The sequence below is a fragment of the Enoplosus armatus genome, chromosome 2 (genome assembly GCF_043641665.1).
Source record: "Enoplosus armatus isolate fEnoArm2 chromosome 2, fEnoArm2.hap1, whole genome shotgun sequence".
Classification (NCBI taxonomy): Eukaryota; Metazoa; Chordata; class Actinopteri; order Centrarchiformes; family Enoplosidae; genus Enoplosus; species Enoplosus armatus.
In genome coordinates this window covers 18,094,889-18,156,142 of record NC_092181.1, presented here as the reverse complement: position 1 = coordinate 18,156,142, position 61,254 = coordinate 18,094,889, and the positions used below count along the sequence as shown (strand labels likewise).

Genomic DNA, 61,254 nt, shown 5'->3' with positions numbered 1-61,254 from the left:
GATTTCCCCCCTTCTTTTTTTCTACGACACCTTTTCGGCTTATTTATGCACTTTCCAACCTTTTTTTCTAACGTGACAAGAAAGTCGATAAAAATGGTCCTTTTGTTTTGAGCGCTCTGAGCACACACACACACACACACACACACACACACACACTCTCTCTCGCCCCTGCTCTCCTCCGGCAGCCTATGTCTGCGCGTCTTCTCGCATCTTTGCATTATTTTCCCCCCACGTATCGCTTCGCAGTAATGTGCCGTTACACGGTCGCAGGCTGGTAGCATCTTGGGAGCTCTTTCTCAACAGGAACCCGGTAGGTGATGCTCACTCTCCCTCTCCCCCCTCTCTCTCTCTCTCTCTCTCCCCGTGTCCGTCCATATTTTGCCGTCCACTTGCATGCGTTTTACCCCCCTTTTTTTTTCCTCCTGTCCCGATTTGTGTCTGTGTGGCTGCCAAGTGAGCCCGGCAATGTCCGATTAATTTTTATAGGATTTTATTTGCACTATTGCACCGCACTGCCCTCTTCGGATTATCTATGCATGACCTTTGATCTGAACGTCTACCACAGAGCAGACTGAGTGTAATTAATGGCACCGCGGTGCAGCAGCGGCACAATGGTTCGTCATCGGACGTGGCTTTTTTTTTTACTTTTCTTTCTTCAATCTCCTTCTCGCACTCTCCACCTTTCTCTCTCCCTCTCTCTCCCTCTCTCCCTCTCTCTCTCTCCCTCCTCTCTCCGTGTCTCTCTCCAGCTGCAAGTATTGAACATTTCTGTCTCTCTAAACTTTGTTTACAGGCTGAAAATCAATGTCCGTGACTTGATTGCCTTTGGGCTGCGTATTTCGCTCCAGGGGTGAATTGATTAAGTAATAATGACCCTGAGGAGGGCTGATGATTAAGCCAAGGAGGTTTTGTTTACTGGTGGCTGCGGGTTGTTTTGGATGCCACATCGACGCTGAACCTCCAGATCTGGATTTGGATGGCGGATAGGACTCCTGGTTTCACATTTGTGCCATCAAAATAATAACAATAGTTTAAAAGAAACCACCTTGGATATTTTAGTGTATTGAGACTGTCAGACTTCATGTTAAAAATAGCCTGTAGGCACTGGGACAATGCTGAGATTGTATTGTGGGAATCATTTGGTACTTTAGGTTAAGGCAAATATTTACCTGCTCGGACATGTTTAGAAGGGGGATGCACTTCAGTATTCAGAGGACTTTAACAATGCCACCCAGCAGATCTCTCCAGTCTCATGTGTGCACATTTATGATTCTTTTTTTTTTTTTTTCTCGAGACAGCTGCTGGGTAGCACCATGGAAGTGATTTGAAATGCTTTAGTGTTCCAGCAATGGATCAGCTTTGGCAATTAAGAGAGAAAGCCCAGAAAAAGGTAATGGAAGTAGGGGGAGATGTGTCTAATGGGCTTTTATCTGTGGAAACCAAATCCAGACAGACTGGTGGAGAGAGAGAAAGGAAATGGAGCACCCCCCACACACACACACGCACACCTATACACACTCTTGGACCCACACACACACACACACACACACACACATCCCATCTTGAGGCAGCTGACACTGTAGTTGGTCTGGTTCATGATCTGGATGTAAATCCACCGGTGGCTATCTGTGCTGTTATTGAGTAAATGTAATAGAGCTGGCCATGAATGAATACCAGGTGGTCTTAAGAGGCTGGACAGAGTGGTGTTTACATGGATGGGCCACCTCTACTATTTGGATAAGATGGGAAAAAAAGGAAAATATTTAACTATGTTCCTCCTGGCACCCAAAGCAGATTATTTTTAAGAGCTTATATTGCAGGCCTAAGGTAAAAATCTTTGTGTTTGTAGCTACTGCCGTCATAATCCAAATTCTGGTGAGGCTCTCCTCTAACTTTTTCAAAATAGTGATATTTTGGATTGAATATTAAATTTCTGTGTTTTGATGAAATGTACCCATGTGTATTAAAATGTATTTATTCATTCTGTGAAGTAGCTGATTGGACTTTCTTCAAAATGTGCAAGAATATTTTGACAAGACATCTAAACAACGTTGAAAGTGTGGCACTTTTTTTGAAGCATGCTAATTCTTTTCCCCATTATAATAATGACATGTTGGTCTGTCACAGCGATCACGTTATTGTCACCAAATGAAGATCACTTCTGACTATTTGTGATAGTTCCATTATAAAACGCAGAGCGTAAACAATGTGCCAGAAGATCCTTCAAATGTTCAGCTGTTATCTTCAGAGAGAAGTTGAAGCAGAGAAATGAAATCTGATTAGAATGAAAACATTTGCCTCTTTTATGTGTAACTGTTGTTTCTTTTTGTTTGTTTTGTTTTTTTTGCTTTTAGCTCTGGAGAAGATAAACCAGGATGGTAACACACTGTTCGTAACCAGCTTCAGTTCGACAAAGGCCACTGTGACCTCACTCTATTCTCCTAAGCATTAACAACCATTCCTCAGCCATGTCTAACATAAACAATGCGCTTTGCATTGAAAATGGACAGAACGCAGACGTTTCTCTCTTACAAAAGGATACTCTTCAGGATGGTGGATTAAGCCAGCTTTTGGATTATAACGCAGAAATGGAAAGGTACAGGTCTTTTGCAAACTTTTATAAAACCAATGGGGCATTTCCACAGACTGCTAAGATTGCCCGCATCACAACGCCCATTTTTCCCAGTGCTAGAATTGGCATGTCCCCTTGGAACTGCGATAACGCCATGCTCTGGGGAAGGAAATCAGCGGCAATAAACCCTAATAGGACCAGCATGCATAGAAATGACTCCCAGAGGCCGGGGAAGCCTGGCGTGCCGCCAGAGACGCTGCAAATGGCAAATAATAATTTCCTCTCTACCTTATCCCCCGAACACTGCAGACCTTTAGCAGGAGAATGCATGAACAAGCTGAAATGCGGCGCTGCTGAAGCAGAGATAATGAATCTCCCAGAACGCGTTGGAACTTTTTCCGCTATCCCGGCTTTAGGGGGCATCTCATTACCTCCCGGGGTCATCGTCATGACAGCCCTTCACTCCCCCGCAGCCTCAGCAGCCGTTACAGACAGTGCGTTTCAAATTGCCAATCTGGCAGACTGCCCACAGAATAATTCCTCGGTATCCAGTGGAAACCCAGCGAAGAAGAAAAGGAAAAGGTGTGGGGTCTGTGCACCCTGCAGGCGGCTAATCAACTGTGGTGTCTGCAGCAGTTGTCGGAACCGCAAAACGGGCCACCAGATCTGCAAATTTAGGAAATGCGAGGAGCTGAAGAAGAAGCCAGGCTCATCGCTGGAGGTGAGAACCGGGGCTCTGCTTCCCCTTCTTTTGTTATTATCCCCTTGCACTCCAAAGCATTAACCTTTTCATCCAGTCACGTTCTAAGCCCTTGAAAATTGTTTCCATGCCCACCCATGCCTGAACATCCCCCCGGCTTCTCAAATCTGCCTACCCGCCTAGCCTAATTGGCAGTAATTAGGGGTGTTTGTGTGGAGCGCAAGCTGAGCTTGGCTCAGACACCCCTAATTGCTGCCAGTCAGGCTGGGGCTGGAACGCATCCGAACAACCCCGAGCTTGGCTCAGCTCCAAGCAGGGCTGGGAAATGGTTTTCAGCAGAGAGCCATCCCTCTCTGCACCCGGTCATTTTAACCAATTATGGAAACCGTCTCTGGATGGGGAGAATCAATATCCCACAAAGCCTCAGCCTCCGACCACCAAGAGATGGTGAGAGTGATGGCAGGGCTGCTGATGGTGTTTCTCAAAACAACCCCCTAAGTTTTGTGTAGGGAGGGGAGTGAAGCACCCAGACTGATCCTGTATGACTTGATTGTGCATATACAGTAGGGTTGAGATGAAATCACTTTATATTACATTTGTGTCATTATGGCCAATTATGGATCAATCTGGGGCACGGTACATATGGAGAGGGGTGCAGAGAAGACCTTGTCACTTAGGAAAGAGAAAAACATATTAAGCCGTGGCTTAATTGACAAGTAGCACGAGGCTTCACTGGGACACAATCAGAGGGCAGTGTTGTTTTTAAAGGTGCATTTTAATTGATTTATTTCGTCGCTGACATTTGGTTAAGTTGCAAATACGGTTCTCTTTACCCTGACAGTTTGAACTTGCTTACTGACTTAACATGAGCCTGTATGGATGAGTCACCAACAAATGCAACCTGAGGGCCAGATGATTTGCTCATTAATTAAGTAATTACACAGAGAGGAAAAAGAGGTTAATTATAAAATATTACATAATCTACTCATGGAAAAACACCATGTATGGATTCCTTTGTTCATTATGAATTTGTGGCATCAGTTTGTCTGATTCTTGTTTGAATCCGTGATTGATTTTCCTTTTAATTTTCAGTTCATTCAGATGTGTTTTTCTTATGTTTTATAATCTAAATATCACATTTGTCTGCTCCTTTTCAGTGATGAGGACATTGTGGGAGGATTCAAAGTAGATTGAGATAGAACCTGAATGTTGAAACTTGTTCTTGACCAAGTGGTGTTGATGACTTCAGTGTGACATAACGTATTATTATTTATTCATATGATTCTCATCATTTATGTCTCATGTAACCTACAGCCTAGTGTAAGCTTTTCTTCTTTGCGGCTAACACAGAAATCAAGAGACTGTATTGGGTTTGTCTTTTACCTCTTTAACCCCAAACAGCGGGTCAGTCATTGTAAACACACGTGCAACTGTTCAAACCTACAGAGCTTTTATTTTAATGATAAGATCCCAAAGTTTCCAAAAGTTTACAATTGAATACAAACCTTTTACAAATGAAATGAATTGGAAAAAAACAATGTTTTCCTAGAAACAAGTGAAAAATCTGCCAGTGCAGTAACTGTTCCCACTACAAATCAACTTGTTTCAAGAATTTTCCAGAAATTCTTTACTGTATCTTGAAACAAAGAATCAGAAGAACAAATCAGTGCATTAGAAACAAGTATAATGAATCTTCATTTTAGAAAGTACCTGAAACAAGGTGATTTACATGGGGAGGGGGGGGGGGTATATTTCACTTGCTTTAAGAAAATTAGACTCTTAGGACTCAAATTAAAGACGAAGATTACTTGATAGAAAGAGATTATTTCCATTTGGTGCAGCCATAAAAACCATAGTGTCATGGGTTTGAATATTTCATCAGTATCTTGTATGGTAGCTTAAAACTGAGTTTTGGAACAAGCTGATACAGAATTTAAATGAGACTTTTCATACAGTGTAGAAAACTCAGGCGCTTCTTACAGGGGAAATTATGGGGAAACTACAGTGTAAGAGTTTAAATAAAGGGGTCGCTGATGGGTGTTATGGGTTATAGGTTGGACGTGTAAAACACAAAAGTCAAAAGCAATCGGAAGCTCATTTCTTGTGGACTCCATACATCATGTACTAACAGGTGTCCCAAACAGGTGTCCAGGAAGCTGGCCTCACATTCATAATGCATGGGTAGACGCACTTTTGGAAAACATCCATTTGCAAAGACGGTTAGAATTACCAAGGGCGTGAAAACCCCCCAAACAAATCCACACTTGCTTTTAAAAGCTCCTTCGCTGAGTTCAGTAATTCATATTATGGACTTCACCGACAGTAATTGTTATTTTTGAAGCTGCATCTGTAATTACAGCACCTTCTGCTGCGGAAATGGGTTTGAGTTTAAAGGCGTCTTGGAGATGTGAAGTCGCGCTCTAGCTTCAACAAACTTTTATATCTGCTTTAACAGGGAGTGCTTTCTTTTCACCTTGCTGATGGTGCTAATGGCCGCTCACAGTTCACCGGGATTTGATCGAGAAGTGTGATGAATCAGACGCTGAAGTGAGTTTAGAGGGAGAATTTACAGCCCGTGCGTGCAAATTCCCATGTGAGCGGTAACACGTATGCACGCTCTTTATCTCACTCTTTCTCTCTCTCACACACACACACAAAGATGTACGCAAACACACTTGCATCCACACTCATACCACATGCTCTCAAACAAACAAACATGAGCCGAGTGTACCTTTTGCCTTGGAAGAGACGATAAGCTACTGGCAGCCAGTTAGATTTGGCTGTCAGTGTTTTCCACATGGGAATCACCCTGAACTAATTATATCTTAAGCAGCGGTGGAAAATGCAAATCAGAATTTTACTCACACCCCTGAAATCGGAGAGCCAATTTAATCTAATACCCCCTTTAATTTAGCGCGCTAATGCAAGGCCCTAGAGAATTGCCCTGTGTCACTGCTGTGCTGTTCTGCAGCAGATTCGGCTCCCCCTCTCTCTCTGTGTCTCTGTGCTGTTCTCAGGCTCCAGGATGGATTAGTCTGGCAAAGGAATCTCATCTAACCTAACATTTCCCGAGCAGTTACCTTTGCGTAGCTTGAGCTCCTATGGCTCAAAGGTCCTTCATTAACTTTCAAATGCAATAATACTCGTATATGGGCAAGCTGTGTCTTCACCTCTGTTTACCTCACCTGTTTACCTCAACTTTACTTTTATTTCTGCAGAGAGACTCATGAAAAGGGCCTTAGCGTTCTCCTTGCCAGCTTGTGTTGCTCAACAGATTGATTAACATTGTGGCACTAAAACTGACATGGTGCGAGGGCATCCATATGTCCATTTTCTAAGGTGGCGCTTCTCAATCTTTCTGGCTTAAAATGCATCTAGTTCTGAGTCCTCATTGCAGGTTAAGGCCTTGGTGTGGACATGATTTGTGAGCAGTTCACCTAAAACAGTGATTTTCCTTCTCAGATTGTTTCATTTGGAGTCTGAAGCGGTGAAAGTATTTCACAAGCAAGAAGCGAAAATGACAGAATAGCCAGAGAAAATGAACATAATTGCGTGTTAATTATCTTGTGACCCTTCAGATTTACCTTGGGACCCTTGCGTTGGGAATCATTGTTCTGAGGTACTTGGTATTCAGCATCCAACAAGTGACTCGATGGTAACATCCTGCTTTAAGATAAGAATCCAATAATCTTTAAAATCTTGCCGCTGGTTAAAAATGGCTTTTGAGGTCTTTTCAACGTTTTTGGCAAGTTTTTATTTCAATTGAATTCAACTTATTGGGGAAATTCTATGAAGAGTTTTAAGCGTGACCTATTTACGTCTCACAACTGGTATAACTTTTCAAATATTCTTTGAGGTTGGACTTTATAATAAACTTTTATTGAGAAATCTTTAATATACACAGTTCCTACAGTTTATAATTTAACAGCATCACAGTGAATGTGGTTTTGTTGTTAATGGTGTAGATTTGAAACATGAGTGACAGCTCCAGTGTTAATGTTAAACAATAGTACAGCTAACAGTATCGGCTTTATAAATTCATAAAAGACCTCTCAGAAGTAAAAATATTTGTTGAAAGTCATATAAGTTAGTGTCTATTTTTCACTATGTTGTGCAGTCAGACATTTCATTAAACCCATCCAACAAAAACATCAGTTTTCTGTTGCAAAAGTCTGACCAGTGTAGTGTAATTTTACAGGAAGCTGCACTTTCAATCTAACATCCAGCTAGACTTTTAAAACATTTACAACATGTGGATTTGAGTTGTACTCTCATTTAAGTTGTTCAAGGTTTTGCTTGTGAGTGACGAATGCAGACTTTACATCAGGAGTCTAAAACAACATCCTCCTTAACGATACATTTTTTTAGAAGTATAACATCCTCATAATTATTGGATTTCAAGGGCCAGCTCACTGGATAGTTGACTATATTGACATTGATATTTGACTTAAACAGCACTTCTGTTTTTAACGTTTATAATACTGCAAAGACAAAGCAAAATTCTATGAAAGAACAACATCCTAACAGGCTCCTATTTGATTAGTAGCATAAGACGGTGTAGAAAAAGCAGGGAAAGGGCAAAACAAAAATCCAATTGAGCAGATTCCTCCTTTCAATTAACACATGTCAAAGGCCAGCATCAAGTCATGAGCAGGAAAGCAGCATCCTAGAGTAAGCGGATGTTCTTTCTCTCCCTCTCTCCTTCTGTTCTTTGTGCAGTGTTGATATGACTACATGAAATGGGTGAGATGAAAAGGTGGCATGGCTGCCTAGAAACCTTTTGCTATTGTGATAAAAGACAAGGCCCAAAATGGTAGGAAGCAGTTCCTTGAGGAAAATAGCTCGGATTCAGCCCCTTAATGAGAGCACGGGAGCCAAATAAGCAACGGCAGCCAGGTCTAATTTGTTTTAGGTGTGCTCAGAATAGATAAGGACAAATCTGTGGCCTTCACCCCCTCCCCCCAACCTTTGCCTCCCTGGAGATAACACTGAGTGCTGCCAGCCAATCTCCGTGGGCAAAGCAGAGGGGGTAAAGAAATAAAAAAAAAGAAAAAAAAAAAAAGAGAAAACGCAGAAGGAAAAGCCTGAGGGACAGACGGCCTTTAGATCTGCAGATCTCTAACTTACTGGATTTATTCAAGCTTTAAAACTGCAGATTAATTTGGTCGCAGAGGTCTGGGGGAGTGTGAAAAAAAAAAGAAAAATGAGGCCGTACGCTGGCGCGCATCTCAACCTAAAGGGCAACCTTAAGCTCCTGTCAAGACAATAGGATTTTGCCATCTGAACCACGATGCCGACCGCTTAATTATACACATCTTCCCTGCAAGCTACCCTCAGCTACTTAAGAGCATGGGCCCCCTTATTCATTGTCATGCCCTTTTTCCCCTAGATTGGTCGTGCTGTGTGGATTTTCTGTCAGCTTCCATTTGCACAGAGTAGCTGTCCTCCTTAGGCCTTTTGCTGTGCTCGGAAAGGCACAACCGCACGGCACTGTTAAAGAATTCATCGTTTTTGCCACTGCAACCAATTAAGGCCAAAGCGTAATCGGAGGCGTCTGGACGATGCCCTTACATTACGTGGTCTGTCGCCTCCTCTGCCCCCGTTTGATTCAACATCCCTGGTTCAGTGGTGAAAGAGAACTCATTGCCATTGTCTTTATTATAGCGCGAGGAAAGACGAAGAGAGAGAGAGAGAGAGACAGGGATGGGGGTAGAAAGCAGCCCAGTGGAGGGTGGACAGCGTGAAAGAGCAGGTGCGGGAGGACGTTAATGTGTGGCACTTTAAATTTTAAACAGATGAGAATAAATTATTGATGCTGACTCTGGCTGAGAAGTTAAAAGGTATCTCGTCATTACTGAGAGCCTGCATGAAAAAGTGTGAGAGAAAAAGTCTTCAGCAAATGCATCATGGGATTGCAATGAGCGCACTGCATGGCAGCAAGGTGTTTTTTGTTCTCCATAAAAATGATGTGATCTTGACTTGTTTTGATTTCTGCACTTATTCTATGATTTTATGCCACTGCACATACTTTTTACAAAGCTTTTTCCCTTAAAGAAATATTGCCCTAATTGAGTTGAGTGCAACGAGGCCAGTGGCAAATGAGTGATTGATTGAACTGATGTAGCATTAAGAGCCCGATTAGAAACGTTCTTGAACATGGTATTCCCCATTATAAAATCAGCTATTACCAAATTCCTCCAACAGGCATTTTGCTGTTTCCTTTTTGGCTATATCACACACGTTATTAGGCATTAGCTATACTAAAACATCAGCCTTAAAAACAGTAAACTATAGAGGAAACTATCAGGTAAATAATGCATGATCCTAATGTTGGTTAATTTACATCCCAGGCCAGTATGATGCTCTTCAGTACAGACAATATGACGGTCACATGCCAATTTCTTTCTGTTTGTGGTAAGTTTCTCTCATTTGTGGACTAAGAATAGGAATAGTTCCAACACATTGGCTACCTGGTAATATTAAAATTTTTTGTCACATGACAAAATATTGTTGGCTGACACTTTTTTATGAGATCTAAGCAAAGGAATGTTGAAATATTTTCTAATGCTGGCCCTGCATGAGAGGATAATTGGGCAGTTTTCAGTCCGATTCGCCCCTCCCGACAATTGCTGGGTTGTTACCGAGTCGAGGCTCGTCTGAACAGATTATCTGCCCAAATTATCCCGTAGTGTTAGGGGTTTTCATCTCAACATAATCTTAATGTTTTTAATTTCAAATCCTAAATATCAAACATGTTACGATATTTACAACGACGGAATATAGAGCAGAAACCCGCAATAGCCAATGAGAGCGAGCGAAAAATGTAATGATCACAAGTTTCACTCTCCCCTCCACCTGTGTACAAATAACAATAACATTAGCTTGTAGCAGTAGCTTGCACTAACCCTGTTTGAGACTAACAATAAAACTTTATTTCCAACTCACCTCCAGCTCACACTGCAAAATGTATAAGCCATGCTGATTCCGTCTTCTTAGCCATGACTTCAGTGTAAAACATAGCACACACAAGTGCAATCAGCTCTAGCCGTATTGGTAAGTTGGTTGAAAGGTTGGTTCAACCCACTGTTTTAGGGACCAGTCTAATGATTTTAGACCATCGATCTATTATCTAGTGATGGATGTGTTGAAGTTGAGTCAGCCTTGGTGCCAGTTTGCTCCAGTGGTCAACCACAGTACTGCATTAAAAAAGAAAAACTGCGCCTAAAAATGATTTTCCCTATAGACCTCCAATATATATGACACATCTCTAAGACTGTTTACAGTAAAACAGCATAGATAGGCTATTTGTGTGTGACGTCATCTAAGCATAAAGCCGTTGGCATGAAAAGTGCTGGGAAAGAGATGCTAATATGCATGTGTAGTTTGCTGCATGACGCAGTAGCATGGGCAAAGTCAGGTAGTTGTATCATTTTCATTCTGGCTGTTAATGCATTAATCCACATTCTGTAATCAACCCAAGATCCAGATGGTCTGCTCTGTACATGATGATTTGTATTTCCTTGTACACCTTTGCTTCACTTCCCGTCTCTCTGTCTGTCTGTCTGTCTTATGCTCTCACTCAAACATTGGTGTCTTTGACACACTACTAAATTACAGTTCTTCTATAGATTTCTAACATTTTTCCTCAAGTCAAACCTCAAATTTCCTCTCAGTGCTCATAACACTTGCTTCCAGCTACGGGTCTGGTTGACTGGATGCTTCTTGTTGACTAAGATGATGATATTACCCTGGTGCTAGGGGTTCACTGACTGTAGACCAACACATTTAAGAATCCAGAACTTCACAAAATCAGTTCTTCAGCAATTTCTTGAAATATTTTCATTTAATCTAAAATGACCTATTTTTGTTTTTACTCATTTCTTTCTGACCTGCACGCCAACCCAACAAAATGTCTTTCTTTTATAACCCAACCTGCGAGGACTGTGGGCAAACCTTACTACTTCTAGAAATGGAAGAGTTTTAACTTCTCTTTGAACTCTTTAGCCAATTATTTACAATTCTTATATATTTTCCATCATCAACATGTTTGCAGAAACTGGTTTGAAATAGGAAATCCATCACCTTTGCTGAAGTGACCTATCAGTCCATGATAATGCAGTTATAAACAGGGACTCTAGTTTAACGTCTTCCTTGTATGTACAAGTGCCCACAGAAATCTCTGCTAGCCAAAGTTTGAGGATTGCTGTTTAAATTGCAAAGTTACTTGATACAGGTTACAATATTGAGCTGGAAAAGAAGAAAGAAAACTGTATCCAATCTTTGGTAACCTCATTGCATTTAGCAAAATAAATGAAATGTAATATACAGGGCCACAGGATTGCAGTTCTGCAGATGCACTAATGAGTTTATATCTGTAGGTTAAAAGGAAGTAAATGGCAGACGGCTTTGTGCCATTCATGCAATAAAACTGATGTGAAAGGGAATTTGTGAGTGACAACTGGTGATGGGAGAATTCGGTCAACGTGGTTTAAGCGTCTCAGTTTCTGCAAGTCAAATCCTCGCATGCTGCCACCTCCTCTATTGTGGCTCTGCTTGCAGACTATGAATATTTCATGGCAAGCATCTGACACCCTGCCCAGAAAGATATTTCAAGGATTTTTTCTAATAGAAACCCTGGGGTTAGAGGGTGTCACAGTGGCGTGAAGTCAGTCTGTGGCCCCCAGGCAAAGGATAGGATTTATGATGCACCGGTTGATGACATCAGGTGGATATTTTCATTCCTGAGCAGAGGGCCCCCTTTGTCCTCCGCGACTGATAAACCATTGAGCTGTTCGCAGTTTGTTGTCGCTCCTCAAAAGATCTGTTTTGTCTGTGGCGTTCTGTTGAGTAGAGAAATGATTTCAATCTGCTCAGGGTGCAAGCTGTGTTTTGACAAACTGTGACCGGTTTCTCCGTCTGATCAGTGTGGAGCTGGAATGACTAAGCAGGGGGGAGTCTGCTTGGATTAGCTCTGTCTTAAATGCTGCCTTTAGCATATTACATTGCCCACTGGCTTTCTCCTAACGATATCTCTCTTGTTTTCATCTTTGTCAAGTTTCACCTTCCAGTTTAACTAAAGCCTACTTATGTAATTCCTCGTTTTAGGTTGCTTCAGGTGGAATATTAGTCTTATGACTCTAACGAGATGACTTTAATCCATGTCTTTCTTCTTAGGGAGGGAGCTTTTATACACATGCCTAGAGAGCTGACTTTACAGTGTTATTGTATGTGTACAGTATCTCAGCTAAATTCAATTAAACCAAATGAAGAGTTCCTGCACAGCCTTGGATTTTCCAGTACAGTATATAAATGCAATAGTACAGTGGTTTCCAACCTTTTTGGCATGTGATCCCTTAAAATGGAATTCCGTTTCTCCAAAGATAAACATGAAGGTTCTCTGTGAGCCTACGTTATGGGTACAGTCTGCAGACCCTAACCCTAACCCTATCAAGCAAGTTGATTCAACTCCTGCTGGGAGTAAACCGTCTACACACAAGTATACAAGAAAAAGCCACACCAATGTACCCGGAGAAGCATAATTTCAGTTTTAAAACAAAGCAATATCTACTTGTGACCCTTTTCACCGCTTGTATGTGTCCAGTTTAACCAAAAAGTGATGTTTTTTGCTTTATTTGAATGAAGTCCTGAATCAGTAAAAGTACCAGTATTTCAAAAGAGAAAGATAAGATTGGAGGAAAGAGTCTGAAAAAATAAACATAATTTTATGTAGCATAAATACGTGTTTACTGCTTTCCAGATTTATCTTGTGATGTAAAATGGGAGTAGCTGCTGGTTCCAGGAGTATCTTCCCCATTTGAAATTTTTCTTTCAAAGATATCCCTAATGTTACTTAACAAATGAAAATGGGAGTCTTCTGGAGAATTTAGCATTCCTTAAAGTTTGTGTTTCCAAGGTCCTGAAGAAGTTGAAGTATCTAGTAATTTGCGAGGAAAAAAAGCCAAGATTAGAGGAAAGTCTGAAAAAATAAGCAATAAACTTGAATTATTTCAGCTTTGTTTCTGAGAAATCATGTCCTGCCGTTGCTATGGAGAAGTAGCCAGTCAGAGGCATGTCTCAGAGCTGTAGCGAAATCAAAACGCTTCGTCCTTGCGGTTGTTAGCAAAGCATAGAAGCGTAGTTGCCAAATTCATCCAAAATTTACCCAGAATCTGAAACTGAATTCCTTAAAACTGTCTTCTCAACAGCGTCACCTTTAGCTTCCCCTGTGCCGCCAGTAGTGCACATAATAGGACTTTAAGCTCTGTGATTGGATGTTTCTATCCAAAATACACCTTGAGAGTCATAGTTTACTTCTCATCTTACACTTTCATGCACACAGGCTTGTAACTTCCACTTTTTTTTTTATCAAAGAACCAGATATTTCCTCTCTTTATTCAGGGAAGTTTCACCAGGAGCCCAGCTCTCTTTTGCAGGAAAAAACACCCACACAATTACGCACATTCACACATGGCAGCTGACCAGTACAACTGCTGGGATTGAGGTGGCCTTTCTCAAAGGCACATCAGTGACGGTAAAGAGGGAGAAATTAGAGTTTCAGGTCCATCCAACTGTGAGTCACCTGACGTTGTCTATAGAAAGAAATTGTGGGAATTTTACTTTGGAAACAAGGGGTTCCCAAAATCCTCCCACTGGTAAACTCCACTGTGGTGTTTCCAATCCCGCATTAGTATCCAGTTCTTAAACCTTTAATGACTTTTTAAAATAATGCTATCTTCTCTCATATTGTGTCAATACCAGCATCTTTAGCTTATACAGTCTGTATATTAAGTAGCGTAGAGGTAGAAGCAGCACAATATAGAGCAAAGGCACTTGACAGGTGCAAATTGGCTGTACGTATTCAAAATCGTATGTACTGAACTGAAATTTTTGTTACTCCCTGAATTTGATGCACAGATTGATTTGACTCAAGTCTCCATTACGTGAGTGCAATTAAAGATTCAACTTCAGCTGTGTGTATTTTCTAATCCTAACCTAAATATTATGTTGATTTACAGTAAATATGCAGAGCTCTGCAGATAGACCTTCTGAGTTTAAGGGCTCCCACACAGATGCTGAGAAATCTGCTCAAAACAAGAAGGCCTGCTCCTACTTTGCATTTCAATTTAACATTTCAGAGAACTGGCAGCATGTTGCCTCGCTTAGCCCTCGCTTCGTTACACCCACATGGCTTCTCGCCGTGCTTGCTGACGTCTTCCACTGTTCAAAGGGCTGCAACTTGGCGGAGAAATTGGGGATTTCCATACCAGATCCCTCAGGTATCTCCACGCTCAAAACGCGTGTCCTGCTCATCTTCCCCCTCCTCCCCCGCTGCCATCCTACAACGCCTGCCCTCCTCTCCCGCTCACACTGCTCTGATTTCCCCGTCTCGGTGCTCAATTGACCTCGGCGCTGCATTTCTTTGTTTTGTTTTCCTGAAACCTCAGCAGCACCTGAAAGCTTCTCCGCTGTCTCCCACATAGGGCTTGCTCCCAGAGGAGAGTTTGCTTTGTAGCAGCCCTGTGTAAAATTGCTTTACTTGGACAAGGATACTTAGGTGAAGCTAATTGAAATGGAGTCTGGCACTGTTGTACTTAGTAGCAGGTAGGTGATCCCGGCTACAGACGGCAGCCTCTGACCCAGGGGTGCTGCCTCGGTTTCTTCCTACGAGGGTCGGCTCAGCCTCCGTCTGTGTGGGCAGGGATTTTCCATGCATGATGAATTGAAGAGGCATGGCGTCTGAGTGCTGTTTCAGCAGCAGAAAGTCACTCCCTTTTTATCCTAGACATCTCTCACACAGTATGGGTGCATTGGATTTTATTCTGCGTTAGAGGGTGAGATAGTTCTGACTAGTTACTGAGTTAGTGCTTTTATTAAAGCATACCAGACAATGTGAAAACAGGAAATATGCGTCTTTAAGGCCTTGATGAATTACTGGATAAAAAAAAAAAAGTATAAGCATTAGTTATTCATATAAGCTATTTTTAGGGTTAGGGTTGCGTGTAAATATTCAACCCCTTTCTAAATACATTTTGGAGGAAAACATGATTGCTGCCTGAATTATGCTCAATTGCCATGTTATTTTTTTCCAATCCAGGAAATATGACGTCCTTGGTACAGGAGTTGTAGGAGTTGTCAGGATGGATGGATGTATATTCAAGTCCCCCTTTTTATCATTTATAAGCAGTGTATAAACATGTAATAAATGGTTTATAACACACAATACAAAAGTGTTTATTAATGTATTATTGTACTGTACTGTGAGCACCCATTTTTTTGACAGTTCTCAGATAAAGCTGGTTGATACGCCCCAATCTGTGATGTCACTGGCTCAGCAGGTGTTTTGCTGTCCAGCTGATGGAAAACATCTGCTGTGACATCACTGATTGGGGTGTGTCCAGAGGAGAGCAGCAGATTGCAGTTGAGCAGCCTTCCGCCGTATGTGATTCAGTGGATTTACCCTTTTCAAACAGTTTCCATCAACATGTACTGATTTCCTCATATAGTGGCATATTGCAGTGCTGCCCCAGTTATACTGGACCCATTCCATTTCACTGTCCACTCAATGGCTCCCTGACGGTTGAAAAAGTGTATTTTTTGAATCCACTGAGGCTTCGCCTGTCTCTCTGACTACAAACCCACTCCTATGGAGGGCTAGTAAAATATACGTCCTACAGGAATACTGCACCGTAATTACATTCTCCCATTAGCATACGGAGGCTTGGAGTCACACTGCACTCAGCCTCCAGCAGCACTTTGCCATATGGTCCGTCTGCGCTTCTCAGGCGATATTTGGCAAGACTCAAGCAGAAGGTCAAATATCAAGTCAGAGGACTGTGCCAGAATTGCATCTATGCTAATTGCTCTCTCTCTCTCTCTCTCTCTCTCTCTCTCTCTCTCTCTGCTCCCTCATCCATCTCATGCTCCTCGCTCGCTCTCTCTCTCTTTCCTCCCTCTTGTCCTCTCCCACTGAAGTAAGTAATCTGCTTTAGGATGTTTCTGAGATGGAGATGGATTTGGTTTTCCTTCGCTGCCCCTCAGCCTAATCTCCCCCCTGTGACCACCCCGTCTCTCCTAGGCACGGCTCTTAAGCACACCATCATACACGCCCCCCGACACCCACTTCATTCATGCCCAGTCAGCAAAAAAAATCCCAAAATCCTCATTACTCACAAACATCCGCAATACACTTAGCTTGATTTGCTCGAATGGATGCCTGGTGCAAGGCTGGACCTTGAATTAAAAGATTGTAGCTGTACTTCAGTATACGAATGCTATCACGAGACCCGTGTACTTGGATTCTTTTTCCCTGTGCATTAGTGTCGTGAGCATATTCAAGTTGTCTGAATAAATATGCTATTTAAAGGAAAAATAGGGGGAAAGAAATAGCTTATGGTGTTCCACTTCATTTATTAATATCTCAAACCTAAAGTCCTCAAATGTGCTGATGATCTGTGTTTAATATGAGATGAAAAATTGCTGGTAAATGTTGACAGTATTCTGAAAACTCTGTCAGCTTTGTGTATTACAGGCCACAGAGAGTTTGATCTCACATTGGATCACCAACCCTTGTTTTTTTATTGAAAATCATCCTAAAGTGGATGATATTCTCACACTGGAAATTAACAACTCTGATACATTGGAGGCACCTGTGAAACAGGAATGGTATGTAATGAGATGATGAATGTCACAGGTGATGTGACATTAGTGTACTTACCCACCTTTCGTTCTGCTGACTGCTGCTCAGTTACCTCACATGTCTGTGGTGAAGAATATTTGGGGGGAAAAAATTGAGCACATTTGTTTCAGCATTTTAAGAAAAGGCCTTCAGTGTTATTTAATATAAGGCTGATGATATATCCAAATACTAAAGAGAACTACAGTCACAATACATTCCAAGTATCTTTCTTTTGCTTTATAATGTTAATGTCATATTCACTCTGAAGTTATAGTTTGAGGAAACTGTGAAACAGTAAACCTTTAATTGGCTGCGGGATAGCGTTTAATTAAAAACATTGTTGCCTATGAGCATGACACTTTGTAGAATCAGTACAAAGATCAGTTAAGAAAATGTATTTGTTTTGTGTTGCATGGACATAAAACAGTGTTGTTTCACCAAACATCCCCCAAGAGACGTATTTTAGTTCCAACAGCTGTCAAATAAATGTAGTGGAGTAAAAAAATAGAATATTTCCTTCTAGTAGTGTAGACTTATAAACTACCATAAACTGGAAATACAAAGTACCACTGCCTAAAGTGTGTACTTAAGTGCAGTACTTTAGTAAATGTAAATCAATGTAAACGTGCCAGGGTTACCTCAGTAGCTTACTTGCAAACCAACACAAGCAAAATCGGACAAATTGTGTAAAAAACAAGTTAGAGTCTCAAGATTTAAGATGGTTTTTATTCATTGGAGTACAGTGTGTGTGTAACTGTGCTTTGTCATATCATTGTACTGTACCTTTAAAATGATCTGGCTGATAACAATTAATCGCTTGCATTAATTGTATCAATCATTTTTTGGCCATAAACAACTAAACCTCAAAGCAGAAAGATGATTTCATCACAGTAAATGTTTATTCCAGTATAGTCAGCCTATGTATTTATTGTGCAGGTGATATTCAAGGTTTAAGCTTTTGTGCAGAGTCTGTTTGCGTTACGCTGTTGTGATGCAGGACTGGGGGCGATGGCGTGTGGATGACTAGATGAGTGGTCTGTCCGTGATAGCGGCCTTGGAGAGGTACCTTTTATAAACGGCATTGGGTGGCTAGAATATTGGCTACAAGCTTCAAGATGAGATTTCAACCCCCACCCAACAATGCCGGCAACAGAGCAGGTGATGGATTGCTATACCTTCCAGGTTTGAGCTTGGCAACGCCCCAATATTCCTGCAGAATAAAGTGACAGGCAATATATAACACATCAGTTAAGGCTGACTGCACCGCTGAAACTTTTCCCCCCCTCCTCATCCTTAGACCTGGAGATTGGCCCTGAATGTTTGGCTGGCTCCCAAAGTCCTCATGCTCTTTCCCTGCTCCTCTTTCCTCGTCTCTTCCTAATTTTGCCTGCCATCCCACCGGTTTGCCCACGAAAATGATCAAAGTAATTTCCCTGCGTGTTGTCATTTAATATTGAAATGATCACAGACTTAACTTTTCCGACTGTAGTTCTGAGGTGTCGGATTTATTCGGGACTTGCAAGGTGTAAGGCGTTCGTGGCGAAAAAGAAAACTGGCTGACCTGGGTTTTGCACACAGATTTCCCTCGCAGCTGTGATGCTGTGTGAAAAGTGTTTGTAATTATGTTTTTTTTTTTTTTAAAGTCAGCGTCCAGACAGCTGAAGCAGTATCAGCCGCACTTTGCGTGTCAAGACAGAGGAGGTGACAGTGGTGTTTATTTATATATATTTTGTTTGCAGCCCGTCAGAGCTGCATCCAAGGGATTGTGGTTATGAAAAGTGGCCTGGTTCCAGGTCTGTAAGTTAATAAATTATGGGTATTGTCAGGGTAATGTATGGGCCATGTGTTATAATGAGCATTCTGAAACACATCAGCACCCACAGACTACTATTCAACCTGCCCAGTGCCGCTGTCTCTCCCTTCCCTTCCTCTCTCCCCCCTATATCTGTCTCTGCCCTCTTTCTATCCGTTCCATCTCTACTCTGATTTTTTTTCTGCCACTAAACGTTTTTTTTTTCCCAGGATATTTTCTCATCTCTAACACATTTCTATTTTTTTTAAATCTCAGAGTATGAGTAGATTCTTGAGAATTCGTAGACAGAAAAAGAGAGAAGGGGGGAGACGAAGGCGAGTTTGTAGTTGGCAGGAAAAAAAAATCCACCCGTAATTATGGTGAATTAAAAGTTTGATGATGTTGTGCATGCCTGTGTGTGTGTGCCTTGAGTGTGTGTGTGTGTGTGTGTGTGTTGGTGGGAGGGAGGGGAGGGGGGCTGTGTGACAAGGCTGGCTGGGAGCATAGAGCTGAGGGTTAGTGCCAGACATGTCTCAAGAGAAACCGGGGCACATTTGCAATCACCCCGAGTTCAAAAGGGTAATTTATTCACAGTCTGTGGTTAAAGTAGGGCTGCTCAGAATGCCAGTGGGATTGTGCTGGGAAGCAGAGTAGTAGAGACACATTATTTTCATTTTTTCTCTCCCCTTCTTGTTTTTTTTTTTTCTCTCTCCCTCTCTTGCTTTTTCCCGTCATCGTCCTCTTCATCGGCTGTTGTTTCTGCCAGCCCTGTGTGGCGTCTTTTAACACACGCCGGCGAGCATATTTCACTTTTACACTCATCCGCATTGACGTCCCGGTGCTGATTGAATTTTGAGGCGCTGCAGCGTCTGCCATTATCATCCTCATCGTCTTGAGTGGTTTATCTCTGGCCCCAGCTCAGTGTGACGCCAAGGCTGCAGGGGAGAGGAGGGGCAGGGGTGTGCTGCGGGTTGAGGACTGTTCATGTGTTTTTATTATTTTTGTGGAAAAGATAGGGAGGATTGGCCTTAACCTGGATGTTCAAGATTTTGGTTGGAGGTTTCTGGTGTGTGTGTGTGTGTGTGTGCATTCATGTGCTCCTGCAGATGTTAGAGCCGCCTTTGCAGAAGCTGCTTCAGTCTGGTCGGTTTGATTATGATTCAACATCCCGTTCTAGCCGTCTTTCTACCACCTCGTCTCAATCAGCCGTCGACGTGGCTGCAGCATTAACTGCACCTGCCAGGTTCAGTTAGGATCACAGAGTGTCATGGCTGCCCAGAGACCTCACACTGCCTCGCCAGAATCCGCAGAGAATTATTCCACCACATGTCAGTTTTACTGTGTCGTTATCACCGAAAGCCACCGGCAGACACTTAGAATACACTGCCTACTGTGGTGGTGTGGTGGGGTTAATTTGAGGTCTGGAGAAATCTCTTCCTCCTCCTTAAGTCAGTTCAATACTCGGCCGTGTGTATTCATTGCCAGAGCGGGAAATTGTCTTTCCCTCTGTGTGTCGTTGTAGCCAGGTTGTTATGTATGCTCTGCTGCAGAGGCAGCAGTGTTGACGTGAGGCTGAGCTGCTGCCACAGCGTCTTGATTTGAGGTGAAACCTTAGTGTTGCTCCCGTGTCCCTGGTGTAACACTATCAGTCCTTTCCTTCTCCCCACCTTTCTTTCTTCTGTTTTTCCTCCTGCCTTTATCCCTCTCTCCCTCTCCCTCCCTGTTGTTTCTGTATTCTTGTGTCTCTTCTCCATCCCTCTCCCTGGCGGTTGATGGACTGATTTTGAAGGCGCATGCTGGTGGGGGAGCAGACAACGTGGAGCTGTGCTAATTGAGCCTTCTTTGTGCCTGGTCACTGCAGTGTGCCGAGGCGAGGAGGCCCGGGAGTGAATCCAAGCAGCACTCAAGAGCCCCAATGGATCGATAACGCGGGAACTTAACAAAACAGAGACATGCCGAGTGCCCAGATCAGGGTCATTATTGTCTCTGGCGAGCCGCACTTCCACCGGGGACTGATCAATGTGAGAATATGGATCAAGATAAACATTCTCACCTCCCCTTTCTCTCCTCTTTGCCTTAGCTCTTAGAGCATCACGTAGAACGAGAGAGCAGAGCTTAAGGCTGAAAGTGTCCCCGTGGATATGCGCGCCATATGCAATGTGGACGTGCATACAGCGTCCACAACATTTGAAGTATACACGCTTGTTGTGCTGTCTTCTCTGTGCCTTATTAGGAAGACTTGTCATAGTGCTCTGACAGACATGTTGACGTTTGATAGGAAGTTCTTGAAGATCATTGTTCTCTTTTTTTTAAGGAATGTGTATGTTGAGATTTCATAGCCTCGATTTATATGTAAATGTGGAACGTGTTCAACAGCAGATTGGTCTTCCAGGCTTTGTGTCTTTAGCTCAATTTTTGAGACAAAGTCCTGCAATGAATCCTCCCTTCGTTGTGATGGTCAGTTTTTGTTGAAACTGTTTTAGAGTGGTTTGGTCACTTTTGAGGTTGCAGTTTGAGGTGCTGTTGAAATGTACTGTGTTATATTGACCAGTGTTTCTATTATTTTGTCCACCCCATTTGTATCAATGAGGATAGGCTAAATAACAGAAACCATCTGTCTGTATAATGAAATACAGTTCAACAGCAACATCCTCCAAAATGATCATACAGCCTACACTTCTCTAAAACTGACGGGAGGATACATTGCAGGACTGTTGTATTAGTCCGCATTAGTTTTAGCAAGGTGTACCTAACAAACATGTAACTGAGTGTGATTTCATTGAACTTAGAGGTCTAATAATACTTTGCATGTGCAATCTTCACATTATATTGTTGTTCAGCATTTGCATGATTCCGTGGTTGTCTCTCCACAAGAAAAATATGGGGGAAAAAACAACAACCAAGTGGTCAGTTTGCCAAAGAAAGCCATGCCGACATCATCCATGTGTAGCCCTGGGGCCTGTTTCTGTGGTTTTTACTCTGGGGACTTGGAGGGAAAAATGATTGAAGACACTACATTCAAATTATTCAATAAAAACAGCATTTCCTAAATGTTTTTTGGAGCTTCAGGTGATTAGAAAATTCCCAGTGTAACTATGGTCAAGTCTGGCTGGGCGCCTTTGTTTCATGCCTCTCACCCATTCTTTCTGTTTTCTCTACTATCAAATATCTTTAAAAGCAGAAGTGACATTAATAATGGCTTCAATAATATATTTATTAAAGCCTAATTGCTTCCAAAAGTGATAAAAACACAATTAATGGAGCTACAGTGACATAACAAGGGGGCAGGCGTCAGCCCATTGCACTTAAGCAAAAAAGAAAACATCAGATCTGCGAGGGCATCTTGACCCTTCAAAACATGATGGTGTTTCATTTCATCCATGACTTTAAATTGGTGATGATGGACTCCTGCTGTTCTGAGTCCCTCCATTATTTACTTGGAAGTATAATAATAATTGCTTAATGTGGTGTGAAAAATGGTAAATGGTTGCTACACACAGGAAGGAATGTATGCGATGATGAGCACCTGTCTACTGTTGACCTTTACAGACTTAGTTTAGGTTTTCTCTCTAGAGAGATTAGGAACAATGTCCTAAACTTGTATCATGATGCATCCTCTATTGTTTTATACCTAATGACAGAACACTTACGTGATTGGATGATTTGTTGCTGTTGGAGTATATACTGAATCAGTTTAATACATACAGGTGCTGATAGCCTTATCAGATGAGGAGTTTGCAGAAACATTTATTAATTTCAGGTTTCTCCTAATTCATTGTTATTGGGGTTGTTTGTTTGGTCGATACGTACTAAGTTGTGTAAAAAGAAGTTATGTCAGTGGTCTGTTATGTAAAGCCTGAATCAGGCACCAATGATTTATCTTTGGGCATATTTGCCTTTATTGGATAGTGACAGTGAAGAATGACAGGAAATGTGGGAGGGCGGGGGTGGGGGGGGGGCATGCATCAAAGGGCACAGGGCGAAATCGAACCCGAGCATATGTAGTATGCTGTACGGGGCGCTCCTCTCCACAGACTTTTGACTATAAATTAATTTTGTAAATATTGATCCATGTTGAGATCCATGATGGTCTGGGAAATCTGAAACTGGTGAAGTGCTCTTTGTGAATTGGGTTGGTATACAACTGTCTACATTTTCACAAAGTGAACTCAACTCAAATGTAAAACAAAATCTAACTGTAAGTGTCACAGCTAGAACATACTGCTGCACATACATTGTACAGCATGTACCATACATATATAGAGAGTATATATATATTAGAGCTGAGGGATATGGCAGTATTTTATATTAATATTTTTTATTTCAATATAACACAATTACAATATCGCAAGTGTGTGTAAAATAGTCAAACTGTGTTCATCTCTTATTTAGCTGCAACCTTTTATTTTATTATTTTCATTATGGACTATGGACTTGTTTGCTCTATAAAGTGTCAGAAAATAAAGAAAAATTCCCATCACAAGTTCACAGTGCCCAAGGTGACGTCCTCAAAGTGCTTGCTCTTTACCCGAAGATATTCAGTTTTCTGTGTAAGACCACAAAAAGCAGGAAATCTTCGCATTTGAGCGACTGGGACCAGTGGATTTGTGGAATTTTTTGCTTTTGAAAAATGACTTAAGACGTTAATCAATCATCAAAATTCAAAATTCAAATGAATTTTCTGCCAATCAACGAATTGATTCATCGACCATTTGTTTTTTATCTACTGTTTATGCATTCAATTAGACAGAACTCTTCACACACGTAAAACAAAAAACGTAATAACTCATTGTGTTTATTTTTCTAATTACAAATGTTTGGAATTGTTAATTCGGACAACAGAACGTGATCATATATGAATCCACTAAAAGTCGATATGTGTTAGTAATAAATTATTGTCCAGCATTACTGTACAGTGTAAATAATGTTTACATGTGGCCCATAAACTGTATAAGCCTGAGTGTAGGAGTCTGTGTGGTGCTAAAGCACTCATCAGCATGCCTTTAAGGAGCCACAGATGACACTTGGTATTAAAATGTCAAATTGCCCTCCACTCAGACTAAAGTGATTTTAGTTGTGATTATGCACTATTTCCCCCCTGTCAACAGCAAAAAAAAAAAATCAAAAAATGTGCTAATTGGTCATGGGGATTGGTGGGAGACTTCAGTATTTTATGTCTTTGACTTCCAAATGAGTTTCGGAAAGGAGAGGCTGTCACTCTGGCATAGAGGTTTTGGGGAGGAGGAGGAGGGGCGGCTGCTGGCGCGGGCTCAAATTGAAATGATGCACTGTTCCCCCTCACTGCGGCTACGGCTCACAGTAATTAAATGCCTCATTGTTGCTTCTTGGGAATTTGTATTGAATATTTCATCCAGCGTAATGATTATTTGGGTGTGGGTGGGACGTGGATGTAATCACCTTGGCTGGCTCTTTGATGAAATACTTGGTTTGGTGGTTGTTCTTTATGGCCGTTTTAAGTGCCCTTCTGGGTTTTTACTTCGCTTAATGTCCATGCTATTTCAAACTGCTGTTATCCAGTACTCATCCTAATATTATTGATTATTGGCTCACAAATTTGTCTGTGATTTCTGGATATATGTATACTTTTCTGGAATTTGAAAGAGAATACATGACAATGGCACGACCTCGAAACCTGCAAATTAAAATGTGTCCCTCACATTTTGTCTCCCACAGAGGACGCCGGTCAACAACGGCGAAGCTTTTCGGTGGTTCTTTTAGAGAGGGGAGCCATGGCCGCCCCATCCAGCAGCAGGAGGGCAGGTGGGACTCTTGACTCTCTGCCAGGAGCACTTGACGGGTTCACAGAACTCAACGTGCCCGATACATTTGTGAAGGACGCGAGAAGAAAAGTGGACTGACAAAAAGATAAATGAAAACATAATGGTGTTGTTTTAACTCTGTAATTTCCTTTTCTGTGTAATTATTGTACCTTTTGACAGTATCATAATGTATATTTTTGGTGTCTATGAATGTGTTTTCAGTGTTGTGGCTGTAGGTTTACAGCCAATCCTATGTAAAGGACTCAAACAGACAATCATACAATCATACTGAATCCGTCAAACAGAAGAGGCCACAAGGATTGATGATATAACAAACACAACACACTTTACTCTGGAGCAATAATCTATTCTGTTGATTATTCCTCAACCTTTCATTTCTGTTGACTCTTGAATTATTTTATCAAACTGAATCATCTTCTGGTTTTGTCTTCTATTTCATCGGAAAACCATTTCTTTTAAAAACACCACGCTAATGTTAAGTCTGACGCCGGCAGTGTGACGTTAAGAACGATGACGTGAAGGATGGCAGCAGGGCTTCTGTGGCGCACTTGTTGACGTGTTTCCTCATTCGAGTGGACTCACTGCAGTACAGGGCACATTGTCTTGTGTGGTGAGTTGCACTTCTTTAAAATCAAATTGGGCGTCATTTGATTGTGAAAGCACCAGAGGGTTATGCGTCAGAAGGCTGTCTGGAGGTCATATCCTCGAAGATGATTGAAGTACATTTTTTAACAAAACCTTCGAAGGTCATCAAACCTTTTTTTTTTTCTTTCAGTTTGGATCTCTAAAGGTTGTAACTGTCTAAAAGGTAGAGAGTAATGCCAGTAAAGGAACTGTATGTTATGTTGAAAACATTCAAATTTAGAATTAATTACAGTACACTACACATATTTGACATATCAGATGTTGTTCTGGAGCTAAGGGATAGTCTGGACTTTTCTCCTGCAGAGTAAGCGACAGTCCTTTCTCCTGCAAAGTAACGTGAACACATTCCAAAAACAAAATTATTCAATAAGTTACTCATTGTCTTAAACCCTATTGTTGCATGTGTAAATGTGTTTTGGTTTTAAAGATTACTAAGAATTTGTATATTGTTGTTGTGATGCTTTTATGTGTTAAAATAAAAAAAACAACTTCAGTAAAAGACATCTTGACAGTAAATGTTTGATGTGGAGGACTCGCCAAAGACAAGAAAATAAATCCACCAACGTAAAAGAAAAAACTAAAAAGGAAAATCAGTGATCAATTATGATCACCTGATAAAAAACAAAAAAAACAAAACATTTTTTTCCTCCTGCCAAGCATCAACAGAAATAACAACCGGGAGGAGACGGGAGGAATATAACAGCATTGGTTGCCTCCCCAGTCACGTATTCCCTTGAATACTAAAACGTTGCATGGAGAAGAGTGGTTCCCAGAGGCAGCAGACTTTAAAGGACTAGTGAAATCCCATGTGGTTTGTCATGCTGGAATGCACTTGGGGGGGAGCACAGGAGGGACGAGGGGAAGCAAGAGAAGGAAGGTTGGCGGGTGGTGGGGGGGGTAGGGGGGGGGGGGGGGGGCTGCAAGCAAGACAGGTTCCTGAGATAGCTTCAGCAACTGAGCGATTGCTGGGTCTTTGGGTTTCGGGGGGGGGGGGCAGTAACAGGGAAAGAGAGGACAGAGGCACACTTGGGCGGTAGCTGAGGTGGGGAGGGGCGTCAATGCCGAGGAGAACGAGCAGAGAAGGAGGAAATCATCCGGGACCGACTTCTCCCCTGACTGAGCACGCTTGCCATCACCCAAATTGAGCCGCTGACTGGTTAGGGGCAGCCAGGAATACGGCTTGAAGTGTTCTGTAGCGGCGGTGTTGGCAGCAGTGTGGCGTCTGAGGCGTCCAATCCCCCTTGCTGGTCATCAGAGGCTGATAACGTGCATCAGGGTGCGCTGGCTCGCTCACTCCCTGGCCGGTGAGATTAAATAACATCAGAGACAGCTCTCTCTAATCCCCCCACACCCCCACCACCTCCCACTCTGCGCTCTGGAACTGGGATTTAAAGTCCTCAGGCCCCAGTGGTAATGTTCAGTTTCCTGCTTCAGACAGGCAGAGACAGAGACTGAGGACGAAGCAGGACCACATTAGTAAGTTAGCGGGGTGGTGGGAATATATGACACGTCCTGAGTCCTCATGGGTCTGAAGGTTCAAGCCAACGTGTTTTGGACAATGACTGTCACACAAATTGACGTTTTAGACTGCAGGAGATCCCAAAAATCACATGGAGATGATCCTGTTCTTTACCCAATCTCGATCGTCATCAGATTTAAGCTGTACATTATTTGAAGAACTCTTGGAGGAATACTTCAACATTTTTGGGAAAGCTATTTGCTTTCTTTCCAAGAGTTAAATTTGATCAAAATTGAGCACCACCCTTGTATCTGTGCGTTAAGTATGGAGCTAGAGCAATTGTAGCAATTAGCTTAGCATAGTTTAGCAAGGGAAATAGCTAGCCTGGCTCACTCGAAAAAAAACAAAAACATACAAGCCCTCTAAAGATGTCTAATTAACAAGTTTGTTAATCTTGTTTGTTCAAAACCAGTCATGTAAAAACAACAATTTGTAGTTTTAGAGGGAGTTAGTTGCTGTAACTATGTCTTATGAACAACATCCACCCACACAGTACTTCTGTGCAGTGTCTCCGATGGTTTCTTGGCAACCTCATATTGACAACTAGACTTCGGTCGCTGGTCACCAAGAAATAGTTACAGCACTTAAGTCTACATTAAGCGGAAATTGGCGTTTTTACATTACTGTTTGTGTAAGGATCAAACAAACTAGATTCAAGGTGTGAGAGAGCTTTAGGGGTGCTGGTAGGTGTATTTTTAAACTTTGGAGAGAGCCAGGCTAGCTGTTTGACCCTGCTGCATCTTTTTGCTATGCTAGGCTAATCGCTTCCCAACTACAGCACCTAACGCGCAGACATGAGAGTGCTATCAATCTCTAACTCTTGGAAATTATTTTTAAAATGTCATATTAGGTATATGAGAAGACCATTTATTCAATTGTGAATGATGTGTTTGAGGCTTCATTTTCCATTTTTGGTGAAGAGGGGTTTTAAATGTCATACCTTCCGAAAATTACTGATTCGGAGATTCACCAGATCTTGCCGCAGGTGTCACCCTGAGCTTGAGTTCATGCTTTGAATTGAGATAACTTTTTGGAGACCCTTCAGACATCTTACAAAAGCAGGATCCGGACCTCGCAGCATCACATCATTTCTGTCACAACAAAAAAATACATCAGTTCCTCACTCTTCAAAAGCATTGCAAGGTACATAAGTTCTACAACTTTGACTTATCATCACTATGAAAACAACCAGATGTCTTGACAGAAATGTCAGGTTTATATTGATGGGGCTGAGCCTAAAAAGATCCAACCAGGTTTATCACAACCTGGCTCTTATTGTTGTGGCTTTGGCTGTCATTTCTATCTGTTATAATAACATCGTGTTCACCAAGTTAACTGCTGAAATCTTGAAATGTGGCAAGTTTGAGTAATTACTTTAATATTCACCCTTGTTTTTTGTTTCTAAAGAAGTTTCAAACCTGTGTGATCATTTTGCTGCTTGTGTTTCTTGTCCATTCTTACTAAGAAATTTTGCCACATTCCCAGATCTCAGCAATTAATTGCTGATTGCTAAATTGTTGGTTTAACTAATAGCCAAAACTACAAAAATAAGATCCAGTTCAATAAACCAGAATTATGCTTCAAGAAGAATGCATAAACCTAACCTATACTGTATATACAAACGTTTCCCTGTTTGTGGAAATTATAAAATAGAGACGGTAATTTAAAATGAAATTTTGTTTTATTCCACATCAAAACGCTAAAAGAAATTTCATGTTAGACCACTAGGGGCATAAAGACTCCAAAACAAACTTCATAAAACACTGTCCTGATATACCATCAGTCTATAAAGACATTACATGGCTAAGCGTTATGACTAAGCAAACAGTTGTCTTTTATAAAATATCCATCAGATGCATATCATTAGCGTCCCCTTAGAGTCATCTTTTTGTCCAAATGTCTGTCCAATATTCACTCTATTTAGCTCTGTTTTAATCTCCATCAACTCCTGAGAAAAATAACAACTGGGTCTTTAGCTTGTTAGATTCTTGACTGTCCTTACTTGTCACTGGTTATCACGTAAAGAAAGCTGTCTACAATTTCATGCTGTGCAGACTCAACAACCTTAGACCAGACTGACAGAAAGGACAGGACTAACTAAACCCTACATTGGCCAAAAGTAGAAGCAAAATAATGAGCTAAAAGCGCCTACGCTAAACACCTTTCACTCAATGCGGAGTGATAAGAGATACTGTACTTTTTAGTCATTTTCTTGATCAAGCCATTTTGAGTTTTTTTTATGCCACTGAAAGTGTCTGTGCTGTTCTCTGGGGTGCTTTGAAAGAGAGCTGGAACAATGTGGATTCCTAAATTCTTCCAGTAAATACCAACAAACCTCTTGTTGACCCATACTAGTGAGAAATGATGTAATCCTGTTTGAGAAATATAATTTGACAAATAAAATTGTACTAGTTTTTCATAAATGCTGAAATAAGAATTTTTAAGCCGTGAACTCAATTTGAACCAAACTGTATTCACACACACAAATGTGCACACACACACACACACACACACACACACACACACAAGGAATTTGCTATGTTTGCTGATGATTAACTCACTAACATGAACTGCAGCAGCCAAATAGTGCAGCATTCGTGAAGATAAAGAAAGCCGAAATGACATTCAGACAAATCATTAATTAGGTCTGTGTGCTGTCACGTCATAATGCGTCACAATCTAAAACTGTGTGGATGTTGAACTTTCTCATCAGAGCTGGATGGTTTCTACATTCTAGCAGGAAACACGGACACCTGTTTTTCTCCGTGCTTCATAATGATCCTCTCGAGATCCTGTCGACACAACTAAGAGCGGTTGAATATCAGCCGTCACTCAAATAAACACCAAATTGAATACAGGTCCCTGTGATGCCACTCGTGTCACTGGGTGCCAGGGGTTAGTGGGCCAATCAGATGTGCTTACCCTCTCTGTGTCCTCCACAGAAATGCAGCCTCTGTGATAATCCCTTTAGGGATTTTGACTGAGAATGCTCTCTCACTCTACTGGCATACTTCTCAGTCAGGAAAAATCCACACACCTCCCTGAGAGGAGGCGCTAAGAAAGGACATGTACTATTGGAAAATTATAGCAATACTTAAGGAATATTGAATAGCAGGAGTAAAATGTCCTCTAATTAACTTTAATTTAAAAAAAAAAATGAATGCATCTTATGTCCTAAATTCAAGGTTAATGTCATCTTAAAAGCGCTTGTCATTTTATCAACCCCTTCAATACGTTTAAATTTTTGTGTAATAACTCCCAGTTTCTCTTTTGTCTCCAGCTGCATATTCTGCAGATACTCGCGGTGCATACTTACATACCCTTACACAACGCACATAGCACTTTCCCACACTGACTCACTCGCGCACACAGAGGACAGAGAATGAGACAGAGAGAGAACGACACGTAGAGCCTCCCTCCCCTCCCCCCCCTCCCTACCTTGTCTTTCATTATTTATTTACTGTCTGCAGTTTTTCCATCGCACGCATATTGATGCAGAGAAAGCAGGGTGTGAGTGCGTGTCAGAATCATTTCCTGACGAGGGAGACAAGGTGGAAGTAATCAGCAGAGCGCTGATGCAATATGACAGCCCCTAGAACCGCTGGTACACAGTTAAGAGCAGGAGGGAGAAGAAAAACATCTCCCCACTGAAGGAAGTGGCAAAATTTGCACAAGCGACATTTGGGTAGAAAGTAGATTTACAAAGTTTTAAAAGTTTGGGGGAAGAAAATCGGAGTCTAGCGCTGTTTCGTCTGAGCTCATCTCTGAAATGTCCTAAATGTCCTAAAGTGTAAAAAAACATCTGTAGCAAGACAGCAGTGTATTGTGTTTTTAAATATATATCTATAGGGTTATTCAACAAGCTACATTAGCTGTCCATTTGTTTAGAAAATGTTTAGTGCTTCAACTTCAGTTCAATCCTTTTGTTGCAGCCTCAGGGAATCTAAGTAATTTGGAATATATGTAGTGAATAAGTGCTGGCTTATACAATCCAGAATGTCCAGAATTTTGGAGATGAAGAAATTACCCATGGGCAACAATAATAAAAGCAGACATTTAGTTTTAGAAATTCAGTCAAATAAAGTTAAACTTGTTCATGCATAACCATGAGGAACTCAGTCTGTGTGTAGTATGGAAAGCAGGACACACAGACTAACAGGGTCTGCAGAGAAGCCAGCAAGGCACCTGGCTGACATGATCTTTCTCCACTAATCTTGTCTGACTCATCTTCTCTCTCTCTCTCTCTCTCTCTCTCTCTCTCTCTTACTCTCTCTCTCTCTCCGAGGCAGGTGTAGATTGATTAGTTATCCTGCAGCCATCACCTAGCACAGTGAGATGGCCGAGTTTAACACACCTGTACATATCTCCCCTCACACATCTGTACATCTGTATCTCATACATTTCTATCTCTGTCGTCACCTTTCTCTGTCTCTCACATACGTACCAACACCCTCACCTTGTCTTACTCACACACACGTGCACATATAAAGTATAGTTCAGGTTATGTACACACACACACACACACACACACACATGCATAGATGCCATCTGCTCATCCTGACAGGCATAACCTTCCTGGGCGCAGTAATTGATGAATGTGGAGGACAGTGCATTTAGGGTATCCCTGCCTTTTCTTTTATACATGCCGACCTGGGAGAGCAAATGGGTAAACTCCATGCTCAAACACACACACACACACACACACACACACACACACATACACACACACACCAACACACTTGAACACATACACGGAGGTGTAAGCATGCTGATTGATTGATTGGGGCAGTAGGTTTCATGACGGCTGGCAACATTTCTCCACATCATGTCAACGCCTCTGGCAGCAGGAGTCCCAGAGTGTTCTCTGAGGAATTAGATAATCAAAGTCAGCTGGGTTGGAGGGTGCTGCCCTTGCAACAGTCCAAACAGATTTAAAATAACAGAAATGTTCCTTTTTTTGTCAACTCAGTCTTCTAATCATTATCTTAATTTACTCATTTGCATTGGGGAAAACAATAGTTGTTTTTTATCAAAATAATAAGAAAACGCGATGATATTCAATATATTATGTACTAGATTTTTAAACTAAACATATCTGCAGAACATTCATTATAAAAGTATTTCATTTTATTCCCCACAATATCCATTCCTGGCACCTAAAGCCGTTTCCATCGTTATATTAAGGCAACTTAAAACACGTGGTTAGGGTTAGGCAAAGATTGTTGTTTTGGTTAAATATCAAAAAGAGTCAAAGCTGATGTGTAGCATGAGACAGGGCACACTGATGTTTTCAAGTTCAAACCAGAATCACATCTTTTCCTAATCTCAACCAAGTGTCTCAGTAGCTTCTTTTCAAAACTTTTACTTTAAAGTTTTTTTCTCAAAAAAAAAAAAAAAAAAACCCCAGAAAATTCAACTGAAAAAAGTGCAGAGTATCAGCAGTATACCCCATATCTGCCTCTTCCCAATGTCCAATCTGTTACGGTAGCTTAAACCTAGCGGCAAGAGGGAAGCAGGACGCAAACCCTCGTCTCCAGGGTCCTGTGTTTTGCATGCCAAACCACCCACCCTAACCTCCTCACTTCAACTTCTGTGCAGTATTGGAATGTCGCACTTCCTGGAATGGAGGAAAACATATTTGGCAAAGCAAATGACTAGTATACAAACATATTTCGTAGATCGACAGTGTGTGAACCAAGGCATTCACAAAGTGGCTTCAATCCATTGATCCTTCCAGTATGGACATGTGAAAGACAGGGGTGTAGCCTGCCTTTCAACTCATCCAGAGTTACATAACATTAAACATCTTCAGAGCAACATTTAAAATAATTTATCACTAGATCAATCTTTAAGAGCTCTGACATAGTCTTGCAGCCAATGAAGAGAATAGATTCAACAAGACAAAGTTTTAGTTCTCAGTTAATGGAGAAACTGGCAGTGTGACAAAATGTCATAATCAAATGTCAAAATATGGAGCAAACTAAGTGTGATTCATAGCAATCTCTCACAACATTGACAGATTTGTTCTGCCAATGTTTCAGAATATAGAACAAAACCTTGTGGCTTGATATGTTTATAATTTTTCTTCTTCAAATTCATTTTATCGCATATTATCTTTCGATTTCTCTGCCCGATGCATCAGTTCCTACTCACCTGACGTCCACCCCAACCCTACCAACAGCTGCGTTGTATGTGGGATGATGTATAAAGGTTATAGAAAGAAGCAAAAAAGGAAATTACCTACATACTGTGTCTCTGAAGAGGCTTTCATTCTCTTATCTCTCAAGGTATCACTCATCCTTCAATTCATCCACCTGTCCTTTCATCCATGCATCGACCCCTCTATTCATCATCTGTCTATCCATCTATCAGCTTCTGAATTAACCCATAGATCCATCCGCCAAGTCTAGTGAAGTGATCCAATTAACTCATTACTTCCTCCTATGAAAACACCACTTTGGCTGTGTTGCAATCACTGACCAAAGACTCATTGTGCAACATCAAGTAGTAACACCATAAGCATGTTGGTGGCCGGGCTGAATGTTGGGAAGAGGAGATGGAGGAGTGAGAAGTTAGGACAGGGAGGGTCCAAGTGTCAGGTCCCATTGGGGTCAGAGGATGGCGGCTACATTTACCAAGGCAAACAGCCCAGAGGAGCAGAGTACTTCACCTGTCGCTGTGGATTACTCCATTATCACATCCACCAGTCCCACAGTGTCCCATTCCAACCACTCACTATTCAAAATTCATACATGCAGAACGGTGAGTGCTATAAAATGTTAAACTGCAGGCGCTGAGATAGTTAGTGAGAGGAGTTGACTGTATTATGTGGTTGTTACGTGTGAAACCACTTAAACAAAGGAGATTACATTTTGGTCAACTGGAACAATGGAAGTCGTCACACTTTATGTGTAACATGATGTACAAAGCTACATTAGCTTATTTTTTAATAGTATTTCTAAATGTAATACAGAAAGGCACAGCTTTAATATTAGGAGGATGCAAAGAAATAAATATGTAGACAATTTAACACAATCCAATACATGCTACAACGTTCATATTGGACGATTTGTGTTAATAGTCCCATTCAGTGCCAATGCAGGAAGCACGGTGCTGTATATGTAGTCATATAACGATGTAACATATTGAACTCTGATTCAATGCTGATTGGAGTTCACAGTCCATCTCTGACCAACAATAAATTATAAAAAATATATAAATGTAACCATGATGAGGCCACAACATCAAGATGAATGGACAAAAAAATTACAAAAAGAACAGACAAAACAAGAGTGTGTACAGCCAGACAAGGTATGAAATGCAAAAAAGAAAGATAAAAAATACTACTTTATTACCACTCTTAAAATAGATGAATATGACGATGAGTATGAGTATACAATTTGGTTAAAATTAGAAGCTGTATTTGTATGCATGTGTCCATGTGCAATATGTGGATGTTTTTCTTCTTCTCTTCCTTTTTAAAATAAAATAAAATAAAACAGAATAAAGCAAGATAGCAGGCCAAAAGAGTACAGAAGCTGCTCTTTCAGCCCAAACCCTATTGGCTGAGGGGTGTGAAGGCACGCGGGTCAGTTCCTAAACAGATCAACTGAGCTCAAAGCACTTACACAACAATATCTATAGCTGACACATTCACTGGTCATTCACCAAATTAGTAGAAGCCATAATCAAGTGCCTCAAGTTTGATTCTTGAAATGAAACCTCTGAGAGAAGGAGAACAAACTGGTCACCTAGTTTTCTAGAACTTTTACCATCCTGTACATGTTTCATGTAATTTCTGAAGTAATTTTGATTTCCTGCACTGGGGTCAAGAGAAAAATCAACAGTGATCTCCCTTTATAACTGGAGACAGCTCTGTATGTCTTTATTTATTTTAAGCAGGTTTTAGCAGCATTCTCTCACCAATTTCAAGATGGTGGGAAAAAAAATGTTTCTGCCATCGACAAACTGAAGTGAAGTTAAGCAAATGGATGACCTAGCATTATTAATTCAATCACCTAATATGTAACTGTGTCGCCCATTGACGCAGTTCAAAAGTGGGTAAATCTAGGTTGAGTTTATGTTTGTTCGATAATAAAATATCTAACCCAATTCAGTGTTTCATTAGTATATAATGTAGAAATCAACTGGGCAGGATGTGGTGAGATCCTCCAAGGTGTTAATTTGTTTTGGCAACACATTTAAGAATGATAAAAGGGAATCAACTGCAGTACAAACAAACATTATTAGGAGAGTCTGTTTGTACTGTAGATCAGTAGTTCCAAAACCTTCCAGAGGGACAGAGCAGATAAAAAACTGCAACAACCGGGTGGAACGAGTAATGCAACAAGAGGATCTGGAGTGTTCGGGTGTGATTCACATTAGAGCTGGGAGAAACCAGTAGTCACCCAAATCTTGGACACTTTTGAGTTTGTGTCCACCAGAAACACAGAGAGCACAGGTGAGTACATTTATTATTAGATTCATCATTTAGTCTATAAAACACCAGAAAATACTAAATGTCCAACAAAATGCCCATCTCAATGACTTTCGTCCAACCAACAGTCCAAAACCTTAAGACATTCAATTTACAATGATATAAAGAGAGAAAAGCAGCAGATCCATACATTTAAGAGGCATGAACCAGTAAAAGTTTGGCATTTTTCCTTGACAAACTGTTGATCATTTTTTCTGATAATCCATTACTCGATTAATTAGTTCGGCAGCTCATAGTTGTTTACATTGCATAAATCTAATTTCTTTAACATGAAGTTAACTGAATAGCTCACTAGGTGTTGTAAAAAAAGTAAAGTCCTTTCTAAATTCTGGCAGGAAATTCTGGACTGTGGCCCCAAAGTGAGCGGCTGGAGGTGGACTTAACTGCACCGTAGTTTTACCTTGCAGCAATATTGAATACCAAGGCAATCATAATACCACTGTGGTTTAGCTAGGCAGCAAATAGAACATGGGAAATGGCACAAAAGACATATCCAGGGTAAAGAGCCATCCCTGGAGAGAAGAGTGACACCAAGGAGTCCCTCTTCTCCTTCTCAGCAGCGTGATTAATAACCTCTGTGCCCCATAATCTCTCCATCATCTATCTATGTAAATGCCCCCGGACCTGCAGCGCCAACACACTTTGACTGATGGCTGTTCCACAGCATTGGGCTTGGTGTGTGTGTGTGCGTGTGTGTGTGTGAGAGAGAGAGAATGAAAGAGAGAGTGTGTGCGCACATTTTTGCATATGTACGCAGGCGTTGTGTGTATGTGTGTGAGGCCATGTGAGGGTTTTTGTAGATGGAAAGGAAGAGATGAGAAAAATCACATGCTCCCTCTGCATTGTCACAGTCAGTATGGCCTCACAGACACGCTTACCGTGTTTTGTCTGTTGCAAACACCACATTGGGAAGAGATGGCACGGCGCACAAGAACAAGGCACAGGGGAGGCTATAATTTACTCACACAAACAAGAAACAAGAGACACAATTAGATTTGGCCAAATAGTTTAATAAATTCTCATTTTATCCCCTTGGCCCCTCTTTTCCAGCAGTGGCAGTTTCAATAAGTAGGGTGAATGGGATTAATAAGCCATCTCAAAGCACCATTTTAAATATTACATCAATTATTAATGTATAATTTTTTATTCAATGAAACTGTCTCTTGCTCATATAAGGGTTTATAAGGGTCATGGATTTCACTTGGTTTGTAGGTCTGGGAGTCTCATATATATATTGGAAGAAGAGTTGACCACAAACCGGACAACACACAGAGCAGGACAACAAACTGGGCTTTAGTATCCTTTCGTTGTGAATGCTGACGCAAAGTTGTCTGGAGATGTGAGGGGAATCCAGAGGAAGCGCCATCGCCCGCAATTTTTCAAGTTTCATGCGACCATCCAGAGGGCCGTTGAACCGGTAACTTGCGTTCATGGATGAGGAGAGAGAGAGTCAGAGAGAAAGAAACCAAAAAAAGAACATTAGTGGGAGCGAGCTAAGAGGAGAGAGTGCACTCTTAATTGTCTTTTCATTGTGAACTGTGTGTGTCCAAGGCATCTCCAGGATGACAATGTTTCCTACAGACTCAAAAGTACATAAGTCAAAACCAACGAGTCTGACGTATGCAGAAGCACGAAGCTGACTTTACCATTGTTTACTGGTAATATCTATTCCCAGTCCAACGTCAAAAACCCATTTTTCAGCAAACGTGCATTACATCATCAGCATGGAAGTCACCGTCCCATCTTTTTGCTATTAATGGTTCACTGAAGATACCAAATAAATGAGAATGGGGTTTTTTTCTGGTCAAAATAACTGTGTTTGATGTTGTGTGTGTCATCATGCATAGCAATGTGATGGCACTTTGGCATTTGGTGACACCATCCCATAAAACCATCACAACATTGATGGATACATGGCTTTATAGCACAAGCTAAAACGATGGACCCTGAGAAATGATGAGGAGACTGGAGACAAGTCGCTAGCCACTTGTTCTTCAGCAGCAAGCTAATTTCAAAGATGTTAAAAATAGATATTAAAAATAAGGTGAAGTGTCACTCTGTGAAGCTAAATAGCTACTCAACAAAGCAAGATGTTACCATGACTGCGTTTTAAAATAATGAACAATATAACATTTCATACTTCAAACTGTCACAAGTGCTAATGTCAGTATTACAGTACAGTACATTACAACAGAAATTGAATTTCAAGGTCAGCACTGTTTGTACTAAACATAAGTGAACACCTTTTTAAAGGGAAATTATTTCATTTGTTTGATAGTATTTTTCAGCACAGAAGACATTCAACCTTTACCTATGTTTAAAAGTGGTCTTCCAACACTACAATAGGCACAATAGTTACACACATATTATTACACTGTTCCTTTAATGGTTTTACAATTGTAGCTAATATTTACTGTTCAACTAATGAAAAATAAACTTAAACTGATGTAGAAGCTACTGTGTTGCAATGAATTGAAAAGCGGTTGAACTAATGATTCTCACTCTTAAAATGAAACCCAATGGATGCTCGGAAGTTAATAAATCAATCTACGCTTTGAAAAAAAGTGTTGCACAGTTTTTAGGTAACAGGCTTAAATGCATGCAGAACCTCCAGTCTGATCCTTTAAGGGGAATTTAGGTTCTGCTGGAATTCATATTGGAAGACAGGGTTTATGATTTTGCATCCACTGTGTTTGTATGTGTTTCCTAAATGGTCGTCCCAAGTGTGGGGGATGGTGAGTGCTGATCTGATCGGGAGGCTTTGTGTTTTTTAACCATGACATCCCTCAGGCAGTTTTGGGCACAAAGACAGATAACAAGAGAGTTATGAAAAGGTCAAGGAGTAACATTGTCTTAATGTGCAACTGACTCTGTCTCTGGACAGGAGGGAAAAAACCAAAGAAGCAAAATACAGTATATACTACACCATCTTTTGTTTTCTCTTTCTTTATAAATGAAATATATACGGCATGTGAAAAAACAACCGTTTACATCAGTTTCACATGTGCGTCCATCAATGATTGTCAATTCTGTTGTCACTGCTCTGGTTTACATTATTGTTCTCTCATCAAGGTGTATATATTCTCAGTCCTGTAGGATGTCCTTTGGGTGATCCAAACATAATCGTTTGTGGTCGTTACTGCCGACAAGAACCAAGTACCAACAAATCTTGACCTAATTCTGGTTTTAATGCCGAGGGCAAACTGATCTGATTCGTTAATTATCAAGCCTTCTCAATCTTGTAATTGATAATTATAGTTGACTGATTGTTGGATAATTACAATGCAGCTGAAATGAAAACAGACACTTATTGATTGGATGCTATCTAGACTCTGTTCGGAGATCCATTACGTTTCATGATGCCATACCAACCATTGTGTATTTGTAAATCTAAGGTTTTTTGTTAAAGTTGTCTTGAGGTCCATACTGTACTATGACTCCAAACTTATTGTCCTCTACTAGTGTTATTTTGTAACATGTTTCACGTCATTTGTAAAAAGGATACCATTGTTGTAGAAAGATAGAAAAATGCATTTATTTACATTATTTACAGCATGTTGCATGTTATCCAGTTGTTCTTTCACTTTATTTTATCCAGTGACTGTGGATTTGTCAGCAGAGGACAGATTTGCTTGTAGTTTTTGTTTTTTTCATGAAATAAACTATAGTAATTAAGTCGTTCATCCTAAGCAGCCTTTGAAAAATATTTCTTGCAGATGAGAGTCTAGCTACCAGATGGGTATCTAAAGCTCCTCTCTAATTTTGACTTTACTTAAAACAGCATCATGTATAATTTCCTCCAGAGGATCAATAAAGTATTTCTGATTCTGATTCTGATTCTGAAAACATTCATATCATTGAGTTTTGAAGCAGAATCTATAGTTTATAGTCACAGTTAGGAATTTGTTTTGGCCTCAGTGAAGGAAATGAAGTGAATCCCTACTAACAGCAGCAATTAAATTATTTATGCAACATTTACAATTTATCAAATTACATATAGTACACAAGTGAATCACTAAGATACCTTCAGCAAATCAGAAAATCAGGACTTCCACTCACTTATGAAGCCAATCAATGCAGCTCTTCTGTTGGCTTTCTACGTGAGAAAAAAGATATGGATACAAACCCCCGGAAGTGATCCTTTTTAAATCTTTCATTGGCACAGACTGACTTGATGATGATTGCCTTGATTTAAATGTGAGAGAAACTGAGTCACTCCGGTTTTGCTTATATGTTTTCAAGTGAGCTTCATTTACGAAGTCTCACATGAGAGGAAAGTGGAGGATAAATATCTACGAACCAACAACTGTTCCAAAAACCTTCTCTGCCTTAACTGAATATCTCAGTATCCAGAGGATAGTCGGCACCCAGCCCACACTCCAAAGCACCTTTTTCAGTGAGCCGCCCTCACACAGCTCTTCAGAGGGGAGACATGTTGTTAATAATTAAGGCTGTGGCTGGAGGCACAGGGAGGCTAAACTTCCTCTAACAAGTGGCTCTCTGACAGCGCAGACATATGGCTCTCGCTTCCCCATATTCTCCTCAGCCCTCCAGACTTGTGCATTTCACGCACGTCCAAGGCGGGGGTGAGAAACCTCCATCTTGACTGCCAAAGAACAATAAATCAAATTCCTAATGGTCTGCAACAATCGGATAATTATGAGTGTGGCCGCGTGGCATGAAAGGGAATTTTCTCCTTCAAATCGAGTTAAGTATTTAGCCTGATTTCTTGCCAATGCTCAGAACATTCGGTACAAGAGGCCAGACTGTTTTTTATTTGGAATGGACACCTCCCAAATGTAGAAGGGTGAACAACACCCTCTGAAGTGAGTCTGTTATTACATACATTAGAAAACTATCAAGATTGTTTTTCTGCTTGATTTGAAAGTTTCACCTGGTTCATTTTGTTTAAAGGATAAAACTGGTCTTTTTTTATTGTCAACAAATCCTATAAAAAACACAGAATTGATCCTATTGACAAGTATTTCCTATGTATTCAAAGCCTGATATGGCTCATTTATCTGTGCCATAGACCTCCACTGTTGTCAAAACTATTACTAACACATTACCATGTATATGGGCACTGTAGTTTATTAAGAGTCTATCCCATATACACGTCCTGCTGCCTTAACTAGCACACAAAATGTGTTTTATTTCACAGCTGTAAGTAGTCCCCAATAAATGGGTTACTTACTCCTGTTTGAATAATGTTCACTACAAACTACAGTGCCCAGCTGTTTTAGTAAATTACTTATTACTTATATCCTTTTTAAAGATGAAACAATATATACATTATGAACCCAATGGTCCAGTAAGGCTGAGAGACACAGACAGTCTAGGAAGTTGGAACGTACTGAGAGACAGACACATTGTTGGTTTTGGTCTTTTCATGGGACAGACAGTAAGAAAATGGTAGAATAAGACCAACCTTAACCTTTAAATTTAACTCTACTACTTTTACAGTACTGCATCATTACCACACTCTGTAACCTACCTTAGATAAACTGTCAATTTCCACATAATGCAAGCTGAGTTAGAGGCTCATCTGCTACCATGACTGTAGTAAGAACAGAGTCTGAGAACTTAAACCCATTAATGTCACACCAATAAATAATGACGGCTGATGAGTTATGGTTGCCCATTAGAACACATCAAGACCATTTTTCTGTACTTTACACAGTGATACAGTGTTGGAACAATCTTGCAAAATGTAAAAAGTATGCCGCACAAATATGAAGCAACTAAATTTGTACAGTTTAGCTAAAGAGTGCTGGATGAGTACTCATGTTATTCAATAACATTTGGACTTGTATCCGGTTATTTTTAACAAAAGGACGCAGAAATTACTTTCCATGGCAGGCACCAGTTGTAATGCTTTTTGGGGCAAACTAAGCATTTGGCTGGGGAGAAGAACCGTCATTTTGAGCAACCATTGCCTTCCCTGCTTCCTTCCCGTCTTTCTGTTGGGTGGGGGAAGGGGGGACAAATCTTGTTTTGATGCTGGCGCTGTCAGGGGGCTAGCCAGAGAGGATAGTAAACACTGCCTTTGCAGAACATTTAAAATCAATCCTTCAGCCACAGGCCTCGAAACCCCCCTCGCCTCTCTCTCCCTCTTTCTCCCTGCCCCCCCCCCCTCCGTCTCTTTCCCCGAGCCTTTCTTCCTCTTTTTCTCTCTCCCCTCTCTGTAATATGTCTGCTGCTCTCTGAGAATAGAGGCAGCACTTAAAAGCCGGGCGTAGGGGCTGAGTTTTGTGACAACAGCTCCGGCTTTTATTACCATGCTGAGATGTGACCAGCACCCCCACCACCAACAACCCCCAACAGGCACACATATAGACTTTCACACATACACATCCACACACATACACACACTCAGATCACCCTGATGAGCAAATAATCATGTCATTAGCCCGTGTGCGTTCAAGGCAGTGGCTCATTTGGCAGCTTCCAAGTCGTTACCTTTGCTCATGATTGGCCAGAAGATTAGCTGAAAATCATTTTGTTTCCAGCGTTATTGCTTGATTAAGTCACCAATTCCCAACCAATAGAAACAGTCAACAGATACTTCTACCAGGCGACCATTGATGGTGGAGTGGAATACTAATGAATATGTGGTTACATAATGATATAGTCACCTTTTTTCTGTATGTTTGTGTCCTGAAATGCGAACAAACCCAAATTTCTTACATCAAGCTGAATTTCCTCCACATCTCACCTGTGGCTTTGCCTCAGTGCGCGCCATTAGATGGCTGAGCCGCGCTGTAGTGTCGAGCAGCTGGCGGAGAGCATGTGAAATCTGACCCAAGAGAAGGTAATGTGAACCCTGGTCCACACAGACGGCACTCTCACTCTGTGCCGGCCACATTGTGTGTGTCACCCACCACCTCCTCCATGGAGCATTTCATTCAATTTCTTTCAGCAGGTGGGGTGACAGGAAGTGTGGGGCTTTTTCACTGCACCTCCTTCCATACAGATTGTCTCGTGGCCCATTCTTGTATTTATTTTTTGTTTCATGTCTGCATTTCTGTACCTTTCTTTTTCTCTATTGATGAAAATGAATAAATAAATTGAGAAATGTCAAACAGGCTGGCAGGTACTGGTGTGCAGTGCCAGAACAACATAGCAACTATAAACGTGCTATTCTCCAGTGATACAGTCATCTTCAAGGCCAATCAGTGACAAATATGTCACCTCAAGACCTGTAATTGTAAATGTCACCTTTGGGCCAATCGGTACGGTAAGTGTGCTGGTGAGATGCACAGTATCACTTCTGACAAGTTCTGTCATATTTACGGGTTGTCTGGTCGCCTTGTGGTTAAGAAGCAGGCCATAACTGCAACATCAGTGGTTCGACACTACACTGTAAGCTGTCCAATAAAGGCAAAATGCTATGTATATATATTATGTTATATGTCAATATATATTGACATGTGATATAGAAATGGTGTAAAGAAAGAAAAAATGCATAAATAGGAGACCAGGAGATCTTTTTTTTTTCATTGAGGTGGACAAGTGGGAGCATAAGGTTCAATACTATTGCTTGCACCTTATCTGCAGAAGAAAAATTATTGGATTCAATTATAAATTAGGAACACAAACAAGAACCATCCACCATTAAAATCAAAATAATCATAACTCTGAAGCCAAGGCGAGCTTGTAGGTAGCTGCAAATGGCCTTACCCTCTTTATCCCTGGAAATCAAAATGGTCTTTCCGCTATTGACTGACTGAGCAGTGAGATTTCTACGCTGCTGCACATTACTTCAGATAGGGGCTGCTGGTGGAGGTGGGGGTGGGGGTAGGGAGGGATTTCTGGTACAAACAGCCATCAAAGACGGGGGTGTTTCATGCGAGCAAAAGAAGCTGCAGCAAGGGCCAGCTTTCATAGTTCACGAGCAAGGCTTACATAGCAAGGCCCCCCAAAGGACCAGCACTGCTAAGATGGACAATTTACCCTGCACATTGAAGACAGAAACAGCTTTGGGCACCAAAAGACCAGGGAGATGGGAAAATTATATTCAATTGACGTACGAATGTATGAAATCTGCCTGAAGGAAGTTTCTTTAGTTCTATTTTCAATTCCGATATTGAAATTTGGAAATATGAAATTGCTAATACGGTATGTTCTGGGAATTTAATGTTTTTCTTTCAAAATCAGGATTAGAAATTCTAAAATTATCAAATTAACTGGCCTCCTGTCATTACTACTCAGTAAGAAGGGTAAACTAAGTGAGGATGTGTAACAGAATCAGTTGTGATGGTTGAAAAGCAAACGTTGAGTGATAAAAATCTCTCTTTTTATTCACTCTTTTACTCGTTTGAGTTTAAATTCATCCTTGGAAACCCAATGGATATAATTCTGATTGTTTACTGCACTGCCAAGCCTCTGGTTATATTAAAATTGAATTTTGTTAGATGTTTGTAGCCAATGAGACCTTCTAATTGTAAAGGGCGTATTAGATATTCTCTATATTGCAGTGAATGGAGACATGAGATATATTGTAGTGAGAGACACAGAGGCATGACATCTGAGTGTAGCAGCTAAAGCATCTATTTGGTAAAACATTTGTCCAGTTTTCCTCGTCTTTTTCCTGCACATTATCCAATCCATGCTTACTTGGATATACTGAACATATTGGTAAAGATTAGATTTCATTTACAGTTGGTGTTTGATACAGACCTTTACTTGAGTGCTACACAGTAGAATATTTTATATATTTAAACTGCAGTAACAGTGTTCTGCACAGGGCTTTTCACATTGTCTTTACATTACAATTCACATATTCTGACTCCTATCTTAGACAGTGGATTTCCACAAGCGCTTGAAACAACTGTATCACAAAAGTTGAAGGAAATGATGTAAGTCGTGCAATGCTGCAGATTGGTCCAACCCGAATAAGTGGAAAGGTATTTAAAGCCATTTGATGACTCTCCAGTACAAGGCAATCAACACGCAGCTGGACATTTATTGTGCTCCAGTTTTTATTGGACCATAAGAAGACAAGGCACCACCAGGGCAAATGTGCAAATGTGCTGGGTTTAACAGATGCACAGAGCACGCAGGCCTCGATCGTTGAGCTGTTCCGTCTGATGAAGATGATTTGCAGAGCCAGATTGCACAGCCAACCTCCCTCCCGTGTTACTCAAAGCAACAGGCTCCTTCCTCATCCCGTCAACAGGTGTTGTTTCAGTGGACAGGCTGTCCAGGGATGCTGTGGGAATATATAACGCCCCACAACTCCCACTGCCTGGTGTAACTCATGGTGAGAGTATTTTGTTGTGGGTTTTGCATTGTGTTGTGGGACCCAAATCCCATTGTGGTCTTCAGTAATATGCATGTCACCATTGGTAAAATACAGAAGGGAAAAATACATGATTCCGTGATAGTTCAATTGGTCATTTGAAGAGATGCAGACACACAAATGTTTGGGCACCAAAAAGAACAACGCAGCGGGAAACTGGCCCGTCAGAGAGTCTGCATCAGGAAAGTTATCTTCTAACAGTAAAACTTAACTTAATAAGTTTGCCATTTTTAGAGGCAAAAATAAAAAAATATAGAGCAGTCAAAATCATTTGAGATTTTATGACGTACATTTTATTATAGTTTTGTCAAAATGATTGCCCAAGGGCAGTATGCCAATTCAATCTTCGTGTGCAGCCATCCTAAACAAAAATGAATTAAAAGTGTATTGTAAAGGCAATATCTCACTGGTAAAATATGAAATGACCCGCCTTTATGCATTTCAAATGTCTAATTTATCAAATTTGATGTCCATTACGCTGCAACACAAAGTCAATTTCTAGTTAAAATGCTTTATTTTATTAAATAAGAACTAAGCTTCATTGAAAAAAGGTTGTGTGACCAACAGCCCATGGGGATATACTCTTTCTTTAAGGAATAGTTCAGCACTAAACACATAGCATAGCATAGGCTTACGGGAATGTCTTCAGTTTTGCAAGGATTTGGTCATAAATTAAAGTTTTGGTAAATTCAATTTGACCTGATTGTGGCAACAGGAAAAGTCAAGGGATCACTATTACAGTTCCTCCTGAGGGGGGCATGAATGTCTGTACCAAATTTCATAGCAATCCATCCAATAGTTGTCAAAACATTTGACTCAAAACCACAAATGTAGTAATAGATGAATAGATGTTCTATGTTTAAAAGAAATGGCTAGAGTAAGTAACTACTCACTAAGTATGGAGCTGTGGCCAGGAGGCGATTAGCTTGCGTTTAAGAACACTGATCAGAGGTAGATTTATTTTTTTTTTAAAGTACAGTCACGTAGGACAGAAATCTGCTGCTGTACTATGAGTTTTGATGTCTACACCCCAATAGTGATGTCACAGTAGGTGTTTTGCATTCATGCAATACTCCTACTGTGACGTAGCTGGTCATGTTTGAAAGTTTTATCTCTCAGAGAGCAGAGTAGTCGCATTATACCCTATGTGGTGATACCTTCACTTTACCACAGTATAGGTATATATCTGTGCACCATTGGCATATCAAAAACTATGTTAGTGTGTGTGGCCACAAACAGGTGAAACCAGTCATTTGAAGTGCCTCCACAAAAAGAGATATTGTGGCCAAGTTCAAGTTAATTTCATTGCCAACACAATTTGTTTGTGCTGAAATCCACGCAGAGATGATGGATCCCAAACAGAAATGCCATCTTCAAAAACCTCCGTGAAATATGGATTTTTTTTTTTTTCCTAAGAGGAAGGCTTTCTTCATGCATGGCTTCCGTTTGCTGCACAGTGAAGAATGTTGTTACCAGGCAACAGGCATAACAATGACACAGGTGCTCTCTCTCTCTCTGTCTCTCAGCCAGTGTTCGTGGTTTTTGCATCCTCTCCTCAATAATGTTAAATGGCACTTGTTCTAAGTTCAGCATGAATTTGTTACACTTATAAAAAGGTTGCGCCTTGATTACTCAGAACATCCTGATCTGGTCTCCATTTTTTTCACATTTAGCTACAGGCTTCTGTGTGTTGTTTTTTCTTTTACTTTTTTTCTTATGCAGGCAAAACTCCACTGCAAAAACCTCCATTTTATTGAGCATTTTTGTCTGCTGTTATTAAACCTTATAAGTCTTGTTTGTTTGTTTTCTTAACAAGTGAAACATTTGCCAGTGACGTAAGATTTCAAACTATTTCCAATTCAAAACAGCTTGCTTCAAAAATATGTGCCAACCTCTGTTTGAAAAGGGCAGATCATTGCACCGAAATGAAAATGACGCTTTATTTGAGAAAATTCTTGAAATAAGTTTATTTGTATTGGAAACAGGTTGAAATCAAGTCACCGCACTTTGCTTGTTCTTTAGAAAGTACGACTTTTGGAACTTAAATATAGACAAAAATGAACCGATAAGATGATTTGTCTTGTACAGCGTTGGGGAAAAAAGTGGATAATCAACAAGTTCTACAGCCATGATGGTTTTATTCTCAAAGTTTCTTTCAAAAGCCTGGCGTAATCCCTGCTCACATTTTTCTAAACACCAAATCACAAACAAAGAGGCAGGAGAGGAAGAAAAGCAAGGGCAGAACTAACAGGCTGTTAACACCAGCCTGAGCCCGGCCCGATCTCCTCCATGTCTGTCTCCTTTCTTGCTTTTCAGAGATGGCAGAGGCTTTGAGCTTCGTTAAATTGTCCCTCCTGCCCCTCCCCCACCTCTCCCTCTCTGTCTCCTTTCTCTCTTTCCCTCTATCTCCTCTCCCCGTCTCTCTCCCTTTCTCACTCACTCTGTTCTCTGCATCCGTCCCCCTCCTCCTCCTCCTCCGCCCCCACCACCTCAGCCGGCAGTCTTTCGCCCTTAATCAGAAGGCTGCGGCTCCCCGCGCTCCTCTACCTCCTCCCTCCATCCTCCTCATCACCCCATCCGCCCCATCCCCCCTCCTTCTATCTTTTCACCACCAGCCGCCACTCCCCCCCCCCCCTCACACACACACACACCTCCTTCTACACCCCTGCAGTTAGCGTCTGCCAAAGGCCGCTTCTGTTCATCACTCACCCGTGCACTTAGCAACAAAAGATGTGTGGTAATTTCCCTGCTCGTGCGGCAGACCGTCGGCCTGGTCACACCCCGGGGGGCGATGGAAGGAGAGGTGGGGGGTGCACCGAGGCTCTTTGCCTTGCCGCTGCTCGCTGCTGACCCCCATGTCACGCATGATCGACGTGGGGGAGAGTGGTGGGCTGCGGCTGCGTGACTGGCAGGCCGGGGAGACGATGGTGGTGGGGCGGGGGTGGGCTGAAAGCACTGTCAGAGTGGTGGTAGTGGTGGTGTTATGTGTGTGTGTATGAGGTGGGGGAGGCTGGCGGGGGAAGGAGCAGCGCTGATGGCTGCCACCGGCCCTGGCCGCCACGGTGTGTTTGTTAAAATGACTTCGTGCAGCATTGTCACCGGCTTGCTGCTGCACCTGCTCTCCACCTCCCCAGCCTCCATACACTCTCTGTATCTGTGTCTCACTATCAACCACAGTGCTGCCTTTCACTTTCCACAAACACAGCTTTGCAAATGACCGTAAATTCTCTTAAGTTCAGACGCCAACACAGCTGCACATTTTTGCAGGACCTTTTACAGTGAAAAAGCAGCACCAACAAGAGAAAGCATTCATGAACAAAGCCGAAGAGGTTAAACTCACACTGGCGAGCTTGCAAACCCTTCTACACATACCAAAAATACTGCACAGGCAATACCACACACACATAAATATGAAGCGTGCATGTGTGACTCAAATCAGCCACACAGGGGAAAGGCATATTACTGGAATTCTCAGAGTGCAAAGCCTTTTCCCAGCAATGAAAGAGTGAGGGAGTGTGTGTGTGTGTGTGTGTGTGTGTGTGTGTGTGGGGAGGAGGAGCGCTGGGGTGGTGGTGTATGGTGCGGGTGCGAGGACACCTCCATCCAATCTGATCAATGGCGATATTAATCTGAGCACGAGTCAGCCCCGCCGCCCCGGCATTTGATTAAAACAGGGAAGAAATATGACGTAACCAATAAATCTGTTTGTCAAAATGGCACGTGGCTCGAGAGGAAAGGAAATACTGGCACAGATAAGGCGCTGAGGAGGAGAGGAGAGGAGGGGAGGGGAGAGGACAGGAGGTGAGAGGAGAGGAGAGGAGAGGAGGTTGAATGACAGGGAGAGATGGAGGGAATGCAGAGGGGAGTGGGGTGGCTGGTGACTGACCTCCTCAGCATTTCCGCTGCATGAGCGAAGCACTCAGGCTGAACCAAATCTTTACCTTCTTGCCTCCCACTGCACTTCCACCAAACTACCTTTCCCTCCCCTCTCTTCCTCTCTGTTTTTTTCTCTCTCACTGTCTGTATCTCTCACCCTCTCCCACCAGCACCCATGGATAACAGAATAATCCTCCTACCCGGTACTGGGAGCCTGAACGTGGTTGTCTGTGTGTGGAGTTTGGGGCCTGTGCAGCTCACTGATGGAAATAACTCCAGAGAACAAGAGTTGAAATGTACGTACTGTTCATGTGCATAAACATGCAGACCTGCCAACACATTTCACGCATCAACACATGGATACAGTATTATATTCAGACAACAAAAAGTATATTTTGATTGGTAAACATTGTTATTCGTATGTCAAATATAGGGAGAGAACAACGTGTCAAAGTTTCCGTGTTACAAGAGATAATGTCCGTGTTGCAACCGTCCCCCTGATATTTTCGTCCCAGCCCTAACGACAAGGCGTGGGGTTTAAAGTAGCCAAACAATGAAAACTTGGTCGAACAAGATTCTTCTCATTGATTAACAGTTTGGTCGACTGTTAGGAGGCAGCCCTAATTTCTTTCATCAGTCTTTATATAAAAATGAAGCGTGTTCCTGGGGTTTGTTTTGCATATTCTAAGACAAATTGGCAGCCTCTGCAGCACTTGCTATAAGAAATTGAAACCTTTATGATTTACCTTACGTATAAGTTAAACAACGATTACTTTCTGAGCACAGAAAAAACTACAGCTCCCATGAAAATGTACAAAGGCAGCAGCACGGGTATCGGTTCCTACCATTTTCATGAAATTCAACAAAACTCTCTAATAAAGTAATTTTTCCAATTTGTTATCTGTAATCTAAAATTGTATACAGCGTTCGCGCCTTTCCGCCCTGCTGTTATTGCAGATATGACTGAGCTAACTGCGGCCCCTCAACTCACCCATGGACTCGCCTCTTTTGTTGAGCCACCGACGCTTGGCCTGCAAAGGTCTAGGGCTTCTGGGAAATGGTGTTTTATATATTGTTGAGAAAGGCTCAGTTCCAAGGCCAGATTTTCAGTTATTTTCATCTCTGTATTTAAGTCAGTTGGCTTTGTTTGATATTTCAGCATAGAGTTTGTATGAGTGTACCGTGTACACTATGTTTGGTATAGTTTAATCTTAAGATAATGGTGTTTATATCAGAACATTGTATATTAGATTGTGTACTGTACTATAATTTCGCTACTGTAACCTCAGTAAATCCTCACTGTGTGTCTCTGTGAGTGTTATGCAGAGAAGGTTTATATTTGTTTCCAGAGGCTAAAAAAAAACAGTGTGAGTGGAGGAAAGTTAGTCCATTCATTCAATTCTTCACCACCCAGTTTTGATGCAGTGGCACCTTAGCCCAGGGGTGAGATTAATCTGCCACACCCTTCCTGCTCCTTATGCAGAAAATATGGATTTAGTGAGATTTATTAAATCTGATTCCCCACAAAGTCCCATGAAACTTTTCCATTTTTCCTTCCGTTGCTCACATATATTTACTTTCTGAATGTTTTGCACTGACAGACTGGTACAGCCTACAATATTAGTAAAAGTAACCACATCTGGTCTTGTGCTCTGTCTCACACTCTATGCAAGCCTAAAGACAATAAAAGCAAAGATGTTAATTGTGTTCTTTACAACTGTGTCTTTTATTATTTAAGCAATTTAGGGACATTGCAGATATGACATGATAAATTTACACAATGAAACAAACGAAGACAGCAGATACTCCATAAGATTACCTCGAAGAGAAAATGAGTGAGGGCGGGGAAAGCATCTGGTGATTGTGAATGTGGCCTTCAGAATCTAACCGAGACTGCTGTCTGTAAGAAACGTACTATTACATGCCCGTTTATCATTTGAGGATGAACAACTCTTTTGTTTTGGCTCGCCAAGAAATACAAAAGGTAGTTTAGGTAGGGATAAATACCGTAAATGTACAACTAAAGAAAACACAAGACACATTGGATAAAAAGCTTTTTTGAGCAGCTCTGAAATGAGGGTAAAGTGGTGTGAAAATGTCACTCGATGTTTGCACAGAATTGTCTGCACATTATTAAGCATATCATTTGATTTTCTCCCAATGTGAAAACAAGGTAATGATTTGCATTATGCTAAAAATGTTGTTGGACACATCCTCTAATCTAAAGAGGAGTTTCTTGGACTTTGTCAAGGAGGATGACATATGTTGGTCTAACAAATGCACCTACACAACATCACTAAACAGTGGCTTTTAAAATTAATAACTAGGAGATAATACCCAGGTTTTTCAAATTAGAAAACTCAGCAAGCCAGCTAACACACAACATGTGAATAAGACAACTCTGTAACTACCGGGAGTCACAGTTTTTTGGTAGTGGGTAACCACCTCCTCACCTCAGACCAGACTCTTCACTGATTAGGGAGACCAAACTATTAATCCATCATCCAACTCCTGGTAAAACAGCGAACAAGTCGACCCCCAAATGTCAAAGTAACAGAGTGGATTAGCAACTGTAATGTAATGTACAGAATTTCAAATTGTAATCCCTTACACTTCAGTAATCTCTGCCCAACACTGTTTGTCAGACTTTATGCTGTTATAGTGTAATATATGGAGCACACTTTGGAGTGAAGGTGAGAGAGAATATGTTGTTGGGTAGGTGAGGCTGTTAATTAAGTTGAAGAGAGGATGACTCATATGCAATCCACCTCTAAATGTCACTCCTTCAGTTCTGGCTTTGCGCTGGTCACCGCGGACACCGTCTGGACAGATGAATGTCGTAAGAAGCAAACTTGTTTATGTGCTTATTTATCATTTGTGTTTGTCCTAATGAATGTTGCAAAGCATATAATTAAAACACGTACATAAAATGACATTTAAAAGACTTGACAACTTTAATAAAACAAGTTGCCAAGACCTTCATGTCAAGTGGCTGCACTCATTTAGCAGAGATCACTCTCATTTTGAGAGGCCAAATAAAGCTTTGTTTGCCTGGCTGACTAGCCATGGATCCCCACCATCTGTGTGCCATAAGTGGTCCCCAACGCCGAATGGGATGGAAACATCTCTGAAATGAGAGGGGCGCAAAGCGCTGAAGAAGAGGGATGAAGGGATTAAGAAGGATGGTGAAGGATGACGGAGAGGTGGAAGAGATGAAGAGTGAGGCCAAGCAGGAGGAGGAGGAGGGTGGTGGAGGGCAGACCGGCATGTCACGTGACCCCTGCTTCAATTCTCTGCAGGGGGAGTCAGGCAGACAAAAGAACCTGTCAGCATGCACGTAGAAAGAGCGTACACGCACGCACACAGCAACACATAACAGTAGCCAGATAAACCTGAGTGGCCAAGGCTACGGATGAAGGAATGGATTTTTTTTTTTAGGTCAAGTTAAAACCTTCAAACATCAAGGTGCCTGATATAAATAACCCATCTACCAAGAGGGATATCTGGCCAGCACAGAGAGGGGTGGTCAGTTCTTGACATCTACCTTCATCAATATCGTACTGCTGTGTGGTCAGCAGAGGAAGAGGGGAGGAAAAGGAGAGACATTAACAAAACAGTGAACAAAACTGAATACAAGAATATACGATTAGTTTGAACAATTATCATGGCTAACTGTGGATGCTAAATCTAAATCTAGTCTTGTGTTATTCATGCATAATATCTTTTGGAATAATACACCACACTTCTTTTGTGGAAAAACTAGTATATAGTGGTATTTGTCATAAGAATAATGCATGTCAAGTGAGCACTGGTCAACTGGTGGTACCTTGCCCACGAATACATTGTATGATGAGACCTGTTCTCTGTAGAGCTTCTTCTGCCAGGTATATGTTCCTCACCAACATCAGACAGACCAAAGTAGATTTCTTTTTCAAAAAGTCACTAAAAGTCACAAAACCTTGCATAGATGTTACTTTTAGTTAGTCGAACACCGGCTAAAGGACACGCTACTTCCTACATTGGCACATTGGATGTAAACTGCAGAATTGTTACAGAGTTACAGAAGCTAGTGGAACGGTGGGTAGTCCAGATGCTACGTCTGCACTTTGACTATGTGCTTTTACAGTTGTTGTGTGTTTATTATCTTCGTGGCCTGTCTCTTAGCATGCAGGTTCAGTTCCACTGCAGTGATGGGTGAGGAGGGGAGAGCCATATCTGGGCCCTCTTGCTAATTGAGCGCAGTACTGGACCCCAAGGTCTGCCGCACTGACGCTTTCTTAATCCATGGCTGTTTAACGCTGGCTGTGCTTGAGTAATTAAGCAGATAATCTTCAATTAAACCGAGCTCAACCCCACAACCCCCTACCCCCATCCTGAGACAGATGGGCCTTGGAGCACACAGCTCCTCTTCCCCAAGATAAATGGTCCACTCCCCTGCCATGCAACCCGGGTGCTGCCATGCTTTATGGCAAGCGTGTGTACCATTATCATTTTTTACCACTGGACTTCAATATTGCCACGCTGACACATTTTTGGCCTTGCCTGTGGTGTATACAGTACAGCAAGAAATTATAGTAATCCGTTTACACATGTTTTCAAGGTTGTGTTCATTTCTAAAATCAGAATTTTCATGTTTTTGATTTGTGTATAAAAAAACATTTTTTGAGGACTGACTATGATAACAAATAAATTTAATCGTAGTTTGTTTTACATTAGAAATTAATCAAAAATGTCAGCTAGGTAATGTGTTTAAACATTAAGTAATATCAAGATCAAAGTAAGACATATGACAAAACCTTTACAGCTGAGTGATCAGAATTCATATTTAATATCTGATCATTACTGTTGTGCTTACAACTTCAGCCAACCTTATATTAAGAGGGGACCATATTCTGAAGTCATATCAAGGAGAGTGTCTTGGGGCTTGACCCTCACCCAAAACAAATCATGTGATGCTAATTATAAATATAGTCTAATACATACATGCAATGATTTAAAAGCCCAGATGATAAGAAAAACATCTGGGGTGCCAATTTCACTGTGTTGCTCTGTGCCTTAAAGAGGACCTATTATACTTTTCCTTATTTTCTGTCATAATGTTACAATGTCGGATATTCACACTAAATGTTGCCAAAGTTGCCAAATAATGAGGTAAACGTAGGTAAAAGTAATTCCTGTGAGTCAAAAGCTCAGGCTTCAGACTGCTCTGAATGCTCCATTTCAGTTTTTTCAACCCTCATGTCTATCTGATGTCAGATAGGCACGGATGTCCTTATATGGTATCTCTGCTCCAGGCACAGATGAGATGTTTATGTTTATGTCTACGTTGCTTAGTAACGTTAGGTTTACAGTTTGCCTTTGGAAATTCTTCCAAAGACTTCCGGAACTTGGCCGGCCAATCAGAAGAAAGTGGGCTTTTAGGGGGCCTTAAAGAGACAGGAGCTCAAACGGCTTGTTTCAGACAGAGGGTGAACTGAGGGGCTGCATGAAGGGCCAGTATAAGATGAATCAGTACTTTTGTGTAGTAACTGTGAATCGTGCAAAGCTACTCTATGTCACAAAATGAAAATATAGAACTGGAAATGAGCATAATAGGTCCCCTTTAAAGTTCAAATGTGGAGCATTGATTTCATATGTAAATTATCTGGTACAAATAGATATAAATATAGGAATTAAATAATAGGGCTGCCATTATTTTATATCTTTCTTATTGTCAACATATCTTGTGAATAGAAAGAAGCCAGCGATGCAATCTTTCTCTTCATACTTTCTAACATCAAAACCCTGTCTGTGGCTCTCGTTCCTACTGAAGATGTAAACCTAAAAGAGGATGTAAAGAATGGGTCACACACCTACACTTTCTTTTTTTTTTTTTCAAGGCAGCTCAGTCATTTCCTAAAACAACTGGGAACTGTGTTTTTTTTAGCAAATGTTACTCAAACAGTAGTAAATAGTGCAGTGGGGACTATTTTCAGCTGCGGATTAATACACACTTGGTATTCTAGTGACTATTTACAGCAGCAGGACAGTTTATTTGAGTAAAAATAATCAACAGTGTCCCGTGTTCGTCATAACATGAGGATCATGTCGTCCAGCGTAACGGTGTGGCTCAATTATGTGTTTTTAATCATTTCTGGACAATGGAGGTCTATGGCACAGATGAATAAGCTTTATGAGGCCTTGGCTACACAGACAATGCTTGTTTGTAGGAAACCTTCATTGTTTTCTTTTCATGGGATTTTCTGACAATAAGAAATATATAGAATCTTACTGTATCCTTTAAGATTTTATGGGTTTCTGTGTTTCAGCATTGGGTAAGAAAAGAGTTTTGTGTGATTGTAAAATTACAGTAGGCAGCAACTTATTAGAAATCAATAAAATATCTCAGCAGGATACAGTTAAAATATGATCACGAACCGTATAAAATACGTCCTTTTCAATGAGCTTAAATAAGCCTCAGAATTCCCCTCACCCAAAGCACATACATTTAAGATGCCTTGTGGGACCTCAGTGCCATTTTAGCCTCACGCTAACGATCCTCACCAGCTTATCAGTGCTGCTAACACTTGCACATAACCCTCTTTTTCCCTCTCCCTCTCTCTCTCGCTCCCTCTTTCTCTAGCCACTCCTGTTTCCACAGCGGTAATTAAGCCATCAAAGCATGCAACCATGCCCATCCTCCGTCTCTAAGGTGAGAATACGGGCCCACATGTCAAGTGGAGCGCAGCCACCCGTGTGTCTCTTTAAAAGGGAAGGCACAAGGGACAGGCGAGAGAGAGGTGTGTGTGTGTGTGTGTGTGTGTGTGTGTGTGTGTGTGTGTGTGTGTGTGTGTTTGTGCACGCGCGTGTGTGATGGGCTATCACCGCAGCAGCTGCATTGAGCTGGTAGACAACACAGTGTGACGTAGGGCGGATGTCTAATACCTGCTGCCACACCGTGCTGGAGATCCACAGAGAACTGTTTGTGTTCAGCTTGGTTTCTTCAGCTCTTTTTTTTTTTATGAAAGGAGAAGAGTTTAAGGGGCTGAAATACAGACTGAATGTATCGACACATATAAAAGCCTCTTCCTATTACACACACAAACACCCACAGACGCACACACACACACACACACCTGTCCCAATGTGGTCTTTCCTACTCTTTCATTAAATTCCACCCACACATACTCTTGCAGCGCTGTATGTAATCAATCAGCGATGTTCAGTGCATCCCAGCAGTTATTTTATGTTTTTTTTTCCCTTGTACCAACAAATCTACGTCTATTATAGTTAATGATATCCTACATTTTACAGAATGCCTCTTGACATTCCCCAGAGACCATGCCTGTTACTGTTGGATTGTGTCTTCGTTGGTGGACAGTTTAGAAAGTAAGTAAGTAATATCATGGCCAGTTATTCCCAGCATTAAGAACATAACCAAAGCTAACATTTGCTAATAGAGTTGCCAAGTGGACAGAGCCACTTGTTGTTGTGTAGTTTCCCATTCTGTATTGCAATTTAAATTTTTTTCTTTTCCACTGTTGCTGTGGAGAAAAAGCAAGTCAAAGGCGCAAAACAGAGCAGTAGTAAATTCAAATCGCCACACCATAGTTGCTGTATTCATTCAAAATTGACCCAGAATTCGAAACTGAACTCATTTAATCTGCAGATTGTATCGTCAGTTTTCTCAACCCCCTTAATGTTTAGTTTTCACCAGGTAACACAATTTTAAGCTCTGTGATGGGACATTTCCAGGGGGTCGTAATTAACTTTTTACATTACGTTTTTATGCACACGGGCATAAAAGAATAAACCGGGAGAGTTTCATTTTACTTCTAGGACACAGAAACGTTCCAACTGTGAGTCACGTAGCACTGTCTATGGGAAAAAATGAATGCAAACTTTTTCTTCCGTAACTGCAGGGTCAGCTGAAATAGCTTCTCCCACTTCGTAACTCCATTAGCACTTAACACAAAGTACAGCTAAGGCTGATGGCAATTGCATGTATTTGGTCATAAACCAAGTATTGTGCAAATAGAAGTTTTCACTTGGTGAAAAGTCAACAACATCTGTAGGATGCATCCTCTGGGGACCATGAATGTCTGTTCAACATTTTACATCAATACATCCAAGAGTCAGTGAGATATTTCAGCCTGGAACAAAGTGGTGGATTGACTGACATTACCATCCCTGGTTAAGAAATATACCATCAAACCAAAAAATGGACCTAGAGAAACAATGTGGATCACTGTGAATGTGCCTTAGTGGCTTATTGACTGACATGACACTCAGGACCCTTGAAGTGCAAAAAAAACTCCTCAAATATAAACTTTCCATAAAAGTAATAGTTTCAACAAAATGTCTTTTACAGCAATCTTACAATTTGAACGGTCAACAATTAAACAGGACGAGTCTGCATATTGTTGTTACTTTACTTAAATGTGTTATTGGATGCTGGTTGGACAGCAGCAGTGGTTAAGTCAGCAGGAGCTTCATTCGACAATCAATAAATGAAATGACTGCATTGTTTCCACAAACGGCATACACAAAAACAGGTTTATTGATTAGTAAAAGTCCCATATTCCATAATAAAAGTATTATTTGTGGTGGTAGTATATCCCAGGATGCATTAAAAGTATGGCAGGAGTTGTCTTTCTTGTTTCAACATTTGAAGTTGCCTTTTCTTATTTTGACATACAGCACTGTGCTTTGTGTGCCAGCTCCCTTTACATAGCTTGTTTGTGGACTCAGTGAACAGATGCACAGGTGCAGAGGAGCAGCTCAGTACAGTAGGAGCAGACCTAGAAACTCTCTTGGCGTGTTGCCAGGTTGGTAAACTTCACCCCATCCCAGCTGTGACAGAACATCAGAGGGGACAAAGCCCCACAGCCCTCATCCAGTCAACCACAGGCCAGGCGCACGGGGTCCATATGCAGACAGACATGACACAGACGCTGACCTCAGCATCAGACAAGAGTGCAACATCTGAACCAGGGGCTTGTTTGTGTGATAGTAATGATACATTTTGTAGTAATGGTGTCACATCACCCTCACAAAGTCAGGGATCATTATGTGTCTTTTTTTTAAATCAGAAAAATAAAACATGAATTACTCTTATGGCCACAATAACACAGTCGAAGGATTTAAATAAATGATGTTAAACATAATATTACCTGATTATAAGTGATATTAATGTGATGCTGAATACAAAGCCGGATGATATCAGGCTCTGAATGCTATCTAAGTTGGATCTTTGCCAGTGATTGTGTACATATGGGTGGTTTAAGCATGTGTTGGTTTTCCCACCAGACTGGCATTTGCGATGTTTATGTCTGTATTTCATTTCATATTGCGCACAGAATATTCACTTCTTTTTCAGGGGAGGAATGGAGTTTTAAGGAATTTGATACCAGTGACCAATATATTATTTCTATCTTATTTGACTGCTATTATGTCAAGTTCAACTTGATTATCCAACAAGGAAATTTACTCGGTTGGGTTTGCAAAAATACACAAAGATAATACAACATACCCCCCCAAAAAAATGGTATTAAACCAAGCTTTCACAGGATTAGACATGAATCTCTTTTGGTGATAATGAAAAAATAATCTTCCAAGCACAGACCTGAATATACAAACCTGCAAAACGGAGTTTTCAAGCACAAACTAGATGAACAAGCTTATAAACCTAAAGGTATAAACCTCAACTCACAAGCACGTCTTCGCGACTACATTTATGAAAGGTTTAATATTCCATAATAATGTCACTATCCAACATGGCAAATATGTTTACCTGCGGTGTTTCTCCCACAGTCCAAAACACTGAATTAAACAAAAAAAGTCTGTTCAGGTCAAAGCCAAACCCACATGCAAAGGCTTGCGCAGTTACACACACACACAGACATGTGCGCACACACACACACACACACAGTCTGTGGAGGATTGTGGTGGACTCCTGTTCTTTAGCGGCTGGTTGCGTCCCCTCATGTTGCTGACAGCTCCTAATGGCGGTGGGAGACCTTGCGTAATTAGGAGGCCGTACGCCTGCCATGACGCCTGTCTTTCAGAAGCCAATTCCCCCTGATGTTTTTCTATACCACCACAAACCCCCCCTCCTGCCCACACACACACACACACACACACCATCATCATCACGCCTTCACCTCTTTTTCTCCTCACTGCCCCCTGAATGGCTGCCGTCTGCTCTCCCTGGCGCACTGCCCCCGGTGGCAGCACGTGCGTGGTGTATCCCTGTGTACTGGTACCTGGGGGAGGTAATTATCGAGATGAGCAGCATGAGGGAGGAGGGCCTGGTGTGTTTTAGTGTGTGTATGTGTGTGTGTGTGGAAGGGAGGTATCATGGCCATGTAGTGTATCTGGATGCCCAAACTTAGACATAGCCCATCAGGGGCTCCCCACACTGAGCAGGAGGAGATTTATGTTTGTATTCCGTTCCTTTCTTTCTTTCGTCATTTCAGCTTCTTTTTGACAGTCTTCACAGTATTGTTCCTTTTCTTTTGTCCCTCATTTCCTCAATTTCTGTTTCAACCTGCTCTGCACCCCTCTCTCCATCTGTTTGGCCCCTCATTCCTTTATTTGAAATTTTTCTCCTGATATGAGACATTTAACTGAGCTGTTCTTTCACACACCTCCATCCACAGGGCATTGAGGTTTCAACGCTCGACTCGCAAATCAAGTTTAATGAATCCCAAACCACCACCGCGCTCCAAATGACACAGGCGACAAAGTTGCATTACATCCAAATATCTCTTAATAATTCCACCCTTACGAATTGGCATCAAGTGGCTCCACCATGATTAGGTAATGCCTGAGCCAAGGAGAGACTGAAATGGCAGAGGGGGAATAAGAGACTGGTAATTAATCTCATCTTATGGGTGCTCAGAGTCAGGGCCGCGGGTGCATGATGCGTCACAAGCGAGGAGGAAAGCGATGAGAACTGTTTGTGAATGAGTGGAATTACACGCATTTCCGGGCCAACAGGTCAACAAAGGAAGCAAACACTGAGATACCGGAGGAACGCGGCAAAGCACAAATAGCGTTAATGAGCACATCAAGACACTCCATGTAGGCTTGTCTTAGAACGACCTATCGCTATGTTATCATTTGTTTCCAGGTTGAATACATATACACGATAAATCTTTGAAAACTTAAGGTCATTGGTGTGATTAATTTTTCTCTACAGGGGCTGATGATGTGGTGATAATAGAGCAGGTTTGTGGTCTTCGGTCAGCGGCCAGTGGTCCTGAAGGAGAGAGATATAACCTTTGTCTCAGGGACGGCAGATATACGAGCCAGGCGAGCGCCAAGGATTATACACCGAGGTCCTCGCCGGGAGATGGAGGAGGGGGGTGGAGGGCTGTGACCGTAGAATAATTTCAGCCTCTCTCCCTCCCTCGAGACCACACGCTGTCTGAGCAAACCACCATCACCCCTCCACCCCCACTTCGCCTCTTCTTCCTGCTTCCCCCCACCCCTCTCCTTCCCTCCACCTCTCCCGCCAATCCCCTAACTGCCTGCTGATGCCGGATGTCTCTTCTTCTCCTCCTCAACGTAGTGGGGAGAGAGGCGGGGAGGTGGTTGTGGGGGGTTGTAGGAGGTGGAAGGGAGAGAGACAGAAACTAGAGTCAGGTTCCTGTGCTGCTGCAGCTAAGTGCTGCAGCAAATCATCCCCGCATTAGGAATATGGGCAATTAGCACTGTGGCACATCCCTCCAGACACACTTGCGCCTACACGCCCGCACACACACGTCCACAAGCACACATGTACTAACAAAAATGTGACTCTCCACATCAGCAATCAGGTGTAAAAAAAAAAGATCTATATGCATATATATTTATGTGAGAAGACTGTGTGGCCACTTGAAGAATCCTTTGTGTTTGTTATGTTGTTTTGAGATGATATTTTTAGTTTCTACATGATTTAATGGCACAAAAAAAAAATGATCACTGGATTTCCAGCTTTCATGGATATTTTACAGCAGCACTCACATCAAACATAACTACAACTGTCAAAAAAAACCTTTAAATAAGGCAGTTCAAATCTCAGAAAGCATGCATACCACTTTTGATAAACATCCCTAAATAATAAATCCATCTTTAGCATTCAGGTGTACGGAGGAGGATGCAGAGCGGGAGTTGCCGTTCCACCTTAAGAAAGGTACCTTAAAAGATTATCTCGGTTATTTCACCGCCACTGAGCCGGCACTAATAGTCCAAGGCAGATATTGAAGAGCAGCGCAGGGCCGCAGAGATCTATTAGAAATTCCCATCTACGCGCCTCATACATATTGATTTCTGACACCAAGCAGCAATGAAAGGCCCAGGGGAATAATATATTTAGCAGGGTTTGCAGTGAGGAGGTCACAGAGTGCATAAAGATTAGCTGCACAGACCCCTGACAGGACGATGTGTGAGCCCAAATTGTAGACAGACGGGCACGCACTTATGCACGCAGCCAGGCACACAAACATGCACACACACACACACACACACACACACACACACACACACATACTGTATATAGTCACACATTCCAAGAGGAAAGCTTTTGTGGATCGTCATGATTTTGGAACCAGAGCTGCTCTGTTTTTTAAACTTGTTACCCATCACTGGATGAAAAAAAAATAACATGAAAAACATAGTCAAACCTCCAAAGCTGGAAATGCTCTTTTTTTTATTCTTGAAATTCAACCTTTTGTCTATTTGTGAGAAATAATCCACTGTTAATTGATTCATCCAACAACACTGTGTTTAGAATGATCTTGGGCTTCTTATCAACAACAAGAGTTTCCAGTGGTGCCTGTTTAATACTGTGTCTGCTGAAATGGATGCAGTGGGGTTAGTCAAGGGCAGTGCATACATATACAGGAGGTGGAC

At 41.5% G+C, this 61,254-nt stretch overlaps 1 protein-coding gene across 1 annotated transcript; it reads left to right on the top strand.

Moving 5' to 3' along the window:
* The first annotated feature begins 2,468 nt into the window (after positions 1–2,468).
* Positions 2,469–24,618, top strand: cxxc4 (CXXC finger 4). Its single transcript, XM_070912642.1, has 2 exons — positions 2,469–3,293; positions 24,436–24,618. The coding sequence occupies exons 1-2, from the start codon at positions 2,469–2,471 to the stop codon at positions 24,616–24,618; spliced, it is 1,008 nt and encodes a 335-aa protein (XP_070768743.1).
* Positions 24,619–61,254: the final 36,636 nt, after the last annotated feature.

What these genes read in the sequence shown, in the direction of transcription:
- cxxc4 (XM_070912642.1), top strand. Translation starts at nt 2,469, where the DNA reads ATGTCTAACATAAACAATGCGCTTTGCATTGAAAATGGACAGAACGCA. An exon ending in AGCCAGGCTCATCGCTGGAG is followed by an intron (nt 3,294 to 24,435) that starts GTGAGAACCGGG and finishes TCTCCCACAGAG; the next exon opens with GACGCCGGTCAACAACGGCG.